We start from the raw sequence: 71,786 nt of genomic DNA on the forward strand, positions 1-71,786 counted from the left end.
TTTTTTTAATTAAATTTTTAATTTTTTTAATTTTTAATTAATTAATTTTTTTCAAAAAGAAATTCGAATTTTTAATGTTTCTGATTTTTTTGAAATTTTGGAAAAATTTTTGAATTTTTGAAATTTTATCATTTTTTCGAAATTTTTTTTTTTTTTTGAATTTTTGAAATTTTTTTGAATTTTAATACATTTTTAATATTTAATATTATTATACTTCAATAAAATGGGTTCGGATCGGGTAAACCCAATCCAGCCCGTGGACCCAACCCAAACCCGGATCCAATATTTTTGGATTAAAAGAAACATTTTTTTACAGCTTTTTCTCTCTCTTTTTTTAAAGATTCTTTTTGTAATTAATTTTTTTACCTTTTCCCACTTCATCATTTCCCCTGTACGCTCTGCCCAATGGTCCTTCCCGAGGCCAGCTTTTGCCGTTTTAGTTTGCTAATTTTTTATTTATTTTGCTTTCCCCTTTTTTTTTTTTTTCTCTTCCTTTTTTTGGTTTTTCTTTTCCTCTCTTTTTTATTTCTTTCCCTCATCTCTTCTGACACTTTCACCGAACACCCCCACCTACTGTCTTTTCTTCTCTTTTAGGTTTTCTTTCTCCTTTTCTTCTTTTTAATTTTTGTTTTGTCATTTTTCTGGCTTTTCTTTGTTCTCTTTTTTTTTCTTTCCCTCCTCCCTTCGACTCTCTTCTTCACGAGACCGACATCTTCCTCTCTTTTTCAATTTTTTTTTTTTTTACTTTTTCACTCTTTCAATACTTTTCTTTTGCTCTTGTTTCTTTTTACTATTTTTTGGTCTTCTTCTTCTTTCGTATTTGCCCCCTGCACGCCTCCAACCTTTCTACTTTTTTTTTAATTTCTTTTCACTACCCTTTTATTTCTTTTATTTCTTGTTTTTCTTTAAGCCCCTTTTTCAGGTCGTCTTCTCTGCGTGCTTCCTTCTTCACCCGAAACCTCCATTAAACACCCAAGGCTTCCTCTGCCATTTCATTGTTTCCTTTTATTATTTATTTATTTCGTTTTTTTCTTACATTTCTTTTCTTTTCCTTGCTGGTTTTTCTTCTTTTCCTTCCTCCCTTGACCTTCTTCCTTCGCGTTTTCACGCCTTGCTCTCCGCCGACGTCTTTCACCGAAGCCTTCCACCGATGAACTCCACCCCGGAATTTCACCCCACGGACCCACAGCAAAAAATTTAAACGAATCGACAACAACACCCACCGCTGCCAGCCGTCTAACTCCGAGGGTTGCTACACCATTTTCGGATGCAAACACCCGCAGCTCAAACACACGTGATTATTTCACGAAAATCGCGTGAAATCGCGATGAAAACATGAGAGACAGACATGGTCCAACATATATATGAACAAGCGCAAATTAAACCGAGTTTGAACGCGGGTTTTTCCTCGGTTCTCTTTGAGACATTTTGTCAAATATTGGGTGTGCAGTGGCTAAAAAGAGGGCATACGGGCTCACTTGAGGCTTGAATCCGAGTAAAGATCAACACAATATGCACAAGCAACACTCAAGATCCACGGGACATATACCACACTCGAACAGATGCGAACACAGCAAGTATTTTCAGCCACAACATACTCACAGATTTGAATCTCTTTCAGGCATTTCATCAACCGGGTAGCATACACAGCAGAAACGAAGGATCTTCAGACTGGTATAGACTCAAGCACAAGCTTGGACGTCTATCAACATGCATTAGGACATCTATGAGCTTTCATGGAGGACTGGTGAAGCCGAAGCTCAGCGTGAACAGGTCAGCCGTGAGCTCCGCCCGAGACCTCGAAGTGAAGCGAGAAGCCTACCTGGTTCGGGTGGCGAGCAACGAGCGTACTTCAGGCGATGGCGACGCGCTCTCTCCCCAATCGTCTCTCTCAAGCTCGCCCTCTGGTGCTCTTTTTCCCTCTTTACCAAAAAACAGCTGTGAACTCCCCTCTACGGTTTGCTCTCTTCCTCGCTTGTGTGCCTCCCCCCTCTTAATTTTCCGCTTTCCTCTGGTTTTATACCCGGCCAGCAAGCGCGCATGGCCTCTGCGGCTGCCAGCTTGCCGGCCGAAATGCCCCCTCCGACCCGCGGATCATGCTGGTCGCCTGCAATCCCATCTCTGCTCCCGGTCGTTGCTCCATTTTTCTGTTCTCTGCAGGTCTTCGCATGAAGGACAGCAGGAGGGAGACGACCGGTCCGTGCGTGGGTTGGGCTGAAGGGAAAAGGTAGATGGGCCGAGCTGGTGGGCCGTGCTAGGGAAAAGGAAAAAAAAGAGAGAAAGGGGCTAGCCTAGGGTTTGTCTAAACCCAGCCCAGCTACCCCTTCTTTATATATATATATTTTTAATTTCGAAATTTTCTTGTACTAATTTTTTTGATAAAAAATTTTGATTGATTATAAGACTAGTGACACAAATTCTCCTAATGTCTACGTGTGATGCAATTTTGATGAAAATTTTTGTTGAGGGGTTGGAAATCAATCCCCAATTTTTCAATGCAATTAAGAAACACTTAAATAAATCGCCAAAATTTAGGTGTCAACAGCTGCCCCTTTTTGAATGGGAACTTGAAGAGATTCCTTTCAAAGACGAGAGACACCTAAATTTTGCCCATGGACGATGACAATCGGGGACCGCCGATGAGAAAAGGGGATAAAAGGACGACCCTATTTTGTGAGAAAATAGCCTTCGATTGAGATGGGAAAATATTATTGTATGATAATGAGTTTGACTGGAAGAAAGGTCTCACCGTGTAAAAACGGGTTTCGACCGGATGCAGATAAGCATGATTTATGGATGAATTTGCAAGCCATGTGGTTTAGGAAAAGTCACCAATCCCGTGGTTTAAGGATAGACCCACCAACCTTGTGGTTTAAGGATAGACCCACGAACCTTGTGGTTTAGGAAAAGCCACCAACCCTGTGGTTTAAGGATAAACCCACCAACCGTGTGGTTTAAGGATAGACCCACGAACCGTGTGGTTTAGGAAAGCCACAAACCCCGTGGTTTAAGGATAAACCCACCAACCATGTGGTTTAAGGATAAACCCACCAACCGTGTGGTTTAAGGATAGACCCACAAACTGTGTGGTTTAGGAAAGCCACAAACCCTGTGGTTTAAGGATAAACCCACCAACAATGTGGTTTAAGGATAAACCCACCAACCGTGTGGTTTAAGGATAGACCCGCAAACCGTGTGGTTTAGGAAAGCCACCAACCCCGTGGTTTAAGGATAGACCCACCAACCATGTGGTTTAAGAAAGCCACCAACCCCGTGGTTTAAGGATAGACCCACCAACCATGTGGTTTAAGGATAGACCCACGAACCATGTGGTTTAAGGATAGACCCACAAACCGCGTGGAAATGGCATGATTTAAGGCTAACCATGAACCTTTGGAGATGGCAAGGTATGAGGTTGACCACGAACCTTTGATTTTTGGGGGGAAGCATCCACTCACCCCTTGAAAACTGCATGACTTCACTAAGGAATCCTGTTAAACTCAACTTGAGCAAATGTCGTTAGAGACATCATTAAGAGACGTATGAGCAATATTACAGCGTTAATTGAACAAGCTAATCGAGTTAAGTCTGATTCCCTTGAGAAACATTCAATGTCAATTATCATCACGTGACGCAAAGTTGTCATCCTGCTCGAGAATGCATCATTAATCATCAAATTTTCTAGGAAGCAAGTTCTCATTAGAATGACTATAACTCATGAAAAAGGATCATTAATCATGTCAAACTAGAGCTTCTTAGTCAGAAAGAGTTTCTCACACACTCTCATTAAAATGGCTATTTGATCTCATCCATTCACGTGGGAGATAACTGGTTTATGAGGGTATCTCACATAACCTATGTCGAAGGCTTCTAGAAACATTCGTAATGAGCACAATATGATCGATCAAAAGGGTCTTTTGAAAGGACCGTAATATAGGCTTGGTTAAGGCTTACACAAAGGAATTATTGCTTGGAGGCCAATAAAGGAACATTGGTCATTATCTTCATTGGGTTTACGAGTCGAGCACTTGGAAGATAAGACAAGATAGAATTATCTCCACTCCTTCTGGCGGTAACTTCTTTGTGGCATTCTCATCCTTACTCAAACCATCCCAATCAGAAGAGACTTCGGAAGAGGGTTGTAATGTTGGCTTGGGTGAGGCTCGAAAGGCTTAAAATTTTCAAGAGGGTTTTTAATAGTCTGTGATCATCATGGCATCATAACCAGGTCACTCGACCTTTCAAAAGCATTTGGCTTTTGAAAGACAGCACATTTCAAAAGTCCCCTGACTAATCATTTATGCATGGGAGCTTTGCTCATTCCACTAATGTCTTTTGCTCTTGCGATGATGATTTTTTTTTTACGGGTATTGGCCTTGCTTTTACCAGGCACACTGCTTTTTTCATACCCCATAGTTTGTCAAACTTTTTGTTCTTTGAACTGTTGTAGCTCTTATGACTTTCGAGATTTTTTTTCACATTTTCTCGTGACTGTCAATTGTGTTTGATCAATTCTTATGCCTTGCCCCAGTGAAGGGAGATGATCACCACTCATGGTTCAGAAATGAATAATCAGGCCCAAATTGGTTAAAGCAATGGATAGCAGTGTTTGGGTAGAGAAAGAAATGCTCTTCTTCACATTAGGATGAGTCAAGCTCTAATGAGAATTCCTCTGAAGCTATCACCAGAAGATTGATGCAAGTGAAAATAATAGAATCTTTCTCAATCTTTCGCTCTACAACACGCTCGTAACCTCCTATGCTGCCTCAATGTAGGGTTGTTCTTAACAAGGGTACTTTGAAGGATCATCTTTATTTAGCCAAAAGGGTGTTAGCAAGATGTTAGTTCAGTGCTTGGGATTGATGAATGAAATGCCTTTATCATTTCGATCTTTGCGCTCAATGCAAATGAATCATTCGTCCTAAGAGGAAGTCGTTTTCCACTCAACTCCCAAAAGTGTTTGAAGGACGTGTTTGGAAATGGCTTACTTTTCTTCATTCTAAGCACTTCTTATTTGGCATGATTAACATTCCCTTTTAGTTTTGTCAAAATCACTCATATGAAGTTCCCCTCATGAAGACACAATTAACAACAACTCAATCGACAATATGAATGACACTATGCGCTCTACTTTTCATTCACTCATCTCTTTCATCATTTTCGATTTTTTTTGTTTTTTTTTTTTTTTAAGCATAAAAGGAATACCCGACTGCCTTTGCAGAGGTTGGGTAGCCATTCGAATCAACCTTTCAGGGGCAACGGTCAATTTCTTCCATTCTGTTGTAACTTCATCGAGTTGGTTGGATACCTGAAATACAGATAAATATGCATGTATGTGATGTATGCATGACATGCATGATGCTATGTGACTCGGATTATGCGCAAAATGGCTCTACGGCCTTGATCTCATTCATGGGAAATACTTCTTTACAGCATCGGCGTTTACAGGCTTAGACAGCTCACGGCCGTCCATTTCAACTAACACCATAGCACCACCGGGAGGATTTTCTTAATGACATAAGGTCCCTCATAGTTCGGGGCAAACTTGCCACGAGGATCCGGATGATCGGCGGGACTTTCCTTAGCACCAAGTCATTGACCTCAAAGTGCCTAGGACGAACCTTCCGATTGAAGGCCTTCGCGACCCGTTTCTGATAGCATTGACCATGACATATTGCCTTCAGCCTCTTCCCATCAATCATGTTTAGCTGCTCATGCCTCTGCTGTATCCATTCGACTTCATCGAGCTTTGACTGAGAAAGGACCCTCAACGAAGGAATCTCGACTTCTATAGGCAGGACAGCCTCCATTCCATATACTAACGAAAAGGAGTTGCCCCGTGGAGGTGCGAATAGATGTTCGGTATGCCATCGTGCGTAAGGAAGCCTTTCGTGCCAATCACGATAATTTTCAGTAGTCTTTGCCAAGATCTTCTTTATGTTCTTATTTGCGCCTCAACCGCCCCCATTCATTTGAGGACGATATGGTGATGAGTTCAAATGGCGAACTCGAAACTCATCAAGCAAGTCATTTACAACTTTGTTGTTTAAGTTGGACCCATTGTCGTATGATGATGCGTCTCCGGTACCCCATAACGGGCGATAATATCGCAGCGAATGAATTTGGCTACATTCTTGGCAAAGTGACATTGGCAAGGCAGTTGGCTTCAATCCATTTCGTAAAGTAGTCGATTGCTACCAAGATAAATCGATGTCCATTTGACGCCTTGGGATTGATGGGCCCGATCACGTCAATTCCCCACATAGAGAAGGGCCAAGACTGGGACATTTGGTGAAGCTCATTTGGTGGAGCGTTTATCTTATCCCCATAAATTTGACATTGGTGACAACATCGCACATGTTGTATGCAGTCGGATTCCATTGTCAACCAGTAGTAGCCGAGTCGCATGATCTTTCTTGCCAAGAGGTGACCATTCATGTGGGGGCCACACTCCCCTTCATGTATTTCCTTCATCAAACGATTGGCTTCTTTAGCGTCGACACACCTTAGTAATGTCGAGTCAAAGGACTTTTTGTAGAGGACATCTCCACTGGTGAAGAATTTTGATGCTAGCTTTAGCAAATGCTTTCGTCCGCTGCTTCACTTCCTTCGGGAATTCACCCTTCAGATACTTCAAGATGTCGTGATACCAAGGTTGTCCATCTGGTTCCTCTTCAACCGTCATACAATAAGCCGGGCGTCGAAGGATTTCAATTCTCAACGGTTCAATGTCCAAGCCCCCAGCTACTTGCAACATCGAAGATAAGGTAGCTAGGGCATCAGCAAACTGATTTTGAGACCTTGGTAAGTATTCGAATGATATTTCTTGGAATTTTTCCGTCAACTCCCCAAGAAACTCATGATATGGAATCAATTTAGAATCTTGTGTTCGCCATTTTCCTTCGGTCTGTAAGATGATAAGGGTTGAATCACCATAAACTTGCAGCTTCCGGATCTTCATATCAATGGTGGCTTGGAGACCGAGAATGCATGCTTCATATTCAGCGATGTTATTTGTGCAAGGAAATGTCAATTTAGCGGCAACAGGGTAGTGTTGTCCATCTGGGGAAATAAGGACCGCCCGCACCAAACCCAGCCTAAGTTAACCGCACCATCGAAGTACATCGTCCATGTGTCACTCGGATACAAGTAGAATTCGCTCCTCCGCATCACTATCTTCATCAAATGCTCCGGACCCTTGGAACTTTCCGCTAACATGTCTGCTATGGCGCGACCTTTACCGTACTTTTTGTCCTAGGCTCGAATGTCGAATTCTGAAATTAAGATTTGCCATTTAGCCAACTTGCCCACTAACGCCGGCTTCTCTAAGAGATACCTGATGGGATCGTTTTCGGTCACCAGTAAGATTTGGTGATGAAGCGTGTATTGCCGTAGCCTGTGCAAAACCCAAATTAAAGCCACGCAAGTTCTCTCAACTTCCGTGTAATTCATTTCCGAAACAGTGAACTTCTTACTTAAATAGTATATGGCGCATTCTCTCTTGTAATTTGGTATTTTCTGTGCCAACATGGCTCCCAATGATTCGTCATGTATGGTTAGGTACGAATCGGGGAATTTTAGGGAGAGGGGGCACTAGGACGGGTGCGTGAGTAAGATAGTGTTTTATCTTCGAAGGCATTCTCGGCACTCAAAGATCCCACTCAATCTTTGCATTCTTTTTCAGGAGCTTGAAGAATGGCTTCGCTGTTTCTGACATAACCGACGAGATGAACCTCGCTACATAATTGAGTCGTCCCATCGATCGCGGACTTCCGGGTGGTAGTCGGGGGTCGTAAATCACAGATAGCCTTTACCTTTGATGGGTCAATCTCTATGCCCTTACTACTGACCATGAACCCTAAGAGCTTCCCAGATTTCGCTCCAAAAACGCATTTTGCAAGATTGAGGCGTAGCTTGAACTTCCGAAGACGTTCGAACAGTTTCCGCAAGACTCAACATGGTCTTCGCCTCATCTTGATTTCGTGATCATATCATCCACATATACTTCAATCTCCTTGTGCATCATGTCATGAAACAACGTGACCATGGCTCTTTGATACGTTGCCCCAGCGTTCTTCAAACCGAAAGGCATCACTTTGTAGCGTAAAGTTCCCCAAGGAGTTATGAATGATGTTTTACTCCTGTCTTCCTCCTTCATACGAATTTGGTTGTATCCAGAAAAACCATCCATGAATGAGAATAACTCAAATCCCGCCGTACTGTCAACTAACGGGAGTGGGAAGTCGTCTTTTAGACTAGCTCGGTTCAGGTCACGATAATCTACGCACACCCTGACCCGCCCATCCTTTTTCATGACAGGCACAATGTTTGCTATCCAATCTGAATAGTGTGACACTTCAATGAAATCCACTTTTAACAACTTCATGACTTCCTCCTCGATTTTCTTAGACAACACTAGCTTCGTTCTTCTGAGCCTCTGTTTCTTAGGTGGCACATTAGGATCAGTCGAAAGGGCATGCTCTACAATATTAGGGTCTAACCCCGGCATGCCGGCATAAGTCCAAGCAAATATATCCTGGTATTCTTTCAGGAGGTTAGTCATTCGTTTCGCTTCTAACTTCGAGAGACATGCCCCGATCTTTATTTCCTTAACATTCTGTGTATCGCCCAAATTTATGGTGACCGTTTGTTCTTCTGTCAGCGGTTTTGATCCCTCATGTCGATTCCAATCACGCTCAATCCCTTTCAGATCTTCATCGGCATCAGATTCTAAAAGATCTCCGTCATGTGGATCCGAGTCACATGAATCTTTGTCATGATTATGCATAATGTAATGCCTGAGATGCGATGAGATGAGTTAGTATGCATTAATAACAAACAAAACGTATGTCATATGTGAATGATTTTTCGAATAATATTTTGAAACCTGTTTCGAGAGCTCATCCTCATATCCTCGCATTTCCTTGCTCTTACGAAATTATGAAACTAGGAAGCATGTAGAAGCCCAGCCCTCGTTGACCATCATAGAACCAGTTTGGTATGCTTCCACATGTCCTTAATAAAACATGCATTTTCATTGAAAGGGAAATGATAAGGCCGTATTACAACGTACTCCACCCAAGACTAACGGCTCAAAGTCAAGGGCTTAACGAGTTTACATTGCGACTTAAACAAGCAAATTGAAATAACGAGTTCCCACGCGGGGAAGAAAACATAGAGTAAAGCTACGCCGAGCTAGAACCGTCCTACTCGAAGGGTCGGCGATGCTCCCGTAAGGTTCAGCCTCCTCACAAGCTAGGATGGTGCATACGGTATTCTCTTCAAACATCTGGGCTATACTGTCAATAGCTCCATCTTCTTCCATCAGCATTTTCGGGGGTCCTGGGAATGTTTCTTTCAGTGGAGGAGGTAAAGCACTTTGGCAACTTCTATCTCTTATAATCCAACCTCCATGGTCGCCTCGGCCTCCACGTTCACCTCGACCTCCTCAGGTGCCTCGACCTCCCCATTCTCTGCGACTTCCTCCATTGCCATGGCCTCCACGCTCTTCAACAAACCCTAAGCCTTTTCTCCTTGAACTCTTCGAGCCTCAATAGGCTTTCGAATCCCTTGTCCATGCAACCCTAGACCGCCTCCGTGGGATTGTACCCATTTGCTAGCATAATCTTCCCTACCGCTGGTGGCCGGCTTGGATAATTCAGAATTCCCACGCAAGAGCCTACAGGAACGTGGACCATAGACACCAGCTCGAAAGTCTGAAAGCTTGACTCTTCTTTGCACTCGGGTTCCACGTATGGGATGGCCGTTTCCTGGTACACCTTGAAGTCTGTTTCCCCGTGCATAGTGATGAGTCTATTGTCCACCACAAATCGTACTTTCTGATGAAGGCTTGAAGCAACCGCACCGCCATTGTGTGAATCCATGGTCTCCCCAACAGAAAGTTGAATGCGCTTGGTATATCTAGGACTTGGAATGGTACCAAGAAAACACAGACCGATAAGTAGTTCCAACTCAATTTCTCCTAGCACCTCTTTCTTCATCCCATCAAATGCGCACACAGTGGACTTAGTTGGACGTATCCTTTCCATCTCAACACCCAAGCGGTGGAGTGTAGCTAATGGGCATATATTCAATGCAGAGCCATTGTCAATCAACACTCTAGAGACAACGGTGCTATCGTGCTTTGCTGAAATGTGCAGCGCCTTTGTGTGATCACCTCCGCTGCCAGGGAGGTCTTCATCGCTGAAGGCGATCTCGATCCTTCGAAGGATGGCCCCACGAACTCCCGTAGTTGGGTGTCATCAATTGTTTCCGGACATGTATCTCGTTAATGACCTTCAACAAAGCGTTTCTGTGCTTTTCAGATGATTGAATTAGTTTCAAGATGGAGATTTGAGCTGGCATTTTTCGCAATTGATTCACTACGTTAAATTCGCTTGTTTTCACCACGGCTAAGAATTGCCTCGCGTCCTCCTCGGGTCACGGCTTTCTTTTCGGGTTCCTCCGGCAGCGCATAGCAACGACTCCGATCGAGTGATGGCATCTACTTCTTTTGTCCCGTAATCCTGTGGTACCGCTTTGGTGTTGAATTCCAATGGAGGTTCTAGCATTATCACCTCGTCCTTTCCCCGAGGTGGTAGTTCGATCATGACCGGCGGGTTTTCCTCCAAGATTTCGATCACGATAATTCTTCGACCATAAGGTCAATCGTCATTGGCTCGGTGGTTTCATCTCGACATCACTAGTGCGATCCTCATCAAGCAATTCTATCACTACGGGTAATCATAGCGACCATCCTCCTCTCGTGGAATCGGATCATCCATACCCCCCATCCGTCAGAATAATGTCCTTAGGATCATCAAAGAAACTCGAGGCGGGCGAATATTTCACGTAATAGTCATATTTTCCGCTTGGTTGACCCAACGTATCGAACACTTCACCTTCGTCACATATCTTCTTTAAGAGATCACAGCTCCGAAAGGTTCCCTGGGTAATCCGTCTTCAAGGCGTCTTCTATCGCCACTTGTTCACCCTCCTCCGGGATCGGAGGTTTAGCTTTTCTTCATTTCACACAGCCGCAAGTAGCATCGTAAGATGATGAGCTAATCACGGATGGTGCCATCATGGGTAGTTGTCTTTGTTCTTTGTTGACACTTCGGATTACCCCCATATCTATCATTTTATGGATACGTTCTAGTTTTTCCTCCATGGTTATGTCTTCCCCTCTTTCATAGTGCCCAGCTAGCTCAAGAGCCTCATACAATTTAGGGGCATCCACCACAAGAGGTTGCTCGTTCGCTTGCATTTCCCCAAGAATCATATTCACTCCTTCAAGTATGATCGTGCAAAGGGTTTTGTTGCACGTTGGGCGTAGCTTCTTAAAGGTCAACCTCCCTTTATCGAGTAGATTCTGAACTTTCAACTTCAGTGTGTAGCAGTTATCAACATCATGCTCGCTTTCTCCCATGTGGTATTCACACGTCTTGGTCACATCGAAGCCTGGGAATCTTGGGGGGTTGTCTCTAGGTACTTCCTTGGCTACCAATCTCTTTTCAAAGAGGATAGGTAACAATTTTGATAGAGGTCGAGGTAGAGGTGTGAATTCTTTCGGGGAACTTCCCGCTCCGTCAAATCCCGTGACCCGCTTCCTTGCATAGCTCTAGGCTTTTTGTGAAGGCATCGACACCGATTTAGGTGTAGTTGGCTCGGATAAACGCCACTTCAACCGCCATCTCCTTGTCCTTCCTCGTTGTGAACCTCTTGCTATTCCCGCAGAGATATTCTTCCATCAATTATCGCCCATTCAACCCCTTCACCAACCTCCACCAGCTAGGAAAATGTTTGGCAACCAGAGTACACTAATCCCTGGAAATAGTCAGATGGCATAGTCCTCAAGAAGAGCTGCCTCATTTCTTTTTCACTCAGTGGAGGCTTCACTTGTGATGCCATCGTTCTCCACCTCTGGGCGAACGCTTTAAACGATTCATTCCTCCTCTTTTCCATCCGAACTAGCTCCTCTCTTGTAGGGACAATCTCAGAGTTGAATTTATATCGTTGCAAAAACTCGTCAGCGAGGTCGTCCCATCCAGTGAGCTCTTCAATATCCAGTGCAATAAACCATGACAGGGCAGGACCATCTAAGCTATCTTGAAATGTATGTATGAGGAGTGGGACATTGTCGGAGTAGCGAGCCATCCTCCTCATATAGTATTTGAGGTGGGTTATAGGACAGCCAAGTGCCATCATATTTTCTTGTAAATTCCGGCTCTTTGAAATTCTCGGGTACTTTCACCTTAGCATATGGGGTTAGCTTGTCCACTCCCTTCATCTCATATCCTTGGAGGACACAAAGTCGCTCCTCCATCTTAGCCAAGCGTCTTGCATTTTCTTCATCAAAGCGAATGGCGGATCCCTCCTTTGGAGGGGGATCCAGATTGACGATTACAGGCGTAACCGAAGGGGCCTCCTCGTAAGCACCTTTTTCAGCAGGATCGGCGACATGTGGTTCTCCCGGTGAGGGTGGAGCGGGTCCCGAAAAAAACAGAGTAGAGGTTCCGGCTATGGTCGAGGCCGGAGGTTCACCGATTTTTCGGCTTATCTCACCCATCAAAGCAAAGTGAGTTGAGCCACTGGGTTCTCCATGTTGGCCACGCGTATGCTGACATCCTCATTCTCCATCCTGGCTTTTGCGCGAGTACGAATTGGAGATCTCCTCTTAGCCGTGTTGACAATTGGGCGAAAGTAGACAACCTGTTAGTACCTGGTCAAGGATAGATAAGCATATATGAGCATTAAGTAATGATTAGGCGGTCGGTCCATGACAAAGATCTAATCGCCCCGATTTGTTCATTTCATTGAAAGCAAGGTTGTTACATAACGCAAGAAAAGACATGAGGGAGAGCTCCCAAACAACGAAGCTAATTATGAGTCCCATCTCTCGATATTGCAACATGAGACAAATTCTTTAACATTGTGACACATGTGGGCATGGGCCCATTACATATCGCGCTTGACTCAATCTAACTAACGAAGACAGCTTCCGCTTGCGGTAGCCCCACCGACTCGGGTTGACTTCGAGGCACGCTCCTCGGCTTCTTCGAGCTTCCTTTTGAGGCGCTTGATCTCGGCTCGGTGGGTGGTCTTTAATGGCACGTCGGGAATCTTCGGGCGTAGGTTCTCTGGGATTTTATGCCTAAGGATGTATTCCACCGAGGCATAGTAAGTCTTCTCTTGCCCTTCCAACTCCTCTTCGGGCCATATTAGCTTCCGGGGATGGCACATATCCCACATTGACTTGACTAACGCAATGGAGTCTTCGTGATCCTGGCATCCATCCGGGAAGTCTATCCTAAGCGGGTCTTCTTGAATCGTTGGTGGAAGTTGTTGAACTTCTTGAAACTGGCGGGCAACTCGGGTTGGGTAATACTCAGTGACTCCGGTAATTCCCAACAAAGGAACAGGTCCAGTAAGCCCACACACGAATCGCGCTTCTCGAACTCGGAGCCATTTGGCATGCCATTGGAAATCTTCAGGTCCGTGGTTGGTCATGAAAGCTAACCACTCAGAATAATGATAATCGGGCGAACGTTTTCCTATCTTTAAACTTCGAAGAGGGTGGTGAGAGTCGTAAATGTCGCTCACGGTCATCAAGCTACCAAACCCTTTAACGTGAGAGAAGAACCAAATTTGCAAGAGTTCAGGAGGAGCATGGAAAGTTTTGTTTTTGTTTTCTCTAAAACGAGTGAGGGAAAGAAAAGTTTCATAGACAGCATTAACAAAACCCTTTCCCATACATACCTCACGAACTACCCATGCCATGGAAGGGTTAATAGCATTCCTACAATGAGGGAATAACACGAACCCGAAGAAAGCTAACAAGAAGATCCTATTCTTTTGAAAAGATTGGGCATTTTGAAAAAGCTCATTTAGGAATGAAAACGGGCAAGTCTTGCGATTAGCTTTCAAAACTTTCCTCACGTCACCCTCCTTAACCCTAAGGAAATCAGATAAGGTCGATACATGCTCAGCCCCTATAGGTGGACCAATTAATTCCGACACCAAAGGCTTTCCCATGGCAACGCTGTATTCTTCCAAGGTTGGAGTGAGCTCGTGATCACCGAACATGAATGTGCAAGTCTCAGGACACCAGACATGTGCCAATGCTCGTACAACACCATAATGAGTTTCTATTTCTAAAAGAGGAAGTAATCGTCCGACATAGGATCGCACCCAATCATGGCCAGTCGGGTCTAGTCTATCCCACCATGTGCGAAGCTCGGCTTTTGGGGCAGCAATGATGTAAAGCTCGGGTATCCTCATCGTATACTACTCACAATTACGATCAACCTAATTTGCCATGAACCAACCAAAAAAAAGAATGCGAATAAGTAAATTACGAAGGAGAGAATTTGAAAATCTTACCCTACTCATTGAGTAGCAAAGCCAGTGACATAGACATACGCATGGACGGTGGTTCAATTTCTACTCTAAATGGCTCAAAATGGAGCCATGGGATCACCGGACTGAACCAGCAAGGTCGCGGCTAGGTCGGGTTACCCATGACTCCGGCTTCGTCAAAAGAACCGACCCGTGTCGCACGGTTGCAGACCGGGGTGGGTACCTCGACGTGAAGAAAGAAATTTCGGGGTTAAGGTGGGCGACTCGTACTACGCGGTTGTAGTCGGAGTGGTATCCACCTCAACACCATCCTAGGTGATCCTATGCGGCCCAGGTCCGGCGGCAGGTCGTGTGTGCCATGGTGTAGTGCAATGCAGGAGACTCATGCATGGGAATTTAAAAAAACAATCAGCACTTCAAACATGAATAAACCATTCACTTATACCCCTACAAAACAAAGGTTAGAAATCACCATCCCTTATAACTCCCATAAACAATCAACATTCGACATGTTATGGATGCACATACCATCTTTGCTGCCAAACAAAAATATTTTGAACAAGATTAATTTTGGCCTAAGTCCTCTAAAGTTTAAAACCAAATCCCCAGCGGAGTCGCCAAGTTGTCGCGACCTACCCTCGGGGGGAGGGAGCAGGTTTAGGGGTATTGCCTAAAGGACGGGCCTAAGGCCCATGATTAGGCGCGGGCTCTCCCAAGCCCATACCCCGCGTGACATTGGGATATTATTAAGAAATTTTGCACAAAAGGAGTCGCCACTAGCCTATTGGGGTCGGCTAGAAACCAAGTGAGACATGGGAGCGTGCCTTACTTCCTACGCAAACCAGAGTCTAGGTTCGGGGGACTTGATTACACTAATTAACCAATTAGTGCCCTTTCGGTACCTAATCTTGTTCATTTTAACAAAATGATTTTCATCAGGCAGTTTAAATCGATTTCATACCTATCCGCTAACATAGGAAGTGAGCATGTAGGTGCACAACCAATAAAGTAATAATTATACCTACCAAGATCCTATTTGCCCTAAAATTAAACACGTGCAAATTAAACACAAAACACGCAAATCAAACATACAATAAAAACAACATACAAGAATATAAAGGCTTAATTACACTAAAGCGGCAATATATAGCAATTCCTAACCAAACCCTATCATTCTTGGATTTTCAAATTTTTTTAATTAAATTTTTAATTAATTAATTCTTTTTCAAAAAGAAAGTCGAATTTTTAATGTTTCTGAGTTTTTTGAAATTTTGGAAAACTTTTGAATTTTTTGAAATTTTATCATCTTTTCGAAATTTTTGATTTTTTTTTGAATTTTTGAAATTTTTTTTGAATTTTTAATACATTTTTAATATTTAATATTATTATACTTCAATAAAATGGGTTCGGATCGGGTAAACCCAATCCGGCCCGTGGACCCAACCCAAACCCGGATCCAATATTTTTGGATTAAAAGAAACATTTTTTTTACAGCTTTTTCTCTTTTTTTTTTTTTTTTAAAGATTCTTTTTGTAATTAATTTTTTTTACCTTTTCCCACTTCATCATTTCCCTGTACGCCTCGCCCAATGGTCCTTCTCGAGGCCAGCTTTTGCCGTTTTAGTTTGCTAATTTTTTTATTTATTTTGCTTTCCCCTTTTTTTTATTTTTCTCTTCCTTTTTTTGGTTTTTCTTTTCTCTCTTTTTTATTTCTTTCGCTCATCTCTTCTGACACTTTCACCGAACACCCCCACCTACTGTCTTTTCTTCTCTTTTAGGTTTTCTTCTCCTTTTCTTCTTTTTTAATTTTTGTTTTGTCATTTTTCTGGCTTTTCTTTGTTCTTTTTTTTTTTTTCTTTCCCTCCTCCCTTCGACTCTCTTCTTCACGAGACCGACATCTTCCTCTCTTTTTCAATTTTTTTTTTTTTTTTTTTTACTTTTTCACTCTTTCAATACTTTTCTTTTGCTCTTGTTTCTTTTTACTATTTTTTTGGTCTTCTTCTTCTTTCGTATTTGCCCCTGCACGCCTCCAACCTTTCTACTTTTTTTTTTTTTTTTTAATTTCTTTTCACTACCCTTTTATTTCTTTTATTTCTTGTTTTTCTTTTAAGCCCCTTTTTCAGGTCGTCTTCTCTGCGTGCTTCCTTCTTCACCCGAAACCTCCATTAAACACCCAAGGCTTCCTCTGCCATTTCATTGTTTCCTTTTATTATTTATTTATTTCGTTTTTTCTTACATTTCTTTTTCTTTTCCTTGCTGGTTTTTCTTCTTTTTCCTTCCTCCCTTCTGACCTTCTTCCTTCGCGCGTTTTCACGCCTTGCTCTCCAGCGACATCTTTCACCGAAGCCTTCCACCGATGAACTCCACCCCGGAATTTCGCCCCACGGACCCACAGCAAAAAATTTAAACGAATCGACAACAACACCCACCGCCGCCAGCCGTCTAACTCCGAGGGTTGCTACACCATTTTCGGATGCAAACACCGCAGCTCAAACACACGTGATTATTTCACGAAAATCGCGTGAAATCGCGATGAAAACATGAGAGACAGACATGGTCCAACATATATATGAACAAGCGCAAATTAAACCGAGTTTGAACGCGGGTTTTTCTCGGTTCTCTTTGAGACATTTTGTCAAATATTGGGTGTGCAGCGGCTAAAAGAGGGCATACGGGCTCACTTGAGGCTCGAATCCGAGTAAAGATCAACACAATATGCACAAGCAACACTCAAGATCCACGGGACATATACCACACTCGAACAGATGCGAACACAGCAAGTATTTTCAGCCACAACATACTCACAGATTTGAATCTCTTTTAGGCATTTCATCAACCGGGTAGCATACACAGCAGAAACGAAGGATCTTCAGACTGGTATAGACTCAAGCACAAGCTTGGACGTCTATCAACATGCATTAGGACATCTATGAGCTTTCATGGAGGATGGTGAAGCCGAAGCTCGCGTGAACAGGTCAGCCGCGAGCTCCGGCCCGAGACCTCGAAGTGAAGCGAGAAGCCTACCTGGTTCGGGTGGCGAGCAACGAGCGTACTTCAGGCGATGGCGACGCGCTCTCTCCCCAATCGTCTCTCTCTCAAGCTCGCCCTCTGGTGCTCTTTTTCCCTCTTTACCAAAAAACAGCCGTGAACTCCCCTCTACGGTTTGCTCTCTTCCTCGCTTGTGTGCCTCCCCCCTCTTAATTTTCCGCTTTCCTCTGGTTTTATACCCAGCCAGCAAGCGCGCATGGCCTGCGGCTGCCAGCTTGCCGGCCGAAATGCCCCTCCGACCCGCGGATCATGCTGGTCGCCCGCAATCCCGATCCCCTACTCCCGGTCGTTGCTCCATTTTTTCTGTTCTCTGCAGGTCTTTGCATGAAGGACAGCAGGAGGGAGACGACCGGTCTGTGCGCGGGTTGGGCTGAAGGGAAAAGGTAGATGGGCCGAGCTGGTGGGCCGCGCTAGGGAAAAGGAAAAAAAAGAGAGAAAGGGGCTAGCCTAGGGTTTGTCTAAACCCAGTGCCCGCCTACCCCTTTCTTATATATATATATATATATATATATATATATATATATATATATATATATATTTTTTTTTTTAATTTCGAAATTTTCTTGTACTAATTTTTTGATAAAAAATTTTGATTGATTATAAGACTAGTGACACAAATTCTCCTAATGTCTACGTGTGATGCAATTTTGATGAAAATTTTTGTTGAGGGGTTGGAAATCAATCCCCAATTTTTCAATGCAATTAAGAAACACTTAAATAAATCGCCAAAATTTAGGTGTCAACAAAGGTCAAATGAAGAGTAAGTGGGATAATCTTAAGAAAGATTGGAAAAGATGGAGGACATTGGTCCTTAAGGAAACTGGATTAGGATAGGATCCAAAAAAGAATACCATTGATGCAAGTGATGAATGGTGGGAGAAGAAAATTAAGGTTTTTTCCCTTCTTTTATTAATTTTTTTTAAGTTCGTCTTTTTTCAATAAAACTCACGAAAATGTTTATTACAACAGGAAAATCCTAAGGTTAGACCTTTTAGAATGAAAAGCATACATCCGGATCTTCAAGTTTTATTGGATAGAATGTTTTGAGACACTATTGCCACTGAAGCATCACATGGAATCCTGCACAAGGCTTACGTATTGATGATGATGTTGTGGCCACACAATTTGACATTGGTGGTTCAGCAGGAGCAAAATTTACTGATGATAATATAGAGGACGATATGGGTGGAAAGAGTAGTGAACAACATCGAAGTGATAAAAGAACGTCGCAGAGTTCGATGAGACAATCTCAAGGAAAGAAACAAAAGAAAAGTGTGGCTGATAAGCTAGCAACGCAAATGGAGAGGATTTGTTCAGCTATTGAAAGTAGAAGCTATGCTAAAGAGTTTGATCCATACAAGGAACTTATGGAGACGTTGAAAGCTATACTCGAGATAAAGCAAGATCGAGAGTTATATTTTTTTGCACTAGATTATTTTTCAGAAAAGAAAGACAATAGGTAAATCTTTATGAACTTAGATGATGATTCAGAAAAAGTCATATGGCTCAAGTATAAGTTTGCACAACGTAGGGCTCACTAGGATATTTGCTATTTATATTTTTCATGTGTAATGTTATTATAATGTAATACATATTTACACTACTTATTTGTATTAGTTGGTAAGACATATTTATGTTATATTATCAGACTTGTTTTTAATTGGTGTTCTTTTTATCGAATGGAGTTTGCATATATATATGACAAGTGTTTTTTGTTGATGAATGATCTAAATAATTCATTATATCTCTTATTCTAATTCTATTTTGTTATTTTGATCAGTTATGGATGACTCTTTTGAAAGAGAAAACCATAAAAAAAGAGGAAGAAGAATATTGGCAACTTTGTGCAGCTGCACATACTTGCAGTGTCAGTGTTTATCAGGCAATATATGATCAAAAAATACTGTGCATGACCTCATCATATACAGGAAATGCATGGTTAAGAGAGTTGATGGACATAGATGCTATTCCTGAAAGGTTTTATCGAATGTTTAGAATGGATAGAATTGTGTTTAAGAATTTAATGAATGATTTAGTGACACGATATGGTTTATAAGGAACTAGAAATATTGATGTTGCAGAAATGCTAGGATTGTTTCTTCATATTTTAGGACATAATATAAGTAATAGGTTAGCACAAGAGCGCTTTCAGCATTCTGGGGAAACCATATCCAGGCTATTTAGCTTAGTTTTGGATAAAGTATGTGAAATGGGAGCAGATTTGATCCAACCATCCGATCAACAATTCAAGGAAGTTCCAAAAAAGATTAGGAATAATACAAGATTTTTTCCACATTTTAAGGTAAGTTATGATTATACAGTAGAAAATATGAATTAAATATAAATCAAATAATATTCTTCTTCTTGTTTTAGGATTGTATTGAAGCTATAAATGGTACTCATATTTCAGCGGTGGTACCTATAAGTGAGCAGCTTCGTTTTATTGGTCGAAAAGGAACACTAATGCAAAATGTGATGGCCATGTGTAATTTTAACATGGAATTTACTTATGTGTGGGCCAGTTGGGAGGGAACAGCTCATGATACTCGTATCTTTTATGAAGCCATTAGGAGACATGATTTGTAATTTCCTCATCCTCCAAAAGGTTCCTTAATTAATAGTTTTTATGCATTAATATATGTATGTGTTATATGTTGATTAAATTTATAATTTTTTTTGTGCAGGTAAATATTATTTTGTTGATGCTGGATATCCAAATCCCACGGATTATTTGGGGCTATATAAAGAAGTTAGATATCATTTACCTAAGTTTCAACGAGGTTCTCAACTGACAGGTTATAAAGAAGTGTTCAATCGTGCTCACTCCTCACTACGATCAGAAATTGAGTGAGCTTTTGGCGTATTGAAGAAGAAGTGGAAGATTTTAAAGAGTATGCCAAGTTATCCATATACAAAGCAAGTGAAAATTATGATAGCAACGATGGCTTTGCACAATTATATATGAAGAAATGCCCTGAATGATACACATTTTGCTAGAGTAGATTTGGATCCCAATTTATATACAACAGATCTTGATAATGTAAATGTGGAGGGTAATGCTTCAAATGATGATGTAGCATCTGATATGACACGTTTACGTGATCAAATAGTTATGAATTTATGAAGTAATTAGGGATATTTGTAATTTTTAAGGATAATGAACTTATTTCCTCAAAGCATATGTTATCATGTTTTTATTGTAATGAAAGTATTTTTATTTTAATTGAGAAAGAGAGCACGTAAAATTTTTTCCATTTGATGTTTTTAGTCAAAAAAATGAATTTTAATTTTAGTAAAATTGTTTACACAACATCTTTAAAATTGTTATCAAATATATATTAAAAAAGTTACAAACATTATTTTTTTAATTTTAAACAAATAAAAATTAAAATATTTAGATTAATCACCAAAGGGGCTTTGCAAATGTGTTTTCTACCAAACATCATTTATCTCAAAGTTGCTTTTCAAAGCAAAATTTACCAAACAGTCTTTGCATTCCCTCCAAAGCCCTTTAGGCTAAACTGCTTTGCATTTCCCTAATGGGCTTTCCAAATACTAAACCAAACGCACCCTTAATGCGTCAATGAAGGACTACTATAGTCTGACCACATTATGAATCATAAACATATAATATAGGGGAAAAAAATCCAGACGTCGATTTTACATATGATGCAAACATCTTATGATAGAGAGGCCAAAAGAGAGATAAAGGGTGTTGAATACTCTCATGACATCAACTAAACGATGTTCTCCCTACCTCTGCTTCTGTCGCTACCAACTGATCGAGTTGTAGGGTTGTTACTCATTGATGCTTCTTCTTGGCTTGCAACATTAATGTTCAAAAGATTTTGGAGGATTGGTTGTGATTGATTGAAGTTTTTGAGTCTCGAAGAAGTTGCTTCGCACTTGGACTTGAAGATTTGTTTCATTTCTCGAAAAACTTATTGGTAATCGGGATTTATAGCTATCAAGCAAGGAATATAACATAGATAGACCACTTAATGTAAGAATTCTATACGATCAAGTCGATTGCTATCTCAATAACGAGACATCCTTGTAGGAAAAAAGCCAAATTGATCAATGTGCTTCTGTGATTGTCTAGTGTTGTTCACGAACTGATGGCAAAGAGCATGATGAGAGTTATGATTATAACGATGATGGGCGCTTGCATGTTTATAAGTAAATCCTTAGTTCCAAAAAGAGCAAATGACCATCTTAGTGAGGCTATACAAAATTTTTTGGATTTTACAATTATGACATCTGCTTGATCGTCGAGTCTACCCGAAAGAACGATGACTAAGAAATTATCAGGTTATTGTGCAAGTAAGTTGAACAAGTTCATAGCAACAACGGTTCACCTACATGCTTAAATACTGCTCGACGACAAACTAAAATTCAGCTTTAATGACATGCAAAGTCCATATGATTAGCCATAAACAAACTAATTATAGTAAGTAATGAATGACTCCGGTCGGATAGATTTTGCGAAAGCCCTATAGATAAAAGTTCTGACAAACGTAGAGAGCTGAGTGCACTAGATGCTCGTGACTCAGAGGGGTGATGAACAGAGCTAGTTGAAATTCAATCCATAAAATAGCTTGAGATTGAGATGGAGTGATGACCCCACTGCAACCTTCAAAAGTTTTTTAAGTAAACATGGCTTTCAAAGAGACTCTCCACTAAATGATTCCCTCAGGTACGGTGGAGTTTCCTTTGACTTTCGGTTCATATTGTCCAGTGCTAGTTGAGATTAAATCCACAAAAACGCTTGAGATGGGATGATGACCCCACCGCAACTTTCAAAAGTTCTTCCTTTAAGTAAGCATGCCTTTGAAAAAGAAACTCTCATATTTGACAAAAAAAAAGAAAAAAAAGAAAAGAGACAAAGAGACTCTCATGATTACCTCCACTGCAACTTTCAAAGTTCTTTTTAGTAAACATGCTTTTCAAAAAGAGACTCACGATTACCTCAAGTACAGTCGTGTACAGTGGAGTTTCCCTTCACTTTTGGAGTCATTTCCTTTCCGTTCATATTGTCCAAAGCTAGCTGAGATTCAATCCAGAAAATAGCTTGAACTGCCTCTTTTGCAAGCCTCAGTTTGCTTCAGAGCTCATCTCCTTTCAGTTTACCATGCAACTAATGGACTTGCTGCTAGAAATGCCTTTGTAACTTCATTAAGGGCTAACTTGCATCACAACACTGACCCAAAGCCAGATGGTTTCTCACAGTTTCTGTAGGGTCACTTTTGGTAAGAATATGTTTCATGATAGATTTCCAAAATGACCTTTTGGCTTTTGCTCATAATGTTGTGACTATATTATTCAGCCAATCCATTGGTGATCATCCCCTTGATAGCTATTTCAATAATATTTTAATGAAAGGCTTAACTAAATAAGTTTAAGAACTTAACCATGCAAGCGATCATGTGCCAGAAATGAGGGCATTATGACAGTGCTCGCCTACGACATGATATCTACATGCAAAACTGAACACACTCAAACTGATTTCTCATCTTGGCAAGGAAGGCACCATGATATCTACATGCAACTTTCTCAAAAAAAAAAAAAGAAAACAGAGCGACTTTCATGATTACCTCCACTGCAACTTTCCAAGTTCTACTTTTTAGTAAACATGCCTTTCATCTCATGATTACCTCAAGTACAGTCTCGAGTACAGTGGAGTTTCCTTTCACTTTTGAAGTCATTTCCTTTGGTTCATATTGTCCAAAGCTAGCTGAGATTCAATCCAGAAAATAGCTTGAACTGCCTCTTTTGCAAGCCTCAGCCTGCTTCAGAGCTCATCTCAGATCTCTCAGTTGGTCGTGCATCCAAAATTCATCCATGGTTACCAAAACTACCCCGCAAGACTCGCACTCAAATAGCTTTGTCACTGTAGCCATGGAGACGGGATGCGACGCGGCATTTGAAACCCTAGTACTGAAATCACTGGTCCCTTCGCCTCCTTCCATCTCCGACGGAGCGCCATCACCTCCGTCGAGCACGCGGCCCGGCCACCATCTCCTTCGCAGGTAACGGCAACTTGCCGGCAGACGGCCCTTTCCGCTGCGTTCTCTGGTAGCCTTGCTGGTATCTTCGAGTTCTATCAATCGTTTTGTTTGCCATTTGGTCTTTGGCTGATCGGAGAATGGTGGAGCGAATTTGAATTCCAGAATGCTGTCGATTCTGTTAGTTCCTTTTAAATGTTAAGTTAGCGTGAATTAGATCACGAACTGGTAAATGAAAATCGTTTCATTTACCAGTTCATCTTCTGGTCATCTCGCTTTGGCTGGTCAGAGAAAAATGGAAGGAATTTGAATTCCAAAATGTAGTTGATTCTCTTAGTTCCTTTAGAATGTTAACATTGCGTGAGTTAGATCAGCAACTTCCCAGACACTGCTGTGTGTTTGCTTGGAGGAGGAAGTGGCTTCACTGTGATGATTTATTTGCCATATTAGATGATTGATTTTTTTTTTTTTCCTTTTCAGATTATTTGTCATTTTTATTATGGTAACATTTGCTTGTAAGTTTTTTCCCTCAGTGATTTCTGAACCTTATTATGTGTGTTAGGGGGTTAGGGTATTGTTTGTCATTCTAATTATAGTCATCATCGTTACATAATCTTTTTGTGGCATTGGTTTAATGTCTAAGATGAGAAGCTTCTTGATTCCTTATAATATCATGACTTTTCCAGTCCAAAATGCAAGCAATGAATTATCGGGTCATCGAATGAGTTGAGAAATTTGCACCGTCGACTCTCTTTTCTTTTCTTCTTCTTTTCCCCAATTTGGTGAGGAAGGCATTCTGTCATTTAGTTCCCTTTGCTGATCACAACGAATCAATCACGAAACAGCTTGATCAGCAAGTGGCGGCTGGATATGTTACGCCTTATAAAACCCAATCGTACTAACAGTTAAAACTACTCATGCTTCAGTTTCCTCTTAGCAATCACTTGTGAGCCGTGAGTATTAGCTGGATTGTCCAGAGTTCATTGTACTGAGATATGCAGTGACTAGTGATTTTAATTGTGATGTTATCTTCTAGAGATGGCAACATGCTACTTCTTTCGGTCATTTTGTTTGGTAAAACTGCTATCATTTGATATTAAGTGTTTTACTTGTTTCTTCTTTTACTAATTCATTATAGGATTGAAGTGGACAAATCAGCATATCCAGAACTTTGGGTATGGCATCAGCAGCTCCTAAATCAGCTTGCTGTGTCAAGCTTAGGAAACCCAGATGCTGTTGTGCTTTTCAGTCTTTGCGGCAACTAAAAGTTTGTCATTCTAATTATAGTCATCATCGTTACATAATCTTTTTCGTGGCATTGGTTTAATGTCTAAGATGAGAAGCTTCTTGATTCCTTATAATATCATGACTTATCCAGTCCAAAATGCAAGCAATGAATGATCGGGTCATCGAATGAGTTGAGAAATTTGCACCGTCGACTCTCTTTTCTTTTCTTCTTCTTTTCCCAATTTGGTGAGGAATGCATTCTGTCATTTAGTTCCCTTTGCTGATCACAACGAATCAATCACGAAACAGCTTGATCAGCAAGTGGCGGCTGGATATGTTATGCCTTATCAAACCCAATCGTACTAACAATGAAAACTACTCATGCTTCAGTTTCCTCTTAGCAATCACTTGTGAGCCGTGAGTATTAGCTGGATTGTACAGTGTTCATTGTACTGAGATATGCAGTGACTAGTGATTATAACTGTGATGTCATCTTCTCGAGATGGCAACATGCTACTTCTATCCGTCATTTTGTTTCGAAAACTGCTATTATTTAATATTAAGTGTTTTACTTGTTTCTTCTTTTATTAATTCATTAATAGGATTGAAGTGGAGGAATCTGCATATCCAGAACTTTGGGTATGGCATCAGCAGCTCCTAAATCAGCTTGCTGTGTCAAGCTTAGGAAACCCAGATGCTGTTGTGCTTTTCAGTCTTTGCGGCAACTAAAAGTTTGTCATTCTAATTATAGTCATCATCGTTACATAATCTTTTCGTGGCATTGGTTTAATGTCTAAGATGAGAAGCTTCTTGATTCCTTATAATATCATGACTTATCCAGTCCAAAATGCAAGCAATGAATGATCGGGTCATCGAATGAGTTGAGAAATTTGCACCATCGACTCTCTTTTCTTTTCTTCTTCTTTTCCCCATTTTGGTGAGGAAGGCGTTCTGTCATTTAGTTCCCTTTGCTGATCACGACGAATCAATCACGAAACAGCTTGATCAGCAAGTGGCGGCTGGATATGTTATGCCTTATCAAACCCTATCGTACTAACAATGAAAACTACTCATGCTTCAGTTTCCTCTTAGCAATCACTTGTGAGCCGTGAGTATTAGCTGGATTGTACAGTGTTCATTGTACTGAGATATGCAGTGACTAGTGATTATAACTGTGATGTCATCTTCTTGAGATGGCAACATGCTACTTCTATCAGTCATTTTGTTTCGTAAACCGCTATTATTTAATATTAAGTGTTTTACTTGTTTCTTCTTTTGTTAATTCATTAATAGGATTGAAGTGGAGGAGTCTGCATATCCAGAACTTTGGGTATGGCATCAGCAGCTCCTAAATCAGCTTGCTGTGTCAAGCTTAGGAAACCCAGATGCTGTTGTGCTTTTCAGTCTTCGCAGCAACTAAAAGTTGTTCTACCAAAAGAAGTACAACAATGACTGCTTGTAGCACTGTATCAACATTTGGCATCTTTGGGGCACTTCCCATATTGAGGAAAGAAGGCAAGGTGGTAAGAACTACATTTGAGTTTCTTCTTTCTTGTTAACAGTTTCAATGATTATCCTTTGTGACTGTTTTCTCCAAATTTTTCATTGTTGTCTGTTTTTTGGTTGATCACTTATCTCCATGTGACATGACGTGGTTGCTTTCTTGTTTAACCTCAGTTGAACTTTTGAGCATTTTTGTGCAGAGTGTTGGAGGAAGTAAGGTTGAGCAATTGTATTTAAGAGATTGTTGTGCCACTTTTAGATTAACTCTTGCCACCAACTAGTTCAAACTAGTGCAGCTAGCTAATTAATATGTCGATCAATTTCCTAGAATATCATTAGCTACTTTGGTTTTCTTGTACGATAGTAAATGGGAAAAGCAGTTGGTAATGCTTTTGATTTTCCAGGCTGGTCATCGCTGAGTTATGTGCTCTTTAATACCATCATGTAATGTTTAGTATACTCCTTTTATTACTGGAGATGTACTTAATTTTATTAACTTACTATCAGTTGGAAAATACATTAATATATATTAGAATCTCATGTTGTTCCATTGGGTTTTTCTCAAATGACACATGCTTGTGTGTGAACCGCTTTATGTCTATAGCATAAGATCATCATATATAATCACTCTAGGAGCCAAATAATCTCTTTCTTAGACTCCAAAAGATTTTTCCTCTTCTTGTGGTATAGTACCTTCAATGGTGATGGGATCAATCTCTTCCTCATCATCCAAGCTTAAATAAGTTTGAAACATTGAAGAAGGAAACACAATGCTCAGCCATGAGTTGGCCAATCCTTTGCTTGGATGAGTTAAAATCATAGCAACAATAGAAATCAACGCGTTTTGTTGCAATTCTGGCATAGGATGGTAAATTTAAAATGATTGAACCATCAAGTCTCCTGACCAGAGCAAGCTACACAACAGTAGAAGCACTTATGCGAACTTTTTCCTTTTCCACTCCAAGATGCAGGTCAAGTCATAAAAGTATTCCTGCCCAACCTATTTCCTCTCGTAACCAGCTTGAGAGTAAATGGAAGATTGTGAAATCACTAATGTTATTAGATTATTTCCTAATCAGAGAAAGTAAATCCGTGATACTGCTGTTGCAAGTTCCCATACTATGTGTTACTCTCATGTAGTGCCATCCATTCCTGATGATAGCAAGTTAAATTTTCTTCAAATAATGCTACCTTTTAGGTTGAAATTGCTCAGTAACATCACATTATATTGGTCATACTAAAGATCATAGTAGTGTAGACATAGTGATGTACATGTGCAACCATCCCAGGCAATTGTAGAATGGTTACAGTACTCTTGATTTATATTTTCGTTTCCCTTCTTTTGTTTTGGAGATCATTTTATGATGCTGCAGTTTTTACTGAATAGGTTGTTCCACTATCATCTTCCACTACTGATTTATTCTCAAGATTTAAACAAATTCTGAAGTTTGCAACTGAGAAGTTCAAATCCATCATTGGGATTCATGGTAATTTGCAAGTTTCCCTCTTGCCTTCTGACTTGAAACACTTACATTGACGTACAACACTTTGGCTAGATGTAGTAACTTGAAAGAAAATCAGTTTTAATAGTTTCCCCCTTCCTTGCCAAGATGAGAAATCAGTTGATGTATTCCGTTTTGCATGTAGATATCATGGCGTAAGCAAGCATTGTCATCATTTCATCATTGCCGGCACCAAATCAATTGTATGGTTAAGTTCTTAAACTTATTATGTTTAGTTTTTCATGAAAATATTTTTGAAAAAGCTATCAAGGGGATGATCACCAATGGATTCGATGAATATTGTATTGTCAACCTTATGAGCAAAAGCCAAAAGGTTATTTCAGAAAGTTATTGTGGAACATTTTTTACCGAAAGTTGCCCTTTTTGACCCTGCAAAAAGAGTGAGAAACCATTTGGCTTTGGGTCAGGCTTCTTCTCCAAGTAACTCTTAATGAACTTATGAAGGCGTTTCTAGCGACAAGTCCAATAGTTGCATGGTGAAAATCAATTGGTTAACCAATTATTGTTATGAATCCCCAATTCTTCTCTTTCTTTCAATTATCATTGAGATTGAGGGTTGTTTGAGAAGATTTCTGATGAAGTGTTGTATAAAAACATGGTATGTGTTCTAATGAACATCCAACTCATCTTTTGGGTGGTTCCAGCAGAAAATTGTTTTATTAAGTCGATTAAGAATGGAAATCCGAGCAAGGGTCATTTTCCTCCTTATCAATTTCTTTTCTGTCTGTTGAATTAGGATTATACGTGAAATGCATGTGATCAGGACTTGGCTGGGGATGAAGAACAAAAATTTTTATTATCATATACAAGGATTAGGACAGTTTCTGTTTTTACAATAAGCCTATTTATCAAATTCTTAGTACCTCTTCCATACCTCTATTCTGATCTCAAACAATGTATTCCTCATTGTGCAGGTCAGCATCCTCCTACGAATTTTGACGTAATCATTAGTTACAAACGGGACGACACACGTGATTTCGTGAGCCATCTCAAGGTTGCTCTTGAGCGGAGGGGGATAAGAACATTTGTTGATTATTTACTGGATGAAGGAGAAGAGATCCTGCCAGCGATTGAAGAAGTGATAAAGCAGTCAAATATTGCCATTGTGGTTGTCTCTCAGAATTTCCATACCTCACCATGGTGCCTCAATGAGCTGGTGAAGATCCTCGAATGCCAAAAAAAGCGGGGTCTGATCATATTTCCCATTTTCTGGGGCATTGATGCAAGAGAGCTGCGAGAGCAGTCCGGTCCTTTTGTGGAGAATATTGGCCAAGGCGAAGAGGGTTTCAAGCAGGAGAAGCCACGCCAGGTCCAGATATGGAAAAACGCTTTGCGAGCACTGGGCATGATCAATGGCTTTCCTGTTAGTGCCTGGTACTAAACCCTTTCCTTTCTAAGATCTGTCTTCTTCTAAGTACACTTTTTTAAGAATCGCTGTAGAAAGTTACTTAGTTCGTGCATGAGAACACAAAACTTACTTCGTAAGGCTGCCTGTTGTGGTCAGTAGGAACTAATAATTGGAAATGTGGAATCTCTTCACTTGGGCATTGGTATATCTGCATAAGGCAACGTAATATGGTCATTTGCCACACTCTACTATCTCTCGCATACTAATTCGGGTTGGTGATACAAATTAATGTGATGATTATTGAAATAAGCCCTTATCCATCTACTTATAATTAAAATCTTTATGTTCAAATAGTGCTCTGTTGGTAGTAAGCATTAATCTATATCCAAGCAATACAAGGATGTTGGTTCTTACTCTAAGCCAATATATTCAGTGATTCTTCATCAATCTAGTACTTTTCTGAAGTTCTATAAGATATGGACTTGAAGACTCCAAAACACCACATTAGGAGTTGATTATGCTTTCGTGCTTCTACAAGTGAAAACGTCAATGAAGTGGAACTTATGGTTGCTTCATCTAAAGCATACTCTTGGAAATCTATGGTTGGAGGTATATTTGTTCCTCTTTGTACTTATGAGCAATTCATATTTCACTTTCTTTGATGGTGTTCAAGCCATACTGCATCCGTGTTGGATTAAATGTTTCTTTAAAATTTTACATTTGTTGTTCAAAGGTATAGAGACAAAAAGGAAAGTCATTAGATTTTCTGGTCTTGAGAAAAGTAAACTTTTGATCAAATTAATATGCGTGTTGATCTTATTCCACATTTCTAATTTTTGAAGTTTTGTGTAGTTCATTGCCTGTAATATAAGCATCTATTATGATGGTTATACCTTATAACCTTGGGCTATTAGTTGGCGATTCAATTATTTCTCCTATGATGAACAATGCTTTCTGTTGGAGCGTGTTATTAGTGGGGTAATTATGATTATGTTCTTGAGGAGAATACTAATGTTAAGGCTTGAGTTGAACATGATGCCTGAACTTTGAGTTTCATGTGAGACAATTAATGCTAGTTCGTGTGTGGAGAGATGCAAGAACATTGTGCATATGCTAAACTGGGTTCTATTCTCACTAGGATTGTGATTCAGGTTAGTATATGTACTAGGTTTATGAAATACTTTTTGAGGGGATTGTGTTATTAGCGTGTGCAGCAGAGAAAAGATGAAGATGGTCACGTGCCAGTACCAGATTGTGATGGAGATTCGAAACCTGGACATTTTGTCTTTTATTTTTCTTTTGTCAGAAATAACTTTGAGCACTGATTAGAAAATTTTCGATCCTCTTGATGTTTACTTCCTGTTGACTAGCGCTAATGACCAGACATGCCTTTTGGTGCCTACAGTTTGGATAAAACTGAAGCTGAATTGGTCGAGGACCTTGCGGACAAAATCTCAGCCAAGCTGACGCGGTGGGTGTGAACGTTGCTTCCCATCCAGCTGGTTAGTTTCAATCTCAAGTTGAAGATCCTAAGCGCATATGGAGGGGGGAAGGTTTTGCTGGAAGGTCTGATGTAGTGTCGTTACATTATAGCATTTAGATTACTTTGGTCGTCTGGTGATTTATACATTACAATCTAGGAATTTTATTAAATCCTATATATTATTTGGTGATTGTAATAATAAAGTCGGATATATCTATATCATATCATGTATATTACTTGATATAAAATGGCATATAGAATAAATGAACCAAACATTTTACATCGCGATACTCTTGTCTACTTTATTTATTTGTTTTTTTCATTTTATTTTCCTCTCTTTCTTTAAGTAGCTTCTTTTTTTTTATTTCTTTCTTCCTATTCCATCGTTCTCTAATAAAAAATTTTGAATAGTAAACTATATTAATATACCAAAAACACTAAAACACCTAAAATATTTAATCAATATGAATGTATATTTATATTTATATAATGAATTTAATTAATTAAATTAAAATAACTAAATTGTTACTTTTTATTTTGAATTTCTTATATTAGAAGTCAAATATTATTTACATTGAAATGCAATTTTAATTTTGTTAATTTGAAAAGTTTATTATCCAATAAAAATAACTTTCTTATTATTGATATTTGAAATTCTATTAATCTTTATCCCAACTTCTTCATGGAATAATTATATCCGATTTATATCCTTATTATATTTGATTTTATTCTGTCTTGAGCAGATATCAAATATAAGATATGATAAATTTTATCTTATTATGAATTTTATTCCGACCGTCAAACATAGCCCTAGCGTACAGTGCCACATGATATAATTTCAATAGATGTGCAAACTTCATTTTTGGATACTACATATAAGATAGAGAGCTTGTACTTGCCCCGATGCTCTCTCTATCACTATCATATGATGACATAGTCGCCTTTGCCATGGCTGCAAACTCCTTGATCGAGTTGCCCATTGTTGCCGTGACCTCAGCAGAGGCCCTCACCAAGGTCACCATGGCGAGAGAGAGAGAGATGGCGAAAGAATGGCGGAGTTGGGTTAAGAGATTCAGTCGATGCTAGTCATTTTTGGGGCTTTATCGCAAAGAAAGGTGAGTTAGTTATTACAGTGAAATTGACCGTGGAACTTGCAATATCAAAAGTAAAGTTATGGAAGCGATAAAGCAAAGAAAATTGAAGTGTAACTTTTACTATTTTTTCCCCCTTCGATTACATTTGTTTGAGTTAGAAAGGTGGAATTAAGAACGCTTTTTATGCTGAATCTTGAAGAAAAGAGAATTAAAGTCCAAAGGCTCTTAGCCAATGGTCATCAGAAGCACAAATGATGAGTCATGCTTTCCTCCGCCCCTAATTCCTCCAATCATTCTTTAATCGGTAGATTTTGAATATGGACATCACCCTTGCAAGTTGTAACCCAGCAATCAGAGGTGGACATAAAGAAGAATACAACTCTTATTGAAAAGAGTGGGGATACATCCTTCAACAAAAATGGAGTCCCTATAATTAACAACAACGTTTGAGTGGTTTTAATTATGTTAGATCAAAGTGAAAAAAAAAAAAAACTCAAATATTCTAATAAAGGATCATTACATGGTTTATCCCGGTATTATCATATGTCACTTAAAAAACAAATTCTGACTTTGAATAAAAAAAAGTCAATTGACTAAAATGTGTTATTTTGAATGCTGTTATTGTTCGAATAAAAAAAAATGTTCGTATTGCACTTAATGCTATAATTTTTACAGGAACTCTGTATCTGAACTATATACTGATATTGACTTCCAAGTTTTTTCATGATTGAGCAAAGAACAAATAATAAGTAATTTTTTTCAATTTTACAATAATAAAATATTTTAGCTATAAATTATTTTAGCCTCGATAGATTTGATCAATGGGTGGGTGGTCGGCTGGTTTGGGCTTGATTGAATTATTTAGACCTTCATATCGGTGTGTTTGTCTCGTTTCGTGTTGTTCAAAGCTGATGCTTATCTCTAGATGATCCATGATTTGACACATTACCCCTTGGATCTTGCGATATCTTTCGTTTTTGGTAAGAAAAGAAAAAGAAAAATCATGATGGAACTCGTGAATATGACTTCTGGCTTGTGCTATTGTTCTATATGCAGCTTTTACTTAGACGCACAAAGGTGTCCATGGACTTCCTTACACTTTTGGGCTTCAGCTCGCTATAGTGAATGCTTACTCATGTTAGGAGTATTCGCGATCCTATGTGATAAGTTAGTATAAATGTGGAATCAATAGCCAAACTACTAGCCTTTTGCAATAGAAAGGAAGTGAAAAAATTTTTGTCATGAAAGATGAGTTCATTAAGACTTTTTCCAAAGTGTCCAAATAGCATATATCAATGAGAATATTCCAAGGTATTTTGTGGGTTGACCTATCGTCAATACAAATGCTAGTAGTTATCCAATCTGTAGCAATGGAATTAAAGAAATCGATGATATGTGGTGGATGAATAACTGATGAAGCAATTTGTCGGTGTGCAAAATGTGGATAGTAATTTGGACACCATCACGAATAGAGTCAATTGGCAGAAATCTTAATGTTAACAGTTGAAATAATTCTCTATTGATGGGATACAGTTACGAGCCCATCATCTGAGGAAGCACTTAATTTAGTCCATGAAATGAGGATGCAATTCAAGCATTGCATTTCTGGAAACAACAGACGTATCAAGTTTTCCAAAGAAGACAACCAGTTAGGTTTGTCTATCCAGAAGTAGCATGACATCCTCCGATAAGACGAAAGAAATTGTTTCAAGGTGCCAATTCCCATTCTTGTCCCAAACATCTTTCATGATTAGCACTTCTTCATTGTGGCGCGCCTCTGATAAGATTGTGTAGACACATAAATTTTGGTGACTTGTTTCATCATTCATTAATTGTATAAAAATTTAAGGATTAATTTTAACCTGTAAACAAAAATATTTTTCATTAAATTGCATAACATATAGGTGTTAGGAGCATTTGCATTAATTAAAAAAAAAAAAAAAAACCAAAAGAAAGCTAGACCGGGCCGGCCCAGCCTCTTTCCTTTTATTTTCTCTTTTTCTAACCTGGGCCGGTCCCTCCTCTTTTCTTTCCCCGGTCCGTATCTCTTCCTCCTTCCCCTTCGCGTCGCTCACCCTCTCTACAACAGTACAGCCAAGACAGAGCAGGAACAGAGCAAATCGCGCGGCGCGATTGCTGGGTGGGGCCAGGCCGGCAAGGCAGCCGGCGGTGGCAGAGGCCATGCGCACCCGCCGGCGCCTTCAAAAGGAGAGGGGGAGAGAGAGGCTGGAGGAGGGATTTTCGGGAGGGACCACAGGGTTCGACAACGAGAGAGAGACCAGGAGAGAAATCGGCAGTGGGAGCGAGAAACAAAGAGCCAGTGAGGCCAAGAGTGAGAGGCTTCCTATAGTAGCCATCGCGCCTGGACGGCGGCCGACGACCCTCGCCGACGCGTCCCTTTCACGCTCTTTGTTTAGAAAAAATAGGGAGCACCGCCGATCCCTTTTTCTCTGCCCTGTTTTGGCCCGTTTCGGACTCGCAGGACTGGGATTCATCGTGGTTCGGCTCACGCGAGTTCGGGTCCCGCCGGATTGTACCCGGCCCTTTTTAGTCTTGGCTTGATGATTGTTGTGAACCCGAATGCAAATCCGAGTCCCGAATGAGTTGGCGTTCTCGCTTTAGTCAATGCACCCACATGTTTGATGAAATGCCTGAACCAGATTCACATTGTCTTCTTTGATTCTCGTTCTGTCCTTAGCGTATGTTGGTCATTAGACATGGCTTTGTGAATTTTCACGCTGTTTTGTTAGTTTCTTTGTGTGGCCGTTGCTTTGTGGGTGCTCGTTTTTAGGACAGGGGCAAGTCTTCACAGTTGTCTTCTTTGGTTGTTATGGCTGAAAGAGAGGGTGAGTGGTGTGGGTTTACTGGCCCACGAGGGAGGCGTAGCGATTGGTTATTGGTGTGGGTCTTGCGCTGAACATGGGCATTTCAGTGAGTAGAGACTTTCGAGGCGGTGCCGTGAGTATGGTGGCAGTGTTTTTCCGGTGACTGGAACTAGCCTGTGATGGAGGTCCGGCGGTGGATGTAGGCTGATTCATCGTGAAGCGTGGCGGTCGTGTTCTATGGTTTCGGTTTTGACCTTTGATTGATATTTCTTTTAAACTTTCGCGTGCCCTGATTTGTCTTGGTAGAACGTGATGGATAAGGGGTGGAGGAAGAGACGGCAAGGGGGCTCAGGCCAAGTTTTGTTGGGTTTGGGCTCAAAATAATATTCAAAATTTTTTAAAAAAATTCAAAACAATTTATTTCTTCTAAAAATTAAGAAAAGGCTTAAAATTATTTTTGAGTATTTTTTCTCTTAAAATGTGTGAAAATCCAAAAAAATTTTGTGTTAAAAATTGAATAAACTCTTAGGGCTTTACGATAGAATTTGAATGTTCTTAGAGACAAATGTTAAGTTGTTGTTTGCACATTTCTATTTCGATTATCACTTAATTGTGTATTTTTGACATGTTGATTGTGGTTTCCCTTCGATGTGGTTTGGAATGGCATTTTTCTTATTATTTAGTGTTAGATTCTTGCTTTTCTTCGCAATTTATTTAATACTTTCTTGGTTGCTGATTATTTCAATGATTGTGCACTCATATGATTACCTTATATGTTAGTGGATAAGTTTAAAATTAATTTAGACTACCTGAAAATTAAATAAGATTAAATACTGCAAGGGTACTAGTTGATTAATTAATGTAATTGTCGGGAAACAAATTCCCCCAAAAAAAAAAAAAAAAAAAAAAATCACATACTCAAATATCGAAAAAAAAAAACGAAAACACGAAAACGTGCTCGGAAACATGTAACACCGATCAAAGACATATCACGGAGTCGGACATACTTTAATTGCCACATATTAAGTACCGTCGCAGTTTTGAGGAATTCTTTGAAGCCCTAGTTTCATTCGTCGAAAAAGGAGCGTATTGTTTCTAAAGGGGAAAAGTGAAGAACATAATCACTTTCTGAAAAACGTAACAGTTCAAATATACCCCTTTATATATATATGCACTCTTTTGGGTTGGGTTTTGGCCCAACATGGGTAGACGGACTTAAGTTGGCCCATCTAATATAAAAAAAAAAAAAATCATCATCTCCCACTCATATGTGGTGGGTCGAATAAAACTTGCTTTACCTCTCTGCAACATTCATATTGGTAAATAATTCATGCGATTAGCATACTCTCGTTGCCATACATTTGTTAGAAATATATAGCAGCTCCTAATAAACATTACATTTTTTAGTAGATTCAATATGCAGTACCTAGATTAATCGATCACATTTATATCTTTCTTGATTTCTTTTTAACAATGATATATTATATTTACAATTATGATTATCCCAAAAATAATCATAATTAGTCGACTAGTGAATACAAAACTAGAATGTGATTTTTCAAATTCAATCCTCCTCTTTCCTTAAAATTCTCAATTTCAATTCAACTTACTTTTCTAAAAATGTCCTATTAGATCGAATCAATTTATGATCATTGGCAACATTCTTAGATAGCAAATACTAAATAGAAATCTCAAGAATAAATAAAAGTAATGATGGCACTTAATTGAGGAACTCTTTTCCTCAAGAATCTTACACAGCATAAAAGTTGATATTTAAACTTTTGCTACTTTTGTTGGTCATTTCATGCATACGTAGTATGAAATACGTATTACGGTATTAACTCCTTTCTATACCTTCAATACCGTACAAATGATAGTTCGGATATACTTAATATCTAACTTGAGTTCACGAATATACTCCTTTATGAAATTCATCAGAACTCACATTTGACATCTAAAACAGATAAAGTAAAATATGTTGGTTATTTTACTTTCGGACATAGTAAATATTATGTCCTCATCTTAACACTCAGTTAAGGTGACATGTATATCTTAAGCTTGAACTCTCGATTATCACCTATATAATAAGCTTAAAAACCGTCTTATCTCTATTTATCACATAGTAAATAGAGGCGATTATCCGTGTGAGTGGGCTAATCTTTTATTTGTCCGACATATTTTCTTAATTTTATATAATGCACTAAACATTAAGATACATAAATGTCAAATAAAGACTCATAGGCAGTCCTAGAGATTTTACATGGCCACAAAACACATCTCTATATATTGGCTTCGTCATAGGATTTGCTACCATTTTATATATAGATATGTACTATAAGTTAACATCTTTTTTTTTTTTTTAGTGACCCGGGAACCTTTTTAGTGACCCGGGAACCACTGTACAGCCGGCAGCCGGCGGCATAAACTCAGGGCGAACTAAGCCACCACCACAGGCCTAGCCGCGGGTGAGTCGCGCAATGGGGACGCAGGGTTTCGAACCCCTCCCCCCCGGATGGGGAGTAAAGTTCTAGCCATCGCGGCCATCACAGGCGGTGGTAGTTCACATCTTTTTGTGCAACCATATATTTGGTAAAATTATACTTGGTATTTATATGTTTGGTTTTATCATGATATGATGGATCTTCGGTGTACACTATTGCTGCTTAGCTATCACAGTTAACTAATAATGAATTTGCAGCATTCTTAATAATACCTAAATGATCCAAAAATTTCTTAAGCCAAACACCTTTTTGTATTGCTACTGATAATGTCACGAACTCAGCTTCCATAGTGGATAAGGCTATACACATTTGTTTCTTACTACTCCAAGATATGACGCCATTATTTAGTAAGAAAACAAATCTAGAGGTAGATTTCCTTTCATCTAAATTTCCTCTCCAATCAGTATCTAAATAGCCTTCAAGTTGTAGATCATTTCCTTAGTAACTCAATGTATAATCGGCAGTTCCTTTCAAATACCTTAATATTCTTTTGACGGCTTTCTAATGTGCTTGGCCTGGATTGGATTGGTATCTATTCACCATTTCAACTATAAAATATATGTCAGGTCTTCATGTGTTCTTCATGTTGACTAGCGCCGATGACCATACATTTTTTCGGTGCTTACTGATTCGGATAAAACTGAAGATGAAGTGATCCAGGACCTTACGGGCAAAATCTCAGCCAAACTGAATCGCTCGATGTGAACATTGCTCCCATCTAGTTGGGTTCAACACCATATGAAGTGCCTTTGTGTTGGAACCAAAAGAATGATAATAAACTATGGAAACTTGGAATGAGAACACTAGAAATCGGAGGGAGAACTTTTTATTGGGAATGCTTTCTTTTCTTTGTCTATGACTTGACTTACAACTCACAACTTCATCCCTTTATATAAAAATTGAAGTTTACAAACGTCAATTATATTTATGATATAACAATTGTTGACACCTAAATTTTGATTAAATTATGAAAAATTAGGAATCAATTTGGCCTTAATAAAAATGATTTGCGCATCACCTATGTGTTAATATTGTTTGTATCTATTAAGTTTTAGCTTCTATATTATTTTCCCTAATTTTACAGCATCTTGGATAAATATAAGGGATAAGTGCTTTTAAGTCCTAAAAATTGTCACGAAAATGCAATTGAGTCCTAAAATTTGCAAAAAGTACAATCAAGTCCTAAAACTTGTCAAATTATTTCAATTGAGTCCTAAAGTTAACACCGTTAGCCCTTTTAACGGAAAATGCTGACATGGCGCGACGTGGCCTTTTAAATAATTTTTATTTTTTCAAATGGCTTTTTAAATTATTTTTATTCAATTTTTTAAATAGATTTAAAAACTAAAAAGAAAAGAATTTTTTTTAAAAAAAAAAATTGAAAGAAAAAAAGAAGAAGATAAAGCAGCTCCTCCCACTGCGCTGCCAATCGCCGGAATGTCGCCGGCCTTGGGCATGGGTGGCCAGCCCTCACTCGGCCCCAAGCGAGGGCCGGCGACCCTCGCCAAGCTCGAGCGAGGGTGTTCAGATTTGGGCATGCTAGCGACTGTCGCCTGCCCTAGGCAACGTCTCGTCGGCCCTCGCTCAAGGTCGGTGAGGCTTGCCATCATTCTTTGATTTAAAGAATCATCCCATCTCAATTGAAAACGTAAATACCTTTTTAGGAAAAATCAAGCTCTACTTCCGTGTTGCTCTTATATTCTTTTTTCTTTCTACGTTTTTTTTCATATCGGAGCTTGCATAATCTTCTCCAATATCTTTTTCTTGGTTTGACAAAAGTGATCCAAGATTCGCTTGATTTTGTGCATTAGCATGACCTCCATGGTAACCACGCCTAATAAAACGATCTTCGTTTTTACTTGGTATATGGATAGGCCAACTATTAGCATCGTAATACTTCATTCAAAAGATTGTCGATAATAGGAACAAAGGTATAAACGAGCTGACTAAATCCAACAAAGAAGGCTTCCATAGACATACTTGGGCAATTTTTAGGGTATAAATTCAATCTTAAGGACTATCCCCAGTTATACATCTTTCATGGATAAAAACAAAGCCCGGTTCACTCTCATCTTTAATAATTGCATAAGCATGCGGGTTCCCTTGCAATTTGAGTTGCAGTTCCAAGCATTTCTAGGGCTAACTAGGTCTCTTTTTCCCTGATGGGGATATGCATATATAGGGAAAGAGTAAAGATCTATCATGTGATCAAGCCTTACCTTAAAGCTAGTTAGAGATTTATCTCTAATATGAATCTATATCCTATTGTAAGCCAAGTTCTATTCCAGCCATTTCCTTTTACCTTCAATGGCCAGCCAGTTCGAGTGTAGTTCCAGTACCACTAGAGAATATGCCAGTACCAGTGCCAGTCTCAATGGGGAGGGCTAGTTTCATTAACTCAAGAACTTAGTCGATTCAAAGAGTTCTAGATCCACTCATCTCTTACCTTTTCCCGAAGCCTAATTTCCTAACTCAAGGAGGAATGCCTAACTCGGAAACTTAAAAGTGAGATCTTCTCTAAGGTTCTCAAACTTCCTTTCTAAGAAGAGAAAGAAGTCAACAACTAAGGAATGAAGTGCTCGACCAAGGGGATAGCTCCGAGGGAATGGGGGAATTGCTTGGGTGAGCCTTGCTAGCCCCGAGCGAGGGCCGATGAGGTGTCGCCCAGGGCGGGCGACGGTCGCCGGCCGCCACGAGGGCCGACGATGACTCACCTAGGCCAGGTAATGGTCGCCGACCCCCCGTGAGGGCCAGTGTGCCTAGATCTAGGCACCTCGCCCAAGCTTGGCCAGGGTCGCCGGCCCGCCTGAGGCCCACAAGGCCTCGCTTGGGGCCGGCGAGGGCCGGCGATCGTTGCCGGCCTCCGGCGAGGTTGCCATTTTTTTTTTTTTTTTGAGTTGTTTTCTTTTTTAAATAAATTTTCACTCTTCTTTTTAACTTTTAAATCTAATTTAAATAAAAATTTTAAAAAGCTACATGGAAAATAAAAATTAATTTTAAATGCCATGTCAGCATTTTCCATTAAAAAGTCGACAAAGTGTTAATTTTAGGACTCGATTGAAATAATTTGACAAGTTTTAGGACTCAATTGCATTTTCATAACAAGTTTTAGGACTTTTGCGACACTTATCCCTAAATATAAAAATTATTTTTAAGAAAAGAGAGAAGGGAGATCCACCCTGCCACAGGCGCGTTGGTTCGCGCGCACGCCCCCTCCCCGCTAGGGCAGGGTTCGATTCCCCAGCGTGTTCGTTTGTGCGATTGACGTGGGGCACCATGGGAGGTGGGTCCCTCGCGCTAGTGCCCCTGTGGTTTACGCTAAGCGCTGTCGGTTGTGAAGCGGTTCCCCGGTCATCAAAAAAAGAAAAAAAAAGTGAGAAGGGAGCCTACGAGGACTGGGCTTTCTTCCAGCCCCCTCTCTTTTTTCCCCACCAAGCGTGGGCCTAGGGCCCATCTCGCCCAACACATTTCTTTTGGCCTAGTCCCTTTCTCTTCTCTTCTTCCTCACGCCATCAAGGACGAGCGTGACTGAAGACACACAAAGTGGAGAAGACGGGAGCTGCAACACGGGTAGGGGGGCCAGACCGGCGACGCGATGGCGAGCAACCCGTCGGGCGCCCGGAGTCAATCCAGAACCCGCCCACCCCATGTGTGACGTGATGGGTCTATAAAGAGGAGGCTTCGGAGGGGGGAGTAGAAGGGGGTGACCAAAGGAAAGGAGGCTGAGGAGGGAGAGAAAGCAGAGAGCGACTGAGCCCTCGACGACCACCGTGCCTTCACTGGAGTCGATATATTGGTAGATTAGGTTTATAATAAAGGGTATAATTGCCATTGTATTGTTTTAGCCCTAAACCCTATGTATATATTGTAAATTAATTTATCAATTAAAGTAATGTTCGCTCAATATCTACATGGTATCAAAGCAGTGATCCTTGGAGCCCGTCCCTCATGTCCAAAGTCACCACGATCTCTCTCTCTAGCCTTCTCACTCGCGATCATCTGCTATTGATGCTACGGGGAAGAAGCCGTGACATTGATGCTTCCCTTTGCTGGAGAGGCTCCGATCGAGCGCTAGGGTTTCTTTTAGTCGCTAGCCCCCGACTCCTCCAGATTCGTAGAGCGCAGATCTCAAACTTGCCCTGATTATTTGAAATCAAATATCATCTGCCATGGTCATTGTATTTTTCTTCCCCTCCATTTTTTGCAGGCCTCTTGTGATTTTTTGCTTTCCAAAGAAGCGTCTCTTGTGCTTCTTTAATACTCATTACATGTGACCCCAAAATTTAAGTCAAGGTATACTCTGCTGGGTTCTTGAGGAAAATTAGTGGGGTTTGGCCAGTAATTTCAAAATTTTTGACTCGCGTGCCAATCGAGACTCTAAGTGACGTTTTTCTTGCCCACTGCATTCCCAATCGTCCCGCAATCTATTATGATTTTCTGGTGAATGCTTGGGAGATCTCTTTCGATTCAACCATATTGCTTTTCTCTTTCGACTTCAAGTCACCATGACGACTGAGCTTCAAAGCTCTTTAGCCACAGTTCCTGCACATGAGCGGCCGGATAGCCCTTATTTTATGCATCATTTTGATAAACCTGGAGCTAATCTCGTCGGCATTGTCCTTACGGGTGACAATTACAACAATTGGTCCCATGCCATGGAAATTGCCCTTTCTGCCAAGAATAAGATGGTGTTTGTTACAGGAGAATTAAAAAAACCAGCCACAACTGATCCTGCCTATGTGTCCTGGATTCGTGTGAACAATATGATCCTATCCTAGATTCTTAATTTCATCCATCCAAATTTAGTGCCAATAGTTCTGTACTCATAGTCAATTGTAGATGTTTGGGCTGATCTCCGCAGATGCTTTTCGCCATTGAATGGTCCTAGGGTTTTTCATCTCGAGCAAAATATATGCACCCTTGCTCAATCTGATGATACCGTGACCAAATACTATAACAACTTGCGAAGCTGCTAGGATGAATTGAATAATTTGGATCCGTTACCACAATGCTCTTGTTCCATGTGTTCTATCATCACCACACAATAAGAGAATCGGCACTTGTTTCAATTTCTCATGGGTCTCAATCTGAGGTACGCTAATGTTATCAGTCAGATTTTACTAATGAATCCATTATCTAGTGTTGCATGTGCATATGCACTAGTTCTTCAAGATGAGTCGTACCGCCATATCCAATCGGATTGTCAAGTGTTCGACCACACTAGCACTTTGCTTAGCACTCATGGCAACCATGCTCCGCAACCTTACACAAATTCTTCATCCCATGGATAGCCTAACTCTCTTGGCACTCCCGTTTCATTTACCAACCTCGCTAAATGAACAAACATGTCCCGTAGCTGAGAAAGATGTGCCCATTGTGGCATCATGGGACATACACGAGATGTGCGTTATCGACTTCATGGCTTCCCTCCCAACCACAAGCAGCGCCGTGGGCAATCATCTACCTCCTCCCAGCCCGCGAACAACAAGTCCAGCCATACTTCCGATGCAACACCTCCTACTTTCACAAATGATCAATATAAGCAATTAATGCACTTGCTACAAGAGGTAAACATTCTGAAAGCCAACCTCTCAAGTAATGTTCTCGGCTTATCTTCGAATTCATTTAATTCTGATACTTGGGTTATTGACACTGGCGCCACCAACAATATCACATTTAAACCTCATCACCTTACTGACTCGACACACTATCCCTCTCCACATCCCACGGTTGGGATTCCGAATGGTGTTGGTGTCCTTGTGACATCACATGGTTTAGCCCCCCTTATCCCAACTATCTCCCTTGATAATGTCCTTTGCACTCCCTCTTTCAAATACAACTTATTATCAATCTCTAAACTCACTCAAACTTTAAACTACTTAGTCACTTTTTTTTCCTAACCATTCTCTTTTTCAAGACCTCTTGACAAAGAAGATCATTGGTCGGGGCCATGAGCGTGGTGGTCTTTATTATTTGGAGATTCCTATCAAACCTGCCATTCTTTCTACTACCACCTCTTCACCTCATCTTTGGCACGCTTGCTTAGGACATCCATATGAGTCAGTTTTATCTATTTTGGGACAAACTTTATGTTTTAGTCCAATAAAACAATTAAGTCCATTTGATGCTTGTCATTTATCCAAGCAAACGCGTTTGTCTTTTGCATCTAGTACTATTACCACTTTACGTCATTTTGAACTTATTCATCTTGATATTTGGGGACCTTATTCTCATTTTATACATAAGACATGCTGTAATTTTTTATCTATTATTGATGACTATTCGCGATTTACTTGGATTTTTTTGCTTACTTTTAAGTCTGATGCAATTGATTCTTTGATTCACTTCTTTGCTTTTGTTGAAACTCAATTTCAAACCAAAGTCCAAAATGTTCAATCTGATAACGAGACTGAATTCCTTTCCTCTACAAGAGTTTTTTTTGTGCCCACGGTGTTCACCACCAGCGCAGTTGCCCTCACACTCCTCAACAAAATGGAGTTGTTGAGCATAAGCATTGTCACTTGCTCAATGTTACTCGTGCATTGCGTTTTCATTCTGGCATGCTTCTTCACTTTTGGGGGGATTGTGTCTTAACTACTACTCATCTCATTAATAGATTACCTAGTCCTCTCTTACACAATAAAACTCTGTATCACATTCTTTATGGCAAACCACCTTCCTATTCTCATCTTCGTGTCTTTGGCTTATTATGCTACGCTTCTACCGGCCATCTTTAGTCTGATAAATTTGGCCCCCGATCTCGTCGATGTGTTCTAATCGGTTATCCCACACACCACAAAAGGTTACCATCTTTATGACATTCAAGACCAAACAACTTTTACCAGTCGTGATGTCGTTTTCTATGAACAAAATTTTCCTTTTCATCAAACAATCAAACATACCACAACCAAACAGATCTCGGTAATTCCATTACCCATACCCGACCTTGGTGAAACATGCCCTCCTCTCTCTACCCTAGTACTTGCTTCGACCTCACCTCCTCTTGCACCCACGGCTGCACCATCACCCACTGAACCCAAAGCCGTGCCTTGACCATCTCGGCAACACTGTCGACCCAGCTATCTTCGAGACTGCCACTGCGCTATTGTGGCCTTTGATCAATTCTCTTTAGATTCTAAGATCACTGAATCAGGTACTCTTTATCCCTTATCCAACTATTTATCATACTGGCGTTTTTCACCCAATCACAGCATATTAATAGCCTCCATATCATCTGAACAAGAACTTGAAACTTATGACGTTGCGTGTCAATTTCCCAAGTGGCGAGAGGCGATATCTTTTGAGATACAAGCCCTTGAACAGAATGACACTTAAGAAATTGTTCATCTTCCTCTTGACAAACATCCCATTGGATGTAACCACCGTCCGCGGTGGCGCAGCTGGCTTCGGGCTCTCTCCCCCTCACGAAGGGGAGGAGTTCGAAACCCGAGGCGTTGCATTCGCGCGACTCACCCTCAGCTGGGTCTATGATGGTGGCTCAGTTTGCCCCAGGTTTACGCTGTCGGTTGCTGGCTGTGTGCGGTGGTTCCCGAGTCATAAAAAAAAAAAAAAAAAAACATCCCATTGGATGTAAATGAGTTTACCAAATCAAGTATAATTACGATGGAACCATTGAGCGCTACAAGACTTAGCTCGTTGCCAAGGGTTACACTCAAACAGAAGGAATTGATTATCATGACACATTTGTGCCTGTTGCTAAAATGGTAACTGTTCGCACTTTATTAGCGCTTGCTTCGATTCGTCATTGGCCTCTCTACCAATTAGATGTGAATAATGCTTTTTTGCATGGTGATATTGACGAAGAGGTCTACATGAGGTTTCCACCGGGTTTTCGTACTAAGGGGGAGAATTTAGTCTGTTGGCTAAAGAAATCACTCTATGGCTATAAACAAGCATCAATGCAATGGTTTGCTAAATTCTCTTCTACACTACTTGATGTTGATTTTCAACAGTCCAAAGTAGACTATTCACTTTTCACATTGGTTCGTGGCTCTCTCTTGACCATTATGTTGATGATTTGGTTATGAAGTTATGATTCAACTTCTCAAGCGATTTCTTGACACACAATTTCGCATTAAGGACTTCGGTACTCTCAAATACTTCTTGGGCATTGAAGTTTCTCGTTCCAAGTCTGGGCTTTTCTTGTCACAAAGGAAATACGCTCTTGATATTTTGTCTGCTGTTGGTTTTCTTGGAGGATGTCCTATTGATACTCCGATGGAACCTAATATACAATTTTCGGACTCCTCCTCAACTCTTAAGGATCCAAGTTCATATCGACAACTTATTGGTAGATTATTATATTTTACAGTAACTCATCCGGATTTACTTTTTGCAGTACAACATCTTAGTCAATTTATGCACTCTCCTAATAAAGACCATTGGAATGCCGCCCTTTGCATTGTACGGTATCTTAAGCATGATCCTGGCACTGGTTTGTTTTTCCCATCCAATTCTACTCTCCAACTTAATGATTATACAGATTCTGATTGGGCATCTTGTTCTACATCCCGACGATCTATTTCTGGCTACTGCATGTTTCTTGGTTCTTGTCCCATCTCATGGCATTCCAAGAAACAAACCACTGTTGCTGTTCCTCAGCAGAAGCTGAATACCGTGCTATGGCATCTGCCACCTGCGAAATCACATGGCTTCACATGCTTCTCTCAGATCTTCACATCAACACTACCATTGCTGATCTTTTTGTGATAATAAAGCAGCCATCCACATTGCCACTAATCCTGTCTTCCATGAACGCACCAAACACATCAAGATTGACTGTCACTTGGCTCGTGAAAAAATTCAAGATGGCACTTTGCGTACTCTTCATGTTCCTAGCCACTCCCAACTTGCGGACTTGTTCACCAAACCGGTCACACGTGATTTATTTTGTAATTTTAAAAACAAGTTGTTGACATGTTTACATGCACCAACTTGAGGGGGAGTATTGGTAGATTAGGTTTAAAATAAAGGGTATAATTGTCATTGATTGTTTTAGCTCTTAAACCCTATGTATATATTGTAAATTAGTTCATCAATGAAAGTAATGTTCGCTCTATCTCTACATGATAGCATACAGACGTTTCCCCATCTTCCCTTGCACTGAGCCTCAGTAGGTTTTGGCCTCAAGTTTTCGCCAGTTTTCGATTTGTTTGATTTTGGGTGTCAGATTCCCGAGGATCCTGGCTCAGAGACAAGCGAGGTAGACGAATGTAGCCAGATATATCAAGCTCATCCACCGTCTGATGCTACAAAGCCGGGTAGGGGATGTCACACTCCGATCCTTGAGCGCACGCCTATCCCTCTCTGGTCGATAAAATTTTGCGACTTCCCAGGACGAGTCGCCGACCCTTTTCTTTTTAGTGCACATGCGAAAGCGAAAATAAATTCCCTGACAGTAATAATCTCAGGATAGAAAAGCAGGACCATAAATTCACAAACAAACATGCTTTTATATTCACATTGAGTCATGTACAAAAGTCTATGGCCAAAAGACTATAAAAGATTAGCCTTCCAAAAAGAAGCGGTCCTAACCGACCTATACTTCAGATCACCTCCTCTCAGCTCCAGGTCCTCCACTCAAGATCCTGAAAATTTAAGCCCATGACAGGGTGTGATATAAATCTCAGCGAGTTCGCACGCTAAACCCCGATTATGAGGGAAATACGTCAAGAAGCGTCCTAATCATGCAATCATATGATCATAGAACCTTACCTTGGCCTCACATTCACACTGCAGATCAGTACAATTCATATACTGAATTAAACAATTCAATTCAAATCCGCCATCAATCAATCGATTCATTTGACTCCATGTCATCAATGTCATCCATAAATTCTTTCGATTCGAACACTACTCGCCTAAGCTGAAATAGATATACTCATATATCATTGCTCCCCAAAGTTGATGTCTAAAATTTGCTCACCAAAGCTGCTAGATCAAATAATGCTCACCGAAGCTGCTAGATGACATGTGCTCGCCAAAGCTGATATCTAAAGTGCTCACCGAAGCTGCTAAAGCATTAGTGCTTGCCATTGCTTACCGAAGCTGCTAGAGATTTATAATGGTATTAATGCTCCCCGAAGTTGTTATAGATCTATAGAGCTCACATAAGCTGATCAATGCTCACCTAAGCTGAAATGGTATTTAAAACCCATTCTCGGTGTCAACACTCGACACTTGATATTTTCTAATCAAAATACCTACATGTCACAATCATCACCCAATTCAACAATACAAAGCATTCAATTGTAGAAACTAAACACAAAGACTTGTGATCAACTTAAAAATTCTATCGAGCGGCCCTCCCAATATAATTTCCGGGAAATATTAATTAATTAATAATTATTAAAAATTAATTAAATAATCGCAATTAATTACCATAAATACTAACATAGGCCAAACTTACTAAATTAAATACCAATACGAACCCGGAAAATTCCCAAACCCTTCTAGATAAATAGTACAATTTATTTAGGCCTTAGCTAAACCATGCTAACCACCTAACATGCTTGATTAAATAATTAAATTTCTAATTTAATTTAACTAACCACCTAATTCCTAATTAAATAAATCTAAACACCCCTTAGACATCATTAGCCTACTAAGAAAAGTTTAGTGCAAAAACTCACCGGTTAATCAAGGAAACCTAGGTTCACCGCGACGACGGCGCAACGTCAGCCGAAACTTGAATTGCGGTGGCGTCAAAGAGATTCGGAACGGGCCTAAACTTGGCCCAACAAATCTCAGCCCAATCTGAGATTTGTTTTCAACTTGGGCTGTGCTTCAAATGGGCTTGCTAGGATTGGGCCTCAAAAACTAAGCTGCTGGGCCAAACAACAAAAGAACTGCTGGGCCCGAATTGCTGCTGAAGATGGGCCTCACTGAACTCACAAGCTGAAGAATTGCTGGACTGTTCGCTGGCTTTGTGGACTCAATTGAGATGGGCTGCTGTTGAAGAATTTGGGCCGAAGACACATGCTGGACTTAAAGACTTCAATTGGGCCGAGAACAGGCTGGAATTCGTTGGGTTGAACGCTGCAAACCGAAGCAAAATCGGAGGAGCTGGCGTCGTTGATGGCGTGGGAGGAAGCGGACGAAGAAGGATGGCGGAGGCGTTGGACGGCAGCTGCTTCGCTTGGTGGATCGTTGGAGACGCGTGGCTGCTGGCACGCGTGGAGGGGCAAGCCGTTTCGGTGGAGGCTTGGGGTCAACAGCGTCTTCAACTGTTGACTGAGGAGGAGCAATCCGTGGACATGTGGTGGTGAGAGCGGAGAAGAAACGGAAATGATGAAGCGGTGGAGCTGCAGGTTCGTTCAACAAAATAAAGGGGAATGAAAGTAGATGCTGGCCGTGAGAGAAAAATTCAGCAGAGAGAGAGAGATCGTGGGCGTGTGCTTGGGGAATTGTAGAGAAGATTGTAAGAGAGAAAGACTGTGGATGGGGGCAGCAGAAATGAAAGGAAATTGAGAGCTGAAGTAAAGAAAATGTGAAGGAAAATAAAAGTGAAAGACAAAAGCAGAGGGGGTCGACGATGAAGACGCACGAAGAAGGGGAATGGATGAGGCCAATTGGTCAAGGAAATGATTAAAATGTTATTAAAGTCCAAGCTTCATCCACTCAATTAAATGCATCGTCCTCCTAATTCTTTCTTAAGTTGGATTTTCCATTAAATCAAATTTTGATGCAAAATTTCCAGCCCTTTATCCAAAACCGAATTTCACTCAATTAAATTCAATTTCCTTACTCAATTTCCCAAATTGAGGTCCGATTTCAACGCAAAAATCCCGAACAATTTTATATAAATTCCCAACACTCAAAGCTCGCTTGGAAGTCCCAATTTCCATTGATTTAGCCCGTCTAAATTTCCACAACGTCCAAAACGATTTTCGTAAAAATTCCAGAATCTCCGAAAATTTTTCAAAGGATGAGTCGACGTTTTAAAATAGCTCGTGACACTACGTAACTTTCAATTTCTAAAATCGAGTTCAATTCACGGTTAATTTTATTCCGGCATGCTTTTAGCGTGATCTAGTCTATCGGGTAATTTTTAGGAATTATTGGTGCAATTGACTTATGATCGATTTATCTCGAGTCACAATATACATCTCCGACATATTGGCAATCATCGGTTGTCGTAAAAGTCTTAATGTTTCAATTACAGGCAGGTATCAAAACGACAGAAAATCAATTTAGTGCCGATCAATGAGAATTTTCTAATCAAGTGGAATTACCCACATTTTGATCACATATCTCAATCGAATCGACCTATCTCTAATCTCCGATCGATTTCGACAAAGGCCGTAATGATCTCGATAGATGAACACAGTCAAGCAATTGATTCATGATCGAATTCTCAATTCTATTGCATTTAGATTTCTTAATTGTTTCCCTAGATAGTCCATTATCTCGTGAGTGATTAACTCAGAGAATAGCACTATCTACGCGTAACGACGAAAGACTCGATTTATTTAATCGAAAACGAAATTTGAAAATTCAGGTTGTCACGGGGAACGCCACCGACAGCCCCCATTCCCTTTTCCTCATGTCCCGTTTCGGGTTCGCCGGACCGGGCTGTTTTTGCCCGGCTCGCGTGAGTTTCCGACCTTCCTTGTGCGTGTGCTACCGTTCGAGGGTCGTATGTGTCGTTTATTCGGAATCCCAGCTCAAACTTGGGCTCTGTCATCTCCGTTCCACAGCCCCAGTTTGCATATACCACATGCTCGACGAAATGCCCAAGTAAGATTAGTGCGTTTGATTCTTAGTTCTCCGTCTGTCGTGGGTGCTTGTCGCTTGCCAAATGAATTTTGATGAATACCCGTTGCTCTCCTTCGCTTTGCATGTACTTGTTTCTACGTTCTTTGTGTGCGCGTTGTGCTTCCGGGCAGTCGGTTCTTGGCTGGCAGGGAGGAAAGACAATGGTGTTATGGCCATGGATTAAAGCCGCGTGATGGCTGGACATGGCTTTAGCGGCACCCGTGTTTTTAAACAGATTTGCATTTCGTTGGCACTTGTGCTAACGGGTCTTCTCGCTCCATCGGAACATGGAGGTCGCGTGGGTTCTCGGAGGGGGGCTCGGAGAGCAGCGCTCGCATTGGAAAAAAAAGGGTGAAAGACAAACAAAAGAAAATGGGATAAAACAAAGAGGCAGAAAAGTCAAAAGTGACAAAAGATTAAAAAAAAAAAGGGGGGTCTTTCCCTTTCCTTAAACCTGACAACGTGGGAGAGAGATGACCCAAAAAAAATAAAAAAATATTGGGTGATCCAAGAATGCCATATCAACGTGGTCCCAAACCACTCATGCGGCGCCACATGGAAGCATGGCCCCTTGCTATCTTCTGCATTTTTCTTTTCTTTTTCCTCTCACTAGCCTTCTCCTAGCCTTTCGACGAGCTATCCTGCGGGGCCCACCAAAAACCTTTCCCTTTGCGGGACCCACCAGAAACCTTTCCCTCTCGGGAAATTTGAAAAATTCGTCTCTCTCTCTCTCAAGAAAATAATAGCATATCCTTCTCTCTTACAAACTCTCTCTCTCTCTCTCTTTTTTCGTTCGACTCTTGCTCGATTGCTCTACCCTCCGCTTCTTCTCCGATCAGACGACGGAGCCGCTGTCTGACGAATCACACCACCGCCGCTGCTTCTGCATCCGCCTTGTTGGCCACTGCTGCATTTGAGCTACAACTAATATTTTCTCATTCGTTTTGCCCCTTCGTCGCGCTGCTCCTCCGACGAACGACGGAGCTCGCCGCTAGACGAACCACGCCGACACACTTCCACATCCGCCTCGTCTCCCACCTCCACATCTGCATTCTCCTTTGTCTTCAACGGCCATCGAGCTCTTCCTCTCCCAGTTGCCATCCTGGTCACTGTCGAAGAATCCGTACTCGAAGTCAACGTCCGAGCTAATGCAAGGGATGCGAGGGAGGTGGAAATAGGACCTCGTGGATGCTCTGGGTCGATGCATCTTGACGTGGAAGACCAGGGTCTTGTCGAACGAGAGCTCGCGCTCCCCGTAGCGGATAGGCATCGAGCTATGGTAGACACAACCGCCACTGATGCTCTTGATGAATCCAGCCACGGCGAGACGGAACTTGACCGTGAGGAGCCACCTGAACGCCCCGCCTCTCCTCGGCCACAGCAGTGCAAGGCGGACCACATCTCAAGCTCTGCATGTGACACCGGAGTCCCCGCTTGCCATTTCCAGATGCAGAACGTGTTATAGGGACGGTGAGGGCGGTGAATCGCAACTAAGCGAAAGACCAACGGCGGAGAAGATGCTCTCTTGGCAATGGCCTTTTCTCCTTGATTATCTAGGTACTGATTTTCGAAGCCTTTTCTCCAGCATTATGTTTTTTTGCCATCAATTTGTAATTTTGGGATTTTCCTTCGACCTAGGTTTTTTTTGTCCCTCCCCTGTTCTCGCCTTTGCTAAAACTATGCGGAAGTGATGAACTTTCTCTTTCTTAGGAAGTTCTAGTAAAAGAACCTACCTGGAAGAGATGATACAAATAGGAATATTCACCATTGATGTAATGAATTTCATTGCTCGTGGGCAGAATATCCCACTTTTCTCTGCTGCTGGTCTTCCTCGTAACAAAATAGCTACTCAGACAAAAGTCGTCGGACCACGCTTCCATGTGTGTGTGTGTTAGAGAGAGAGAGAGAGAGAGAGAGAGAGAGAGAGAGAGAGTTGCCGAAGTTTAATTTCCATTTACCTATAAGAACAAAAAAAGAAAAAAAGGTTTGGCCAGTGACCATCCTGCTAGCTCTTGTACACAATTTCAAATCCAATCCCTTCCGACAATCACGTCGGTCCTTAATCCCAGTTTTGCAGTAGCTCTTGTACACAGTTTCAATTGTTAGTAGTGCATGCACAATGTAAACGGAAGTTTCGTCGCTCGGTTCCGATCTTTGTCGGTTGACCAAGTTAGCAACCTTGAATATATGACGCGGCTGAAAGACCCCAGAAAAGTTCTTTTGAAAAAAGGGATAAAACAGCACAGTCAGATCCCCTCGAGAGTTAAATCAACGGTTGAAGACAACCCCAGGTCACCATGGGAGGACCCCATCTTGGTCCTCCTCAAGCACGATGCTTTACAAGATGGGGTCCTCCCATCAGGATCCTAGTGCTATAAATTCGATCTAATTTAGCATGAGAGACTCCGTCTAAAAAGATATATATGATCTAAACTTTTATTATTGGAAATACTAAAATATCTAAAACTACTTTAAAATTTAAATATATTGAGACTCATTTAGATTTGAAGTGGCCCATGAATTCTTTCCATTTTAGTTGTTTATTAAAAACTGGATTATCAATCTTTCGAGGTTTCCATAAATGCTGGATGACCAAGTGCTGCTAGAAATTGTGTGATATTTTTCCACGATTTCTTAAATTTGAGTTTTATTATATCTTTATTTATGGAAATATGAAACTTTCGTAATTATCTATATAACCTGTGAAGATTGACCCAAAAAATATTCATAGGACTACAAAAACAAATTATTAAAATCAGAAATATCTATTACAAACGACATGGGATGAGATTGATAATTGTAGAAGTTTTAACAATTTAACTGAACTTCAGAATTCGGCACATCATCGAATAGTTGAACAATCTCTTGAAAACGGTTAGAACGTCGAGCAACCACACATGCCAAAGCAAATACAAGCAAGCTTATATTGACGACCAACCACATTGATCGAGATAGACTCATCCAGAGAAGCAACTCGGAACTGAGGATTCCAAAACGATGTACAAACATCGGTATATTAGGCTTGAACTCACAGGTCTGGTCACTTTGATCAGTGCTATGAGATAAATGACTTCACAAATGATATAGAACTCCAGATCCATGTTGCTCGGTGTCCTGATATGCTGTGAATTGAAATGCACAATCACGAGCAGCTTGAATGACGTGAATACTATATGAAATCTCTTGGTTGAATCAAAACTTTCATGTGGTTGCTGCTGTTGTGATTGTTCATCGTCTTTGTATCAGATTAGGAATAAAATAATTGGAAGAAAACAAATTAAAAAAAAAAAAAAAAAACCTAGCTTCTTAGTTTTGTGCTTCAAGTAGAGTTATTAAGAGCATAAACACACGAATGAATTACATACCTTTGGACTGTCACGGTATGATCGGCCATGTTCCAGAGAAGTTGAAGTTCCTTGCACTTTACGATTGTCTGCGAGTATATGTGAAGGAGAAGGCAGAACAAGCTCAGTATATATAGGGTCATTTACTTTCCAATTGAGACGGACTGGACTTTTGAAATTGTTCATCACATTTAACCGTTAGCTCCCCTCGAAAGTTAAATCAACGGTTGAAGACAACCCCCAGGTCACCATGGGAGGACAAGATGGGGTTCTCCCACATGGAAAGTGATGAATTGTTTAAGAAATCTTAAAATGTCCACTGTCAGAGGCGGGGTCACGTGTTCATATCTGGCATTTTACAGAATGTGACGAGGAATAGAAGGTTTAAGAAGAATGGAATAGAAATTTGGGATCAGGCGGACACCCAATAATCATATCTTTTGCCAGAATATTCTAATGGAAATCTCGTCTTTGATTAATTTATTTATCTTTGGCTCTCTGTAGTGCGTGTGTTGGGAGTTGATCTTGCCGACGTATAGCTAAACAAGAAACTGTTCAAGAATGAAAAGTTTAATGGAGGAGAATTACCAAAAAATTCTAAATTTATTGTAATTGTGCCAATTGAGTCTTAAGTTTTTTTTTGAGTTAATTTAGTCCTAAATTTTTTACAATTGTGCTAATTTAGTCCATTCATCAAAAATTGACCACCAAGATCGACGTGGACGCCGATTGGGGACAGCTAGTCGGTGAGGGGTTTTAAAATATATTTTTTTTTTTTCGAATTTTTAAAATTTTTTGAATTTTTTCTCGTTTTTTTTTCCCACATTCTTCTTCCTTTGGCTGGTGAGGTCGCCCGCCGGTCATCGGCGAGGCTCGCCCGCCGACCACTAGTGATGGCGGCCTCGTCGCCGCTAGCCACCAAGTGAGGACCGTCGTCCGATCTTGAGGGCGTCTCGAAAAGGGTGTGGACAAGTTCAAGGGGGCGATAGGGCCTTGGCAGGGTCACCAACGATCGAAGTGCGAGAGGTTACGGATCTAGCGACGGGCCCCGCCGGTGGCAAAGCAAGGCCACCGTCGCCATTTGGCGAGGCTCGCCGCCAATGGCCGATGGGGGCGAGCCTTGCCAATGACTAGCGAGGTTGACCTCACCGACCAGAGGAAGAAGAAGGTGGAAAAAAATAATAAAAAAAATTAAAAATTTTGAAAAAAAAAAATTGCTCGTCACCAACTGTCATTGCCCGGCCCATGGCAACGCCCGACCGCCAATTTTGGTTGGATGGATTGAACCGACACAATTATAAAAATGTTTAAGATTAAATTGAAAAAAAAAAGACAATTTGAATTGAATTTGCACAATTATAATAGGTTTATGACTTTTTAGTAATTCTCGTTTAATGGAGATGGAAAGCCATTACATTAGAACCACCGCCCGCGATGTCGTCGTTGGTTCAAGCGCTCTTCTCCTTATGAAGGGAGGAGATTCAAATCCCAACGGCATTGCTAGGGTTCTTAAGTGTGAGTCGGGTTGGTGGGTCCTCCCGCTTATGTGTCACCCCAGAATCGGTCTACTGGCTGACGGCTTACTAGGATATCCAAAAAGAAAAAAAAAAGAAAAAGAAAGCCATTCCATTAGCATTATGAATTGACGTGGTGCGCATGTACCAATAAAATCGACACGTGTCCCGACCCCTGGAGAATGAGAAAAGGGCTGGTTTGCGACTGGCTCGGCTCGGCTCCACCGCAGGGGAAAGGACGGTCAGCGTATTCCTGCCGCTCAAAATTTTTCTCTCTCCTTGAATTTGCGGGTTCTCTCTCCTCACTTGAACGCGTAGAGCCTTCTTCTGTCTCCTTCTCTGCGCATCCCACCTCTCTCCGCCTCCGCCTCCGCCTCCGACTCCGCCTGCCCAAAAGTCTGGTCATCTGCCTCTGGCATCTCGGTCTCGTTCCCGAGCGGCACCAGGCTCCCCGCCGCTGACTGGCCGTTGTTCCTGACGCTGGCCCGCTCGGTCGCGAGGGGATCTCGGCGGACCTGGGTGGGGTCGACGGCGCGGAGAAGGAGAGGCGCGGGCTGGAGAAGGATTGCCGCTTGCTGTGGATGAGGTACGTGAACCGGCTGTACCAGCACCGGGAGCTAGGGCTTTTCCCGGACGTGAGCCGGATCGACTTCACGGACGAGTTCATGGAGGAGATGGAGCCCCAGTTCCAGGCCGCGTTCAAGGAGATGGAAGAGCTGGAGAAGGGTGCGATGGCGAACCCGGACGGGGGCCGCATGGTTGGGCACCACTGGTTGAGGAAGTCGGACCTCGCGTCGACTGGATCCTGAAGGCGCAGATTGAGAGCACGCTCGACGCCGTCTGCAATTTCGCTGCCGACGTGGTCAGTGGTTAGGTCAGTTCTGGAATTCCGTTCGTTGTTGCTCTCCGTGTGGTAAGAGAGGCTGTAGTTCCTTGCGTTTTTTTTTTTTTTTTTTTTAATTTTTTTATGGGTTTGCTATCATAGTTGCCTGTGTCAGATTTCTGGTAGATGTGAACATTGTCTTAGTTGCTCCAGAAAGCGTGAGCTGAGGAATCAACAATAATCTTCCCTTAGTCGCTTCAGATTTATGGTAAATGTGGTCTGACAGGCAAAATAATCCATAGAACTTAGTCAGATTCTCACACTGTTTCCCATCTTGAACAGCTCCTCCAGATAGTTTTTTTCAAGTAAGAGATCTGTATTTTTTGATGCAAAGGTAACACATGTTAAGAAATCAACAATAATCTTCCCTGGCCTGGAACAGATATTGCACACGGAATGTGATATCTTAGAATTCTTTCGAAAACACATGTTCTTTATATCACTTTTTCTAGTTTCTGTAGTTTGAATGGGTTCCCAAGTCTATTTTGCAATTTGGTATATATTCTGAGCAATTTTCTGCTGGGATATTCTTAGGATTGTGGGGTTCATTGCCATGGTTCTTGTTCTCTGGTCGCCTGTTGTTGTTCCTCTATTTCCAACACTTGTGCAGAGCTGGATGTTGCATAGCTCCTCCGGAATTGCTGATTTTGCTTGCATTTTTGGCCTTTACATTGCTGTTATGAACTTGTTATGTTATGGGCAAGCGGATCCGTGGGTATGAATATCCCCTTAAACAATATGGGCTGGATTTGATGTCGATGCAGAAGGTATGGATTCAATCAAGTTCATATGTTTGACAAACATAGACCAGATGTTAGGCAGGTGCATTAACTGTGTATTGCATGTCACATGTCTTTGTCCCACACTTGCATCTCGGTTTCCCTATTGGTATATGCATACACTCAACTTATTATTAGCACTGTCATTTTTAGATTCAGCGATGACCCTGCATCGGAGAAGAAAATACTACCACAATATGATGATCCGGCTCAAGATGAAGTTAGTTTTTTTTTCTCTTTGCTGATTACAAGTGTCATATCTAGCTATTGCGTTCCCACTTCTTTTGATGGTTTCAGGGGTAACTCTTGACTCAAGTGGATGTTTGACCTATGAAGCTGAAAGGAAATTGGAAGAGGTAACTAGTTTTTCTGCATATTGTGGTTCAGCATTAGTTAGAATAGGAATGAGGTCTGCTTGGTCGTTCTAAAAAAGTTTCGTGTACTTCATATACAGCTAAGGAGGCTACAGGGTGTTTCTTCAAATAGTCATTGTAAAGATCTCACCTCGTCTGCCAAGACCTCGTCCGATTAATACACTCAAGAAGAATTGCTTCGATTCAGAAAGCCCAAGAAAAAGAAATCCTTACGGAAGAAAGAGAAGTTGGACTTAGATGCCCTTGAAGTGGAAGCAGTTTCAGCAGGGTTAGGTGTTGGAGATCTTGGATCACGTAAGGATGGGAGGAGGCAGGCTAGCAGAGAGGAACAAGAGAAAATTGAGGCTGAGATGAGAAAGAATGCCTACCAATTGGCCTATGCTAAAGCAGAGGAGGCATCTAGGTTACTGCGGGTGGAGCAAACTCTTCCTGTTAAGACAGAGAATGACGAAAACATGGTCATTGCTGATGACGACGAAGATCTTTATAAATCTTTACAGAGAGCTAGGAAATTGGCTCTAAAGAAGCAAGAAGAGGAGGGGGCTTCTGGTCCTAAAGCGATAGCTCTTTGTGCCAGTAGTATTCCCAGCGCACACAATGCAGAAAATCAGAGTGTCGCGATTGGAGAATCACAGGAAAGCAGGGTTGTCATGACAGAAATAGAAGGTTTTGTTTCAGGCCTCGAGGTTGATGAAGGTATACATTCGATTAATTCTGTGTTGGCCTGGACAATTTGTGATCATATTTTCTTTCTGAACTGTGGAACCCTTATTTTGTTCTCTAGATTTTTCAGATTATTGCCTTTTGCTGATTTGGGTAGCATTGCTGCTTATTGGGTCAAAACTAGTTTAAGTTGGCTGTTTAGTTTAGAATCCTGGTATTGTTTGGATGGTCAATAAGCAACATTTCTTTTTTATTCACTGTATGCATACTGAAAGACTGTTTGTAAGTGACTTATTTTAGAATTTGCCTTCTGTGTATGTGCGAACAAGCAGTGCACTTGATGCGCCTCATTGAACAACATCCTGGACAACTTGCAAACAAGTGGACTTTTCGCATACAACTTGCAGTCTGTTGCTCATGCAGTCACAGTAGCTTGTTTATTTGGGATGCATTTTAACTTCCGAACTAAATTCCTAATCGTTGGTCGAGGGGATTGCTGTCTTGAAGAGCGGTGGACTTATTCAACTGTTTTGGCCATATTGGAGTTGCTTAGTTTTAAAACCACGGTTAGTTTTCAGGATATATGCTGGCTAAGAACGATGTTGGTTCTACTGAGAAGGGGAGAGGGACATGCATATTGGGCTCGCATTGCAATTTTGAGATTTCATTCATGTAATTGAAATTACTTCCTCTTCAAATCGGTGTTATATCCACCAATTGCTTGATATGGTCTTTGGTGTCTGAAAGAATATGTGATGTTATTTTCTTATCAAGTGAGTTACTGAAATTGTGCCATTACCCGTCATTCCAGTTTCTCATTAGCCTTACACAGAAGATCTCTTCATGGATGAAGATGAAGCAGATAATGAAGTAAAAGATGAGCCCGGACGCTGGACAGAATTTAAAGAATTTGGTAATGATGAAGGTCCTGTTAATGAGGGTGAGGAGGAAGTTGTTCTGGATGAGACAATTCATGAAGCTGTAGTGGGGAAAGGGCTGTTAGGTGCCCTAAAGCTGCTCAAGGAATGGGGAACACTTAAAGAAACTGTTGAGTGGGGTGGTAGAAACATGGATAAGAAGAAAAGCAAGCTCGTAGGCACTGTGCTCTGCTCAGTATTTGGAGTTCTTGCAGTTTGTCAGATGCCAAGAGGTAAGTGACAGAGGGACTGCAGCATGTTATCCACTTTCCTTCTTTGCGGACCTTGCGATTGGTAAAGTGCCTAGGAGTCACTGATGATGGCCTGAAGCCACTTGTGGGATCACAAAAGTTAGAGTTACTTGTGATGGAAGATTGTCCTCAGATTTCAGAAAGGGGCCTTCAAGGTGCTGCAGAATCTGTTTCTTTCAGGCAAGACTTGTCATGGATGTATTGAAGCCATAGGGGCACCCATTCCTTCCTTGTGTCTATTGGATGGAGTAGTAAAAATATGTTTTCTTGTAGTTGTTCAATAGATTTTTATATGATTCAAAAAATCGTGCTGTTTGTGGTTAGAGGAAAAACAATTGTGCTGTCATTAGTTGCTGGACTGGTGTTGTATGTCCATGCCAAGGCATATGCCTTGCCTTCTTTTTCGTTGCGTAAGCAAAGCCCCTGTTGATGATGTACGGTATGTTAATTCATTATTAGGCTGCGTGAGTTTTTCTTGGCCTCCAAGTCTTCATTCATTGTCATTAGATGCCATGACAAGGCTCAAGTCATATGGGCAAATTCTCATCTTGGTCGGTCGAGGTGCTGTTACAGCAACTTCTGTTGCCCTTGTGGAAGAGTTTCTTTTCAGATCATGGTTAACTGAAGACACTGCTGCTGATCTTGGATATCACCCGGGAATTATTTTGTCAGGGCTTGCATTCTCCCTGTTCCGGAGGTACATTGCTTTAATTAAGTCATGTTCCTTCCAGCTTTTTGACTCATTTTTGTCCTTGGATTTTCTCCTTCAGTTTTCTGTTCTTCATTTGTTGTGGGAAAATGTCTATTGGGGCCAGGAAAAGCATGTTACTCAAAATATGACAAGTAAATCAGCACTCCTGGAAATCAGGCTTTAACTTGGTGACCACCCTTTTCTATTTTAAAGTAATCATGCAACACTGCTAGCCTGTTCTTACTGAAATCTTGGTTCTAGATTGAACATGCTTGCAATTTTTTTGTTTTTTTATCAAGAGAAGTTTACATAATAAACATTCTGACGATGAAGGCAAACTTATGACTTGCCAAACTTGCCTTCTTGAAAGGCTTAGATCTGTTAAGTGTCATGTCACATTCTTTAGCAGCTACAATGAGGACAATGTTCTTTCTTCTTAGCTTGATCTTTCATCCTTTCTCTTTTAGGTTAAAGCGTCTACTGGGAACCTGGTTCATGTTTCCGTCATGCACTTGATCAATTTGCTTCTGACCTGATCTTCCCTTTGAGTCAACATCAAAGATACTTGACTTATCCGCCGCATTTCAGGTCTCCATGGGCAATACCTGGGCTGTGGCTCTTATCACTAAGCTTGGCCGGGCTTCGACAAATCGGTGAAGGTAGCCTCTGTGTTCCAATTGGGCTCTGCGCAGGGATATTAGTCTTAAGTTGCACTCTCCAATCAGGTGGCTTTTTGATCTACAACCCCAACTTCCCCCTTTGGATAACGGGGACTCATCCTTTCCAACCATTCGGCGGGATAGTTGGCCTTACATTCTCTTTGGTGCTGGCAATTATGTTCTATCCAAGAGAAGCCGCCATGAAAAAGGAACTTACAAGATCCATACGGGAGTAGCTACATGACTTGTGGATTGATGCGCGATTTGGAGGGTATGAAACTCTCTGCATTCTATTTCTGGGTAGGCGCATCGGTAATGGGAGATGGTTTTAGCCTCTGTCGGTTTTTTTCTTCTTTTATTCATGAAGGTGTAGATAGAAATAGAAAACTCAGAAACAGAAGGCAATTTTGACAGAGTGTGTTGTGTTGATGCGTGTATAACGGAATCAATATTAAATTGTACAGTACGAGCTCTCTCCACCTCCTGTTCTTTTGTATTGATTGTCCTCTCTTCATATGTCAGATGTGTACAACTGACCGGAACAGTCAATTCCGGTATACAAGTTTTCCTTGTGATTTATTTTAGAAGACTTGTTTTGCCTCGGTAATTTTTTATTTATATTTCTTTTGGATAGTCTTGTGCTATATCCAAGGGACTCGCTACCATCGATCCGAGTAACACATTTAGATGCACATTGCTAGCTTAAAAGCGAAGGAAAAATGGTTGAACGTGAACTTACAAGTGGAAGACGACAGGTAAATTGAGGGGACACTGGGGAAAAGAAGGAAATTTCATTGAATTGACTTTTTGAAGAACCTAACCCAACATACATTCACAGCAGAAAGAAGCAAAAGAAAGATTGACGAAAGCAGTTGCAAAAAGAAAAGCAAAAGAAAAGGCTCTCTTCCAATCCAATGCAATGACAATTATTCCTCAACTCTTGAGAGAATTTGGAGCTGTCTGTCTCTTGATATCTGCCCTTTTGTTCACCTCTAACTCACTCAACGGCAAGGGGAACCGACTCGGCCTGTCAAGACAAAGGAGCAGCGTGTGAATATCCGAACAAGGAGTCAAAATATGTGTGCAGACTGTCGCGCTCATGATCTGATGAGAAGCCAAGTCTCTTACCAATTTCCGATACTTGAGGGCATAGAATATTTCTAGGTAGCGGCGGCTCTCAAGATGGTCGAGATTCGAGACGTGCTTCCAGAAGCTGTACACCGCCGTCAAGTTGAGCAGCCTCTCGGAGTAAATTTGCCATGTATACCTGCCAAAAGCAAAGCACCACATGTTACCCACTTGTTTCCAAGTTGAAATGTGCTCTTTTTCCCTATCAAAGATTGAACCTAACAAGAATCCCGGTCCTTACTTCTCCTCAATTCTCTGCACTGCCACCTGTGAGATCTTGTCCCAGTGGCTCGGGTCCACCTTGCACTTCTCAAAGAAGTCCGCGGATCTCCGCTGCCCGATCCCCGTGATAAGGATCAATGTGGAATCCAGACTTGCCGTGCACAATGATCTGACCGCCTTTGCAAGTTGCAAAGGTCGGCAATCCACATGTCATGGCCTCCACCACGGTCAGTCCAAAAGCCTCGTAGAGAGTGGGCTGCACAAATGCTCCCCTCATGTCGCAGATGTACTGGTAAAGCTCTCCATTCCTCACCCGGTTCATCTGGGAAGAGATCCACCTGAACTGGCCATTCAAATTGTACGTCTCAATCAGCCCGTACATCTTTTTTGTAATATATGGGTTTTAAAACAAGAAAAGAAAAGAAAAGAAAAAAAAGAAAGGTTTGAAAAGTCAAGAAAAGAGGCTGAAGAAAATAGTGGAACCTTGGCTGGGCTTTAAAAAAGAGAAAGAGGGAGAGAAAGAGAAGAGCAGCGAGCAGATACAAAAACAGGGGAAATAAAGAAACAGGGAGAGGAGAGAAAGAAGAGAAAGGAAAAAGGGGAAAAAGAGAAAAAAAAAATTGGCGCGCTCGTGATCTGGACGCCTCATCAAGCCGACACAAGTTTGTTTTGCAACGCAGGTAAATGATTGAAGCCTTTAATCATCTACTTGAAGCAATCGTCGCAATTAGGGCTCAAAATTCGGATTTCTTGGATATTTGTGCGGCGAAGCCCGATTTTTGAATCATTGAGCTGCATATTTTTTTAGAAATGGTTCTTTGGGATGTTGTGAAGCTATAGCATCTTACGGATTGTGACTTAAGCTTGCGGTTTGTCCGGAACGGAATTTTAAAGTTGAGGACGGGTTCTGAAACTATAGCGAATAGTAGCTTTAAGCCTTTTTTTTGTTATTTCCAGTGCTTTTTTGGGGCGGCTGAGTTGGGGTTGTTGTTGTACGTTAAGAGAGCTTTCTAACGACTATAAACAGCTTGAAACGGAATTTTGTGGAGGGATTTATGGCGTGACGAAGTTGGCACATGGCGGCGCCTAGCTGAAAATGATGGGTTATGCTAAATTAAGCTTTTGGGCGCATAGGTGTCATTTCATCGACAAATAGGCCTAATATAGGCGAGTCATTTTAAGAATATCATTTTTACTCAACCTTTTGATATTGTTTTTCCGTTAATTGTTAGGAATCCGAGTGCATTGGTTCGAGTAAGCGTCGTATTTGATTTTTGGCTTTTCCCAAGTGAGTGACACTATTTCTTCTTGTATTTTAAACTCATTTTTGAGAAACATAGTGGATTATATATTCATGAGTTGATAAAAAGCATCTTTTGTTGCATTAAAACATAATCGAGCTATTACTAATTTTTTGTTTTGAAAGAATGAGTTATATTTCGACTTCGATTTGAATAGTTGTTTGAAAAGGATTTGTGAAATTCTTGTGAAAGAATCTTAAAATGTTTTGAAGAAAACTTTGATATTTATATATCAAATTTTAAGTTGTGATATGATTCTTTTTAATGTTGGATTACTGGATATTGTGATATGATTCTCTTTCGAGTTGTTATTGTGCTCAATGTCTCTATGGACCTTGAGGGGTGTGGGTATGCGCATACTAGTCTAGGATATCCTTGTGAACCAAGCCACTGGCTAATAATAGGTGGAATCTTGATCGTCTTGTCACGGACATTAAATGTGGCCATGGCTAGACATTTGAGCATGAATTGATCAATGGAGTAGACCATTGGCATGTGATTTGAGTTTGGTCGATGGAAGACCATCAATGTATGATTTGATGAGATTAATCAATGGAATAGACCATTGATACATGTTTTATGAGATTGATTAATGGACTCGGACCATTGGTGCTTTCAATATTTGAATTATGATTTATAGTATGTTAAAATGAGTTAGGATTGTGTTTTTAAATGTGCATAGTGATTTATCGATCCGCTTATAAGAAATGTGTTACTCACTAAGCCATGGTAACTCATTCCTCTTATCTACTTGTTTTTCAAGTTCTTCAGTGAGTCACAAGTAGGCGTGAGCATTCATTCGGGGAGGACTTTTGTGGTGGAAACTTTTTGGTATGACTTTTTCATAGTTGATAAGTTCGTGAGTTAGTCTTTGGAGGAGGTGTACATTTGATTTGGTGGATTATAGAAATACTCTGATATTGTAACCAAATGCCCTTTTTGTCAAATAGATATATGTTGATGTATATATGTTGATATTAGGCTGAATTTTGGTTATGTTGAGACTGTGTTCTTTGGTAAAAGAACGGCCGTGGCATGCCCTTTTTCTTGTGAATCAAGGTGTGACATTTTTTGGTATCAGAGCTTAGGTTTTGATTTGTTTGGGTAGATATGGGACGATGTGAGATTAGGTGATAGATTTTAACGCATTAGCCTTTTAGATACTAAGTTGTAGCTCCATTCTTGAATTCAGGTGATCATTCGTGACTCGGAGACACTCGCTTCGCTTTGTAGAAATAGCAAACGCAAGCAAGTTGTTGCTCCTGATGTTAGAGACATGCCTCAAGCTTCTCGAAGTGCGTCTTTAAGGAGGAGACGAGAGGATCAACATGATGGAAGTCCCTAACTCACATGAAGTTAGGGAAGTGAACCAATGGTCATTTTCTTCGACTGACTTCGAGCAAGCCATGATTCATTGGTATCATCAGGCAAAGGAATTAAGTGGAGATGGAGCAACTAGCCCATACACCTTTGCCCAATTCAGAGAGGCGAAACCACCCACTTATGATGGGAAAGCTGATCCTCTTGCAGCTGAGCAATGGACTAGAAAGATCGAGGGGATCTTTGAAGCTGAAGGCATTCCTAAAGATAAGAAGGTTAGCTTTGTCTCTCAATACTTAAAGGGCGAGGCAGAGCATTGGTGGGAGGGAATGAGGCCAACCCTTAGAGACAACAGTGGTGCTATAACTTGGGAGGACTTTAAGCAAGTTTTCAATGCTCAATTCTTCCCAGTGTCATTTCAAGCCAAAATGAAGAGTGATTTTATACACATATCTCAAGGCAACTCCACGGTTTTGGAGTATGCAATCCGCTTTAATCAGATGAGTAGATTTGCTTAGCAATATGTGTCTAATGAGCAAGATAAGGCTTATCACTTTCAGAGGAGGCTCCGATATAAAATTAGTTCTGCACTCACACCTCTAGCATTGACAACTTATAAAGACATGCTAAAATGAGCCATCAGAGTGGAATAAAAGATTTTGGAGAGTGACGTACAAGGTGTACCTCAACATAAGAAGTTGAAATCCACTAACTATCAGGATAGCAGCGTCGGTGGTAGCGGAAAGAGGAAAGCTTTTAACCAGCCAGGAAAGTTCAGAATTCAAAATAATCCAAGCCCTTGTACTACCTGTGGGAAACGACATAGCGGTCCTTGTTACCGCAAGAGAGGAACATGCTTTATTTGTGGAAAAATGGGACATATGCCTCATCATTGTCCAACACAGAAGAATGCCCCCAGAGATAGTAGAGTATGTTTTGTATGTGGGCAACCTGGACATCTAGTATATCCTTGTTCTATGAGGAAGACTACCCTTCCAGTTCATAGACCACAAGAAGGCCAGCAAAGGCAAAGGATGACTATGAAAGTTTTTACAATGACAGAAGAGGATGCGGCGGCTTCTAATACAGTTGTTGAAGGTAATATTTCTATTGCCTCACAACTTGCTTATGCATTGTTTGATCCCGGTGCCACACATTCCTTTACTTCCATTGACTTTGCAAGAAAACTTGATATGTTGCCTGACCTTCTAAATTATGAATTGTGTATCAATACTCCCACTAGTGATTTCTTGATTGCTGATTGTGTTTTCAAGAATTGTTTGTTGTGAATTGATGACGTATTATTACCTGTGGATTTGGTGGAATTAAATATATGGGATTTCGATGTTATTCTAGGGATGGATTGGTTATCAAAATATCATGCCATTTGTCGATTGTTATTCAAAGAAAGTTATTTTTCGACCTCCAAATCAACCAGAATTTTCTTTCTTGGGAGTTATAAAGGCACTTTTCAAGGTTAATTTCAGCTATACAAGCAAGAAGCTTTTGAAAATGGTTGTTGTGGTTATTTGGCTTGTGTAAAAGACACAAGCAAGGAACGAGTAAAGCTAGAAAATGTTCATGTTGTTAAAGAATTCCCTGATGTATTTCCTGAAGATTTACCTGGCTTGCCTCCAGATAAAGAGATAGAGTTTTGCATCGATTTAATGCCTGGTACAACACCCATCTCTAAGACCCCATATCGGATGGCACCTTCTGAATTGACTGAATTGAAGACACAACTGCAAGAGCTTTTGGATAAGGGTTTTATCAGGCTGGTGTATCGCCTTAGGGAGTTCCTATTCTATTTGTGAAGAAGAAGGACGGTAGTATACGACTTTGCATAGATTACTGAGAACTCAACAAGGTGACGATAAAAAATAAATATCCTTTGCCCCAGATTGATGATTTATTGGATCAACTTCAAGGGGCTCAAGTATTTTCTAAGATCGACCTTTGTTTTGGGTATCATCAGTTGAAGATAAAAGCCGATGATGTGCCAAAGATCACTTTCTAGACAAGATATGGGCATTATGAATTCCTTGTCATGCCTTTTGGGTTAACGAATGCACCTGTGGCTTTCATGGATTTGATGAACAGGTATTCGAGCAATTTCTTGACGGATTTATTGTGGTATTCATTGATGATGTTTTGGTGTATTTGAGGAGTTTGGAGGAATGTGAACAACGCTTGAGGGTTGTTAAAGAAGTTGTATGCTAAATTTAGTAAGTGTGATTTCTGGCTTGATCATATAGAATTCTTGGGTCATGTAATATCAAAGGATGGTATCTCAGTTGATCTAAAGAAAGTTGAAGCAGTTGTTCAATGGAATTGCCCTACCAGTGTCACGGAGGTAAGAAGTTTTCTTGGGTTAGCATGTTATTATAGGAGATTTTATAAAGGGTTTTCTAAAATTGCCAGTCCACTTACTCGCTTAACTCAAGGGAGTTAAATTTGTGTGGTAGATCAATGTGAGCGCAGTTTCCAAGAGTTAAAGAGGTGATTGGTGTCAACTCCTATATTAACTTTGCCTTTAGGAACTAGTGGCTTTACAATTTATTGTGATGCATCTAAGGAAGGTTTAAGTTGTGTTCTTATGTAGGATGGTGAAGTTGTGGCTTATGCCTCTAGACAGTTGAAGGCTCATGAGAAGAACTATCCTACTCATGATCTAGAGTTGGCGGCGGTTGTGTTTGCCTTAAAAATATGGCGGCACTACTTGTATGGTGAAAACTGTAAAGTCTTTACCGATCATAAGAGTTTGAAACATATTTTTACTCAAAAAGAACTGAATATGAGGCAAAGAAGATGGCTTGAACTTCTGAAGGATTATGATTTATCCATCAATTACCATCCAAGTAAAGCTAACGTGGTAGCTGATGCCTTGAGTCGCAAATCCTCTGGAAATATGGCATCATTGCTCACTTCTCAAAAGCCTATTCTTGAGGATATGAGAAAGCTAGACCTGGAGGTTTTGGTCCATCAATTTGGTGCTCGATTAGCTAATCTTCAAGTACAATCGACATTGATTGATAGAATCAAGGCTAAACAAAATGAAGATCCTCAATTGGAGAAGATCAGAGAAGGTGTAGAAGCTGGGAAACAAGATGACTTTAGTATCCACGTAGATGGGTCACTGAGGTTTCGTGGTTAGTTATGTGTTCCTAATGATTCAAAATTTAAAAAGGAGATACTACAAGAAGCTCCTAGCACTAGATTCTCAATTCATCCAAGAAGCACCAAGATGTACAAGGATTTGAGAGGAAATTTTTAGTGGATCAATATGAAGAAAGATATTGTGAAGTTTGTCTAATTTGCCCAAGTGAAAGTGAGCTCGTAAAATTTGCCAACAGTACCTAAAGTGACCAATTTCATCGTCGGCTTACCGAGGACGCCTAGATGGTAAGAATGCCATATGGGTGATTGTTGATCGATTGACTAAATCTGCACACTTTTTGTCTTATCGATTCGGTCTTTCACTTGAAGACATGGCGAAGCGATACGTCAACGAGATAGTGAGACTTCATGGAGTTCCAGTGAGTATTGTTTCCGATAGAGATCCCAGGTTTGTGTCCAACTTTTGGAAGAGTTTACAAGGGGGCGTTAGGTACTCAACTCAACTTTAGCACAGCTTTTCATCCACAAACGGATGGCCAATCAGAAAGAACTATTTAGACATTAGAGGATATGTTACGATCTTGTGTTATTGACTTTGGTGGTTCGTGGGATGAACATTTACACTTGGCAGAGTTTTCTTATAATAACAGCTATCATTCAAGTATTAAAATGGCTCATTTTGAAGCTTTGTATGGGCGTAAATGTAGGACTCCTGTTTGCTGGGATGATGTTGGTGAGAAAAGATTAACTGGGCCTGAATTCATACAGCAATCAGAAGAGAAAATCAGATTCATTCGAGAGTGTTTGAAAACAGCTCAAAGCCGTCAGAAAAGTTATGCGGACCTTAAGAGGCGCAAAGTAGAATTTAATGTAGGAGATCATGTATTCTTGAAGGTTTCTCCTATGAAGGGCGTCATGAGATTTGGCACACGTGGTAAATTAAGCCCAAGGTATGTAGGACCATTTTTGATATTAGAAAAGATTGGTGAAGTTGCTTATAAGCTAGCTTTACCTCCAGCATTATCTGGAGTCCATAATGTGTTTCATGTATCCTTATTACGGAAATATGTGCCAAATCCTGATCACGTATTGGATTTTACACCATTGAAGTTGAGAGAAAACTTAACGTACGAAGAGCAGCCCATTCGTATTATCGATAAGAAGGATCAAGTGTTGCGACGACGCACTATTCCTTATGTGAAGATCCAATGGCAAAATCACACAGAGAGAGAGGCCACTTGGGAACTCGAGGAAGAGGCAAGGCGCAAATACCCTCGCTTGTTTCATGATTGAGGTGCCTTTAAATTTCGAGGACGAAATTTTTTTAAGAAGGGGAGAATGTAATATATGGGTTTTAAAACAAGAAAAGAAAAGAAAAGAAAAGAAAAGAAAGGTTTGAAAAGTCAAAAAAGGGAGGCTGAAGAGAACCGTGGATACTTCGGATGGGCTTTAAAAAGAGAGAAAGAGGGAGAGAAAGAGAAGAGCAGCGAGCAGAAACAGAAACAGGGGAAGACGCGAAACAGGGGAGAAGAGAGAAAGAAGAAAAAGGAAAAAGGGAAAAGGGAAAAAAAGGGGAAAAATTTTGGTGCACTAGTGACCCGGACGTCTCATCAAGCCGACTCAAGTGTGTTTAGCAAGGCCGGTAAGAAATTGAAGCCTTTAATCACTTGCTTGAAGCAATTGCCGCAATTAGGGCTCGAAATTCGGATTTCTTGGGTATTTGTGTGGCGAAGCCCAATTTTTGAGTCGTTAAGTGGTAATTTTTTTTAGAAATGGTACTTTGGGATGTTGTGAAGCTATAGCATCTTTCGGATCGTGATTTGAGCTTACGGTTTGTTCGGAACGGAATTTTGAAGTTGGAGGCGCAATCTGGTACTGTAGCGAACAGTGGCTTCGAGTCTCTTTTTTTTTTTTGTTATTTCCAGTGCTGTTTTGGGGCGGCTGAGTTGGGGTTGTTGTTGTACGTTAAGAGATCTTTCTAACGACTATAAGATGGCTTGAAACGGAATTTTGTGGAGGGATTTATGGCGTGACGAAGTTGGCGCATGGGCGGCGCCTAGCTGAAAATGATGGGTTTATGCTAAATTATGAGCTTTTGGGGCACGTAGGTGTCGTTTATCGACTAATATGCCTAGTATAGGCGAGTCGTTATAAGAATATCATTTTTTACTCGGCTTTTTGATATTATTTTCCCGTTAATTGTTAGGAATCCGAATGCGTCGGTTTGTGTGAGCGTCGTATTTGATTTTTGGCTTTTCCTAGGTGAGTGACACTATTTCTTCTTCGTATTTTAAACTCATGTTTCGAGAAACGTGATGGATTATATATTCCATGAGTTGATAAAAAAGCATATTTTGTTGCATTAAACGGGATCGAGCTATTACTAATATTTTTGTTATTCGAAGGGAGTTATATTCCGACTTCGATTTGAATAGTTGTTTGAAAAAGGATTTGTGAAATTCTTTGTGAAAGAATCTTGAAATGTTTTGGAGAATGCTTTGATATTTATATATCAAATTTCGAGTTGTGATATGATTCTCTTTTTAATGTTGGATTACTGGATATTGTGATATAATTCTCTTTCGAGTTGTTATTGTGCTCAATGTCTCTATGGACCCTGAGGGGTGTGGGTATGTGCATACTATTCTAGGATATCATTGTGGGCCGAGCCACCGGCTAATAATATGTGGAGACCTTGCCAAGGGGGGAATCTTGTTCGTCTTGTCACGGGCGTTACGCGTGACCATGGCTAAACATTTGAGCATGAATTGGTCAATGGAGTGAACCATTGACTTATGATTTGAGTTTGGTCGATGGAGTAGACCATCGATATGATTTGATGAGATTAATCAATGGAATAGACTATTGATGCATGTTTTACGAGATCGACTAATGGACTCGACCATTGGTGCTTTCAATATTTGAATTATGATTTGGTATTATGATAAAGTGAGTTATGTTTGTGTTTTAAAATGTGCATAGTGATTTCTCGATCCGCTTAGAAGAAATGTGTTACTCATTGAGCCGTGGTAGCTCACTCCTCTCATCTACTTGTTTTTCAGGTTCTTCAGCGAGTCACGAATAGGCGTGAGCGTTCGTTCGGGGAGGACTTTTTGGTGGAAATTTTGGATATGGCTTATGCATAGTTCATAAGTTTATAAGTTAGTCTTTGTAGAAGGTTTATGTTTTGAATTTTTGTGGATTATAGATATACTCTGATATAGATTTGGTAACCAAGTGCCCCTTTTTGTCAAATATATATATATGTGGATGTATATATGTTGATATCGGGTTGAATTTTGGTTACGTTGAGGCTGCGTCCTTTGGAAAAAAGGACGGCCGTGTCATGCCCCTTCTTCTTGTGAATTGGGGTGTGACATTTTTCATCTCGGCTTGCTCTTCCAAGTCCTAAGATTCCTTCCTCCGGTCACCACCGACCACAACCAAGTTGATCAGCTCTCTCAGGCAGGTGTTCTTTCCGTACCACTTGACCAGCCCAGTTAAGTTCTTGACACAGTCCAGTCTTGCCATGGTGAACAAGATTGGCTTGTTCCGGTCCTTCAATACGCATCTGTTTTGACATTAACCAACACATCCATGTCAGCTTTTGTTTGAGCTTGAACATTATCATTCAAAACACAGCATGCTAATGTAGGTCCAAGTCCAGTATGGGAGGGGAAAAAAACTCCAAAAACTCAGGTGTTCCTTGTTCTTCACATTGCTGAACAGAAGTTCTTCGATCTCAGCATGGAAAGATTTCAACCTCCACTTCTCCTCCGTGTAGGAGAAATAAATGCTCATATCAGCTCCTGGTGACACGATGTTGAATTTGGGATCGAAAGCATCAATGCCATGGACGACTTGGTACAGTCCAGGAAGTGTAAAAGCGGTGTGACTTTCATATTGCCCAACCGTGTCCTTGCTGAAAACATATAACTATATGAGCAGTTTAGCACATTGTGGTGGATGGAGGAGCATTTTAGCATGAATCCACATCTGAAAGAAAGATCAGTTACCTTCTGGCAATCAACTGGAAGGTGCCGGTGATTATAAAGTCGGTGTGGTTCATGGCTATGAGATCTGCTGTAAGGCGGCAAGAGAAATGATATTTTTCCTCGAACTTTTTCCAGTAGATGTCGATTCCGGGTATTTGGTCTTCTCAAGGGCATGAGCTATTGTGCACTGCATAATAAATCAGAAGAAACTAATATTTAGCATTTGGTCTTTGATTAGTCATAGTGCCACTATAGAGAGTAAAACTAGGAAGGGACAAACCTGCGTAACGCCCAACTTATGTTAACATCACTGTAATTGCTGATGATCAGATCGGGCTTGCCTTGTAGTTCTCCAGCAATTTCATTAGCGACATCCTGATGAGAGAAGATAAGGTTAGTCTTCATATTACGAAAGATTGGAATGTTGACAAGAAATCCTCGCAAAGTATAATCTTATGAGCTAATATACCTCGGTGTATGTTTCCAAGTAAGGCCACACTTCAAATTGTGAAATCCACTTCCGCACCATCCCTTTCTCTGTTCTAAAGGGAACTCAAAGAATGTGGGAGTATTCTTTTCCAAAAACCTTTTCAAGATGCTAGTTGCACGTGGTTCCTACTGCATCAGGAAGAAGACGAGTGACCTGCAGCCAAGAGAGGCAGGACACAAAACAAACATAACGAGTTAGTTGGATTGGCCAGCAAAAAACTATTCCAATATCAGTAAAAAAGCAAGAACCTACGATGAGGATCCGAGGAGTAATATCCAGCCCTTGTTGTTTGATACGGTGAAGCATCTCACTCTCCAATGCACGAACTTGGTCCCAGATGTACACAACCTACAAAATGTGAACAATGCATGATGATGGAATTGCATGTAGAAATACTGGCAAGAGATGCTAAATCAATATTTGAGACGATTAATTACCTGGCCACCG

The 71,786-nt window shown here is 40.8% G+C and overlaps 3 protein-coding genes, 1 long non-coding RNA gene and 2 pseudogenes across 4 annotated transcripts; 3 read left to right on the forward strand and 3 right to left on the reverse strand.

Moving 5' to 3' along the window:
* The first annotated feature begins 23,053 nt into the window (after nucleotides 1-23,053).
* LOC120287254 lies at nucleotides 23,054-25,366 on the forward strand. Its single transcript, XM_039299989.1, has 2 exons — nucleotides 23,054-23,434; nucleotides 25,240-25,366. The coding sequence occupies exons 1-2, from the start codon at nucleotides 23,247-23,249 to the stop codon at nucleotides 25,364-25,366; spliced, it is 315 nt and encodes a 104-aa protein (XP_039155923.1). The 5' UTR covers nucleotides 23,054-23,246.
* Nucleotides 25,367-26,085: 719 nt separating this feature from the next.
* LOC108954136 (disease resistance protein RPV1) lies at nucleotides 26,086-30,638 on the forward strand. Its single transcript, XM_039299991.1, has 4 exons — nucleotides 26,086-26,160; nucleotides 27,528-27,627; nucleotides 28,578-29,037; nucleotides 30,417-30,638. The coding sequence occupies exons 1-4, from the start codon at nucleotides 26,086-26,088 to the stop codon at nucleotides 30,490-30,492; spliced, it is 711 nt and encodes a 236-aa protein (XP_039155925.1). The 3' UTR covers nucleotides 30,493-30,638.
* A 25,804-nt stretch (nucleotides 30,639-56,442) lies between these two features.
* LOC104455168 lies at nucleotides 56,443-60,225 on the forward strand (annotated as a pseudogene).
* Nucleotides 60,226-60,468: 243 nt separating this feature from the next.
* Nucleotides 60,469-61,200, reverse strand: LOC104420081. Its single transcript, XR_005545974.1, has 3 exons — nucleotides 61,136-61,200; nucleotides 60,895-61,033; nucleotides 60,469-60,793 (listed from the first exon to the last, which is right to left on the reverse strand). It is a non-coding gene; the product is annotated as an uncharacterized LOC104420081 (long non-coding RNA).
* A 9,039-nt stretch (nucleotides 61,201-70,239) lies between these two features.
* LOC120286117 (sucrose synthase 1-like) lies at nucleotides 70,240-70,937 on the reverse strand. Its single transcript, XM_039300990.1, has 3 exons — nucleotides 70,871-70,937; nucleotides 70,552-70,776; nucleotides 70,240-70,425 (listed from the first exon to the last, which is right to left on the reverse strand). Exons 1-3 carry the CDS (start codon nucleotides 70,921-70,923, stop codon nucleotides 70,263-70,265), a joined length of 441 nt encoding a protein of 146 aa, XP_039156924.1. The 5' UTR covers nucleotides 70,924-70,937; the 3' UTR covers nucleotides 70,240-70,262.
* Nucleotides 70,938-71,026: 89 nt separating this feature from the next.
* LOC104427163 overlaps nucleotides 71,027-71,786 on the reverse strand; it is an 834-nt pseudogene continuing 74 nt past the window's right edge.

The sequence above is a fragment of the Eucalyptus grandis genome, chromosome 8 (assembly GCF_016545825.1).
Source record: "Eucalyptus grandis isolate ANBG69807.140 chromosome 8, ASM1654582v1, whole genome shotgun sequence".
NCBI classification, from domain to species: Eukaryota; Viridiplantae; Streptophyta; class Magnoliopsida; order Myrtales; family Myrtaceae; genus Eucalyptus; species Eucalyptus grandis.

Coding starts and splice junctions, on each gene's coding strand:
- LOC108954136 (XM_039299991.1), top strand. CDS start 26,086: ATGACTGCTTGTAGCACTGTATCAACATTTGGCATCTTTGGGGCACTT. Junction 27,628..28,577: donor ATCCATCATTGGGATTCATG/GTAATTTGCAAG, acceptor CTCATTGTGCAG/GTCAGCATCCTCCTACGAAT. Junction 29,038..30,416: donor GGCTTTCCTGTTAGTGCCTG/GTACTAAACCCT, acceptor TGGTGCCTACAG/TTTGGATAAAACTGAAGCTG.
- LOC120287254 (XM_039299989.1), top strand. CDS start 23,247: ATGGTTACCAAAACTACCCCGCAAGACTCGCACTCAAATAGCTTTGTC. Junction 23,435..25,239: donor GGCCACCATCTCCTTCGCAG/GTAACGGCAACT, acceptor ATTCATTAATAG/GATTGAAGTGGAGGAATCTG.
- LOC120286117 (XM_039300990.1), bottom strand. CDS start 70,923: ATGAACCACACCGACTTTATAATCACCGGCACCTTCCAGTTGATTGCC. Junction 70,777..70,870: donor TTCCAGTTGATTGCCAGAAG/GTAACTGATCTT, acceptor ATATGTTTTCAG/CAAGGACACGGTTGGGCAAT. Junction 70,426..70,551: donor GTGAAGAACAAGGAACACCT/GAGTTTTTGGAG, acceptor ATGTCAAAACAG/ATGCGTATTGAAGGACCGGA.